We start from the raw sequence: 72089 nt of genomic DNA, 5'->3' as shown, positions 1-72089 counted from the left end.
ATAAAATTCTTTACAATTGCTTTATAATTAACACTAAATAAAGTTTACACTAAGAATAACGTTAATGTGGTTTTACAAAATTTTTAGAAATATTTTCATATATTATAAGTTAAAGTCAGATTAAAGAATATTTTATAAAAATACTGAAAATAAATAAAATTTTAACCTTTATTTCAATCAAAATAAATTAAAAACGTATCCTGATTTCTTTTGCACTCTTGCACTTTTGTGATGTTGAATAAAAAAGTGTCAGAACTCAATTAAAAATTAAGTTTAAATTAATTTACATATCGAATAATTAAATTCATTGGTTTCATAATTAAAAAATTACATTTCATAATTCAGATTTCACTCGAATACTCGCATATAGAATCGCCGTAGAGTTGGCGGCAGTGAGTGAACTTAAAACCGAAAAATTGATTCGAGGGCAGATCCGGTGCCATTTATGCCTGTTTTTTTAATTAAATTTAAACTTTTTCGAAACGAAAAAGGGTATGTATGATTTTTCTGTCAGATATGGTAGCTTAACTGCAAAATATTACAACACGGCATAAGCATTTAGTTTTTATTCATTTAAATCGCAATTACAACACAGCATAAAAGTAAAATCCATTTGCGGCAATCAAAAAAAGTCGCCAGCAATTTCTAAAAAATAAATTTATTTATAAAATAAAATGCTGGCAATAAATCTCTCATGAGCGAATTGTTCAAGTTGCAAAACCTAAAAGGACAACCATAAAAGGATAAAAGAGAAATGACAAAAGTGCTGGATTTCTGATTTGTGGTCAGGCAGTTTAACCGAAATGCATGGATGTGAATTTATATATTTCATGTTGCAATTTGTGTTCTACACTTGCATATGTCAAAATATTAAAATCGCATAAAGGCATACACAGATACACACACAGATACACGCATGCACATACATACATATGCAGAGTGCAGTAGCATTTAATGTTAAGCATTTATATCTGAAACAGCATCCACTTGCACACTGTCCAACCCGTACCAACTCGGCAGCACCTATTTCCGCATCCGCAACCAATACGCGCATCACATCACTACGCCATACACATACACATTCACATACGTGTATACATATCCATAGACATATACGTTTGCACATACATTTACATAGTTAAGCGCCCACAGAGTAGATTTCATCTGTCATTCAGACACTCGCTCATTTCAATTCCATTTATATTGGATGTGACGTACGCACTCGTATTTTATTTTCATTTCTATGCGTTGGTGTTAGTGTGTGCATGAGTGAGTGTGTGTGTGTGTGTGTGCTTTAAATTGCGGACTGACCTCAAAGCTACGCTTGACATTTTTGACATTTGTAGTTCAATGAAGATCAAGTGCAACATTTTATTCCGTTGACTATGCTTGCCTCCGTGAATGCTTCAGTTTGCTTTTAATAAATTAGTCAAATGAATATATTTTTATATAAATCTTAACACTTGCCGACAATGAGTTGAAGAGTTGAATTCAATTTACTCATGCATTAAAGTTGCTCCTTTAGGACAATTAAAAATAGCACTTTGAGCAATTATTACCGATTTACTAACCCTGACTCTATGCCAAATTTTGTACTTTGAATATGGGACAAACTGTATTAAGCAGTGGGTCCAAGGTAACACTAGTTTGCGATTTTTGACATTATATTAGAGTAGCGTATGAACGCTAAGATGAGCTAGCTAGACTTGGCGCCTCTTCAACGGAACCTCCCATCGCAATTCCTGCTTCTGCTAGCCATTGTGAAAAGTGACTTTCTACCATTCTTTGCGAGAAATAAATAGAAAGTGGGCTTATATTTTCTCAATAGCCAGGTCAAGAGCTAAATGGCTCTAACACTTCAAATATAGAACCACTGCCTTGGTACAAAGAAGTAAGTCAAAAGGATTTAGGTAAATGTCTATTCTAATGACTGTAATAACTGTTGCCCTGTCAAATCTTCTGTAGTGCATGTCTACAATAGCGTTACAAAAGCAGACACTGGATCTTATGTCTAGGATAGTTCAGAACTAGACTTAAGCTATTTGGTGACCCATTTTTAAGCATACTTAGCCAACACTAGTATTGGCCAGATAGAACATTTACTAACGCATTCCGTTGTTTCTAATATACTTATTCTTCCACTCACTTTAAATAGGAATGTGGAATCGAAACAGCTCTCTAAACTAATTGAGGAGGATTTGTGCTTTCTCCCACTTGAACCACTAAACCATTTATGCGGAAAACTTTAATATAAATTTTAATAAGCTGGTTTAGATTTGGTAGCTCCGTTTAGGTGACATATGTCAAACAGAACTATCACGTAAGGCATTATGTGTTAAGATTAAGGGCATAGTGTGATAAAATTATGCAATCCAACAACGAAAATGGCATACTGCTATTGTGGTTATATAGTAACATAGATATTTTTAAACCTCTTCGCCCCACAAAAAAAAGGAACAAAAATTGTGAAATTTTTTTTTGTTTTCTGCTTTGTTTATGTTCAGCCTTTTCCAAGTTAGTGCATCTGGGCACTTTTACTCTATGATAGCTAGGGAGTTACTGCAGAGTCTCACCCATCCTACTGACTTATTTGAGTATTCCTCATAGTCTTCAATGATTGAAGACTATGAGGAAGTAGGACAGCCTGTCGGTTTTCGCATATAGCCTTAGAGCTGTGCCATTTATGTATTTTTTGATCGGATCTATTCTAAGGTCTCTTTGCACGTTATTCGTGCGGATGTACCATGGCACTTTGAAGAGCCTTCGGAGAGCCTGACTTTGAGCAACTTGTATGATATATAATATGTTTGTAACCAAATTATAGCATCTTATGCAGTGTAAATCTACAAGTAACTTCATTACATCTACAAATAATCCCTTTGTGGTCTCGCATTTAGTTTTCATCTGTTATAAGATCGTACATTTTTGAAAATGATGTTAGTATGACACATATCGGTAAATACTTTTATTAGAAGACATGATTATCCATTACTATGCTATGTATTAATAAGGTTCCATTAAAACTGTATCCGATTCAGTCCCACACTGTGGCTTTCGAAATCCGAAACTCTCATTGAGATGCTCCATAGAGACATCAGTGTTGTGGTAGGTTTACTTACAAGTCATTGCAGATAGTTATGCTTAAAGATACAATCTCCCTTTCAATTATACCTGTCGTATTTGTGGAGAGGGCTAAGAGGTGTTCCACATCTGTTTTGTCCTTGCCCAGCATAAACGTAGCGCAAGTTTTCCACTCTAAGGGCATATTTTTTTTAAGAATTTTCGTCAACTGCCAGTCCTCCCTTAACTGCAAGTTTTCAAATTGCATATCTCTGAGTTTTTTATTATACGATAACACAAGGGGGTAGTAGGCCTAAATCGATCCTTTTCGATTGCCGGTACAACCTAACCGAACCTATTATATATTTGCAATTTCATCAATGCAGATAGAATATATTTTTATAAGCTCATCTTTACTTTATATTGCAGAGAAGTGCTTTTAATTTAATTATTTCTTTACAAATAGGAGGATTCATGTTAATGGGATATAAAGCAAAGGAACTCATTTTTAATATGTGAAAACTATATCAAGTTTATATATTAGTAATAAACATAATTCACACACAAAGCCATTTTACTTATAAAATAGTTTTTTTTTTTTTGAGATTTTTTCTTTCAATATTGAGATACAAAAAAAACCCGAATGAAAGCGCATGTAGAAAGATTTCTGAAATAATATTTTTATATGTAAAATTCTCATTCATAAATTAAAGTAAATTTTTACTTTGTTTATTGAAAGGTAAAATTTTCAAAGCAACTGCAGCTGCAGCTGCAACCTACAACCTACAAGCTGCAACCTACAATCGGCGACTGCTTTCAGTTGCATGTGGCAAAAAACTAGTCTGTCTATAAAATATGTATTAAAATAATATTAATAAAATATATATTCGAGGTGCAGAGCTGCTGCACGAGAAAAGAAGGAAATCTGAAAAGCACAGTTTTTACTGTGCTGGGTTTTGTGGTAAATGATATTTTTTGAAATGAAAGAAAAATACCGCAAAGTGCATTTTGTAGTAAGTTAAGGTAATATCAAGACTTACTGCATTTCAGTACAATCTGCGCCACATACCACCCGTATACCCGTGTACCCTTGTACGCGTATAGAAGACGTGGCGGAGACGTGGTGGGTCAGGCAATGGCTTACAGATGTTGAAACGACAAGTGAGCAGCAACAATTGTAATGCGATGCGCATAAAAAGTGCATCAAATGCTTTTGTTGTGTGCGCTGCCACAGCCACAGCCACTATTCCCGCCATTACTGCTATTGCTGCCATTGCTGCCATTGCTGCCATCGCTGCCATCGCTGCCATTGCTGCCATTGCTGTGCCATTGCCATTGCAAACGTTGCTTGCGTTTGCGGCAGCGGTTGAAGTGATTGCGGTGGCAGCAATGGCAGTGGTGGTGCCATTGGTGGCGGTAATGGCGGCTATGGCTGCAATGGCGGCCGTGAAGCAGATGCAAAGAAATCGTGCAAGGATCAGCGAAATGCCATTCCTGCAACTGAGCTCATTCGCTCAGCCAAGCAAAAATTAAATAAAATATGCACAGTTTGTCGTGGTCGAAGTAAGATCTCGAGCTGCTAAAATTGCTGTCGTTGGTAGTGCGAGTGTATCTAACATTTGTGGCATTGTTGTATGTACCAGTGCACATTTGCTTGTTACTCGTTACTCGTTACCCGTACATTTCTAGTTTTATATTTAACTTTTTTCGTATTGCAATTTTTATGTTTTTTATGCATTTTTAAAAATATAATCTTTGCTAGTTTTTATGTGCTTTTCTTGTTATTTTGTTTCATTTTACTGTGGCTTTTATTTTTTTTTTTTCTATTATATTTTTCTTGTTACTTGCAACATATTTGCAAAAGTTTATTTCACTTTATTTTTCATATCCCCTCCTTTTTCAATTTTCACTTTTTACACAAATTTATTTATTTTTGCAGTTTCATTTTATATTGTTAACTTTATTCTCTTCACTATTTTATTTGTTGTTGTATTGCATTTGTTGAAAATATTTTAAACCATATTTTCCGCCTTTTCCATTGTCAGTATTTCCAATGGCTTGGCTGGCTTATATAAGATATCCTTCAGCTAAGAATGTGAAATTTTATTGCATTTGTTTCTTTTCCTTCATTTTTCAAATAATAATAAATATTTGCTTTTTATTTTTAATGAAAATAAAGCCAAACACGTCTCAGTTTAGTGCACTTCGTTTCAGATAAAAGAGTTCCTCTTACATTTTTACTAGAAATTCGCGCCGAACGAGTAACAATAAAAATGTTGAGGAATATTTGCATACGAAATAAAACTGACTGAAACGTGAGCAGTTTCAGGGCTTCAAGGCTTCAAGGCTTCAGTGCTGATTTAGTTCTACTCATAAATATAATTACAATATTTCGGTTTGTACAATTCAATTCCACTACAAAGGCACTTTAAATTACTCTCTTAATAAACACAACCCAACAGATGTTCAACAAAAAGTCTCAACATAACAAATTCAATTTTTATTTATTTGAAAATAAATATTTTGCTTAAGTCAATTTATTCAAAATTTAATATTTTAGTAATACTATGGTATTAAAACGAGCCATTATTTGAACTCAAGTGCATTTGGGGACAATGCCGCCATACCAACTCAACCGAACCTAGTTAAAAGTACAAATCAGTGAGATAACAACTTAAAAGTAAATTGCTATTTAAATTATCCAAAACAAATTGGAAGATCCTTTATATTTTAGTACATTAAAAATCTTATAAAACATTATGACAATATTTCTCTGCTCTTCTCCATTCGAATTTAATCCTCTTATAACAGCAGTAGACATCATTCTAGAAGTGCTAAGCATTTCTAAAGTCATATCCTCTTATTCTCTTCACAGTTATTGCCCATGCACAGAACATTTATAATCAACTATAATTGGACATCGAAGCAGGCAAAGATATCTATAAATTTAAATTACCATTCTCTAGTGCTCTTGGTACATAAAACTGGTGTACAGAGTCTCAACTGTTCATTTCAAACCAAACTTGTTTTCTACAAAGTCATTGCTAGTGCAGAGAGCCTTTATAATCCATTTTAATCCGACTTTGTTTACTTCAAAGTCATTGCCGATGCACATATCGCCTATAATCAATTTTAATCGGATATTGATATGCGACCTGACATCTCTAGTGCTTTGTACACATCGCCGGAGTACAGAGCCTCAACACTCCATTTCAAATTTATCTTGTTCTCTTCAAAGTCATTGCTAGTGCAGAGAACCTTTATAATCCATTTTAATCTGACTTTGTTTACTTCAAAGTCACTATAAAGTCATGCACATATCGTCTATAATCAATTTTAATCGAATATTCATATATGTGAGCAGACACCAATATCGTTTTATACGTATTCTGCATTTTTTAATTAGAATTCTCTATATAGTACTCTTCATAGATATCGAAGTAGACACAGAGCCTCTATTATCCACTTCAAATTGGTTTTGTTCTCTTCACAGATATTGCTTGTGTGCAGTACATTGATTAACCATTCTGTCCATTATCCAATCTGAAAATAAATCTGTAATTTATTTGTAGCTCTACTTTGATTAGTTCAAGCTCTAAGCACGATATTAAGTATTCTGTGAAGTCATCAGTTCTGCAAGATTAGGCATAAACACTTGTCTATGAGAGTACAAATTTATAGCTCTATTGGACTGATAGTCTTTCACTGATAGGCTGTATATTAGCACAGCAGGTTCTCTGGTGTCACATCCTTGGTCATCAATTATTATATTACACATATAATAAATAAATTTTTTCTTTGAAATATAACATATATTAAATATGTAAATCAAATTGGTATTACTTTTACATTATTGGTCACTAATGACTTCTTATTCAAAGTTTTACTAACAAAAACAAAAGCTCAAATAATTTATAGTGAAAAAATGTAAATCATATAGATTAGATTTTATTTTTGTTTTTATTATTATATTGTGGTCTATATACTACTCTAAAATACAAATAATTTAATTTTACTTAATCCTATGCATTCAATAAAATCTCACTAAACTCAAATTACTGGAAATAATGGCGCAACAAATTCTTCAAATTAGCCAACACATCATTAAAAACTGAAAGAGTTTTTCCACAGAGGAAACGTTTCGTATTTGAAATTCAATGTTACCCAAAAGAAACTAAGCCCGAAACTAAATAAAAGTTTTTAATCCTTTGGTTTTACTACAAACCCTATCCAGGCTTTCTCAGCATTAACCGCATGAAATTGGCATTTAACTGTACTTTGGAGTTTTAAAGTATTTTAAGCTTATTAAAGTGGAAATGGAAAATGGCTTTATTTTTTATTGATGTATTATAGAAGATTGTTTTATTTTTTTAACTGCGGTTCTTTTAGTTTGAATCATATCAAAAATAAATCTATATCATTTTATGCCCACCAAATGCTCTTCACATCGCAACTACACACAACTAGCACAACTACACTCTGTCAAGCACATCCGTTCGTCCATCCATCTGTCGTCTATCGTCTATCTATTCGTTGCCAGTTGCACCCGTGTGTACATCAATCGGAGCACACGTCAGCCTACCATCTCCTTTTTTTCTGAATATATTTGCTTTTATGGCAACTATGCTGGCTACAGTGAAATGGCTGTCCGGTCTCGTTCTCCAACGTCCCGCTACCAAGCAACTATGCTGGCATTACCGTATTGGGACACGTTGTTTGATGGTCGAGTTGTGGTAGTAAATGTTAATTTAAACACATCAATTTAGCAAGTGTAAACATTTCATAAAGCATATTATTTACTCAGTTACGGACGACGGACATAAAAAGAGGGTAATGGATTTTTGAGGTTTCACTACGTTTTAACTGATTCCATTGCCACCACCGAGCCATGGCGCTACCGCTTTTCGACTATTGCCATTGCTCTTGTAATTTCCAAGTTCTGGTGCTCTATTTGACCCAACCTCAGCCTCAGTTTCGGCAATTTATTTGCTCTTATACAATATATGACTATGTTTGCATATTTGTTTGTGTATTTTAGGCGCATTTAATCTCTTTTTGTTTGTTTTCTGTTTGGTTGTAGGCTGTAACTTTTTTAATGTCGAGGACATGTCAATACTTCCAAGCTACAAATTTAATTGGAACCATTTAATGGCTGTTATTTAAATAAAATAACAACAAGGCATGAATTGATGGATTTTGATTTCGTAATGAAATTGTCAATAAATAAATTTAAATCAATAGCTTTGAAATAGGATATTGAGTTCATTTGTTATTAAATTTAAAGAACAAAAATTTTCCAAATTTTGTATAAAAATACTCACTTGCTTTGGTTTAAAATTTTATCTAAATACTGCAAAAAATTTACCTGAAAAAAAAACAATTCAAATTATTGTTGTATTAAATATATATATTATATGTATATTTTTTTTTTAAGTCATTAAAGGCACTGATATGTAAAAAATAAATGTAATAAAAACAGATTATACGATTTGAATAATCGATTATTAGACAAATTAGACAAATTTGCAGTGTTATTTCAAAGCGTTATTATCTGAAGGATTAAACTAAAAACAGTGTTTACGTCATAGATTGAATATTTTGCATTTAGTTGGTTAGGAAGCAAATGAAATCAAATATCATTTAAGCAGTACGCTCCTTCACAACGTTCAAGTCAGCAGTCAATGCATAACTTAAAAAAAACTATAAAATAAACAAAAGTCAAGGTACCAGGTAGAAATTATATTAATGTTATTTATATTATCCTTGTGCCCAAAGATTACTGGAAGTCAAATAAAGAACTGTTGTGCTGAAGTATAGGAGCAAACATTCATATTACAATTCTGATACAAAGTCTGTAATAATAAAAGGCAAACTAATTGATATACGTTCTTGTAAACTTTAAGTAATAGTACCTTCTGCTCAAAAAGTATCCGTATTTTGTTTTTTGTTAACTACTCTTTAAGCAATAGACCAAAAATTTTTTTTTTGTTATGTTGGTACACCCTTTCCTGACATATGGTACAAATTTGTGCGCCATCTGTCAATTAGTTTGTTTACAACAGCTGTTAATGTGAGACTACCTCAAGTGCATTTATCGATTTTTATTATGGAAAATTCTTGTTGTACGCGAATTTTTTGACCAAACACGGCACCACTGTCATCACTTAGGCACCATATTCACCAGACCTGGATCCCTGCTACTTTTTCCTGTTCCCGAAGCTCAAATTGCCCCTTCGTGGTAAGCGTTTTGAGTCGATTGAATCGGTAAAAGAGAATTCGCTGAAGGAACTAAAAGCCATACCTTCACGGGCCTACGAAAAGTGCATGGAAGATTGGGTTAAGCGTTGACATATGTGTGTCGCTTCAGAAGGAGCATATTTTGAAGGAGGTAAAATGAATTTTGAATAAAATTTAAATTTGTGTTTTATTTACAAAATCCGAGTACTTTTTGAGCAGAGGGTACATATCAGGTAAAATACGAGAAATATAGGAATACTATAGGAAATATTTGTTTTAATATTTGTTTTATGTAATTTATTTAAAACCAACCTGCGAGGGGATTATATGAAATGCTTTTAGTAAAACCTGTATATTAAAAGCTCGCCATTTTCATAACTTAGGGTACTTACACAATAGAACGCTTAATTTTACTAGACCTGTAGATTTTTGTTCAACAGGTCTTATCAGAACAACTAAGAATGTTGTCCCTTATATTAAAGCCTAACGGAGGAAGTTTTTTTTTGTATCGACTTAAGTTTAGAGTTTATTTATTTAGTTTTTCATTATGTTCTGCTATCTAATACCTTTACATATACATATGATAATGAATAATTTAAATTTTAATGGCATCAAGAGGGATTAAGAGTTTTTGTGGAGTATAAAACTATTTGATAAGTTTGTCCACTTTGAAAAATATCTACAGATTTCAGATATTCTAATTCAATATAAATAATATAAATAATATTATATGTATAATATAAATGAATAAATAATACAAAAAAATATATTATACACCATTCAAAAATCCATGGTTCTAAGTAAGAGGGAGTGGAATATGAGGAAAACTGTCTTAGGCAAAAATGTTTATCTATTTATTCACAAAAACACGAAATTCATTTCTCTTTATTAACATCTGAAGTGTAGATTGTTTAACTTCAGTCCGTTTAAGTTAGAGTTCCAAATGTTAAGAGGAAAGATGGGTTGCAGACTTAAGCTCAAAGAGATGAAAAAATACTTCATACTTTTTGAACGAGGTCCTTAATTCAATTATGAAAATACAAATCTTGAGGTTGGCTGGAGTTTCATTACTCTACACTTGTGAGAGAAAGTCCAATTGAACTATCATTAAAATAGGTCAAAAATAGAAAGGCAATTTAAGATTTTTTGTGTTAAATTATTATTGATTTATTTTTGAAAACTTCACAATGATGGAAATTTTACCGAATATGCTTCAAATGGTGATCATTATATTTACTGGGCCAGTAAATATATATTTAAACAAATACTCATATATTCAATTAAAATTTTTTTGTTTATTTTACTTATGTACCTTCTGTATATCAAACAACCTAGTCAATATTTACATGAACCTTTATTTACTTATGTAGTATAAAAGTGCAAATAAATACTTTAATTAACTCATACAATTTTTTCATTACCTGCCGTTAGCTTTACATTTACTTAATAAATGAATTGCATATGAGTATCTCTATTTAATTTTATTTATCAAAGGCAAAAGAAAAATAATATATAATTTTCATTTCATCAAAATCTTTCGGCTTAAATCCTGTAACATTTCGAAATGATGCTGTAAGCTTTCATAACAACAAATTTCACTTTTTTTTTATTAATGTTAATAACGTTTTGAGGCAACTTTACCCTTTCCAAAAGATAAATAGCAACTTTTATTAACATAAAATTTGGCAAAAAAAAGTTCAAATGGTTGTGAAAAAATGTGGCAATATTATTATGATGAACTAAAATTGTTTATAGAAGAGAAATTGAGGAATTGAAAAGTAAATGAGGAACGTAAACAAATTTTTTTCTATTCTGCCTACATATGTCAGGGGGGACTTACCGAAAATTATGCACAAAATCCAATGAAAGTCAAACAATCTAAAAAACTTTTTGCTACATTCACACGCATACAGGCAGCACGTGCGTATAGCGCCTAAAAATATGCAATGGAAAAGTTCGTTTACAACTCAACTAGGCTTATGCGTGCTTAAATAATTTTACTCATTTATCAAATATGCTTTATGTGTTCCTCGGTATGTTTACATTTATCTAAATAGGAGCGAATTAGTGCCGAAGGAAGCAATTGTGGATAAAATTTAAATGCCATGGCTAATTGAAGTTTGAGCAGCCCAAACTAATTGCCACTATTTTTGAATTAATTATCATGCGTTGCGTTTTTTTTCATTTTTTGGGTTTTTCTTGCAGACAGAATTGTTGATGTTATCTAATACAGAATATTTTAATTTTTAATTACACGTAAGTGGAGTACATAGATCAACAGTGAAATGGATTGTATGAAAGGAAAATTTTTTTTTCTTATAAATGTTACTAGAAGCGAGATAGAAAAATAAAGAAGACGCTTTAAGCCTTTAAATATATGAGTAACTCAGACTTAAGTGCAACTTATTTAAGTTGTGAATATTTTTTTGCTTATGAATGGAGAGCAGCAAATGAAAACGCAGAAAAAGAAGCAGCATTTGCGGCATAAACAATTCATGAAAATGTCTGGAACACGCGGTCAAAAGTATGTAATTGTCGTTGTACAACAACATACTTCACAGAACGTTAACTGAATAACTTACAACTGCTCTTACACAGTTGTACACGCACACACTTGAAAAAACACGCACAAGTGCTATATTCATATGAGTGCTTCCATTTGGCAACTCTCGGTGCGGTTATGTGTTTGTGTGTGTAATTAAAAAAAGAACGCCCATTAAATTCACTTCAACGAAATCAAGTAAAATTAAGTAATTTCGCAAAAATAATATGTGGCAACGCTTGGTTACCAGAGAAGTAAAATTATTAAAATAATAAAAAAAAAATCATTATAAATTTTTTATCTAAATCAATTCACCATATTGGATATATATTAAAGTATATTTAAAAAACATAAAACTATTATTTCGTATGTACTATAGCCAAACCAATCATTTAGTTTAATCTATATCCCAAAACAAACTTAATATCAATAAATCTGATAGTATGTATAGGTCATTCTTTTACAAACCGGACGGATTTGCCAAAAAATGACCTCATCACCTCTGATTTGGCTGAAATAGTTTTTATGAGCTACTTTCATAAAATAAGAAGACCAGTATCTCGGAAAAAAATTTTGTAATTTTTTTTCTAGGAGATACGGACCCATAAGGTTTTGACAATTGGCATTGTAGATACGTTTTCAAATGGCCTTATCTCAAGCTACATAAATGATCAGGCAATGAAATATATTGCATTTTAAAGATAATTAATTTTCAAGAAGTTGTTTAAACAGTTAAAATTATTTATATTTTTCCAAATGTATCCCCAGAATTTTCATGTTTTATATTTCATTTAATTCAATTTAAAATTTTACAAAGAAATAAAAATATTCAGGATGGCATTATTTTTGGAAATTTTAATTTTTTTTTATTTTTTTATTTAAAAAATAAATATTTCCAGTCAGGCATTACTTTCAGAAGTAATTAAAAAAAATTAATTTATCAGGTATTATACACGGCACTCATAAGCACCACAATACCATTAAATCAATTTTCTAAGAAAAGCAATGCAAAAAAGTTTACTTTTTATTTCTGAATTATGTTATCATTTGATTTTATATATATATTGTAACTCTCATGGAGGACTTAAAAATAGGATTTATTTCATATCTCATATATGAAATATATCATATATACATATATATATCTTTTATATGAGAGCTTTCTTATGTCTTGTGTATGAAACTTATTTTATATATGTGAGTTATCACAAATTTACCTCATATATGAGACGGGACAGTTATCTTATATTTCACTTATAGATCTTGTCTTTCATCTAATATATGAGAGTTATCTCATATCTAATATATGAGAGTTATCTCATATCTAATATATGAGTTTTCTCTTATATCTTATATATATGTATGTATATGTAAGACTTATCTCATATATGAAAGATATCTCATATATGAGATATGAAAATTATCTTACTTTTCAAAAATAGAACTTATCTCATATCTCACTTATGAAAGTTATCTCATATCTTTTATATGAGAATTATATGAGAATTTTTTTATATATTATACATAAGACTAATCTCATCTTATTGAATATTGCAATAATCAAACTGATACAGAGCAAAAGTTCATTATTATCTTCATTTAGCCTGATTGGAACGGTTTTTTGAATATGATGGCAGCGGTGCTATCAATCACATTAGTAAAGTTAAACCATATGTCTTAGTTTCGAAATATGATGATTATTTAATGTATTTTCAGCTGAGAAAATAAATCAATCAAAACAAACTTATCATATTTCAATAATATCTTATTGAATTAAAATCAATTCCGTTGGTTTAAGTCAAACATACATACCAATCATCCTCGAGGAGTTCACCAAAACTGTTTTCCCATAAAAGGTGAGGTGATACGTAAAATACTTCGTTAAATTTTCGTCAAAAAAACTTTAAATTTAACAGCTTAAAAAGGCAATAAGTAATTAAATAAATTGAATTTTGATGAAGCTTCTATTTTTTTTTTTATTTTTAAAAACTTTTTATCTTTTAAGAAAAAAGTGAATTTACAAATTACGGTTCCAAACTAAAACAAACTCATCAATTTAAAATTCCCATTTTTATATGAAAAACAAATTAAGAAGGTCTTTTCATCCTTTCTTGTTGTTGTATTTAGGGAACCTATTTAATTTTTAATATACGTTCAATTTTTTATACTAGCAAAACGCCTACGCATGTGCATCGAAAAGTTTTGTTGAATGAAAATATTAAACTTCAATTTATTTAAAATATTCCCATTTTCGAAGGTAAACTAACTCTTGTATCCTCGAACCTCTAGAGATGCGGGATACGCGAGGCAGCATTCACACAATAACCCATAAGTGAGTGAGTGAGTGAGTGAGCCTGAATCGCATTGCAGACACATGCCTATCGGCAGTAAATCAATCATCTCTCAAGTGCTGCGGCTACATGAATTTTTAAAGGAGTTATTGAAAATGAAAAGATCCGAAACGAAGTGTGGATATCTCATGTGTAAAACATGTGCTTTTCCTTGCTCCAACAATTTTATTGATAAAGGGCTCGCATACAAAAATGTTTATAAAGACACCTACCATGTATCTAGATGTATGTAATATAGAGGTATAGAGGAGTGTGTGTATAGTGTATCTTTGTAACTTTAATGTGTAAGAGTGTCTGTGCGGTTGTTGAAGTCGGTGGTTTGTATTTGTATTTCGCTTTCACTTTCACTGCTTCTTAACTGACTATATTCCACTTAAATCGAATAGGGTATGACATGTCATTTATGCTTGTTTATATTTGCTCGAAATAAACACACTTGTGAACAAGTACGTGCTAAGTAACTGGCGTATAAGGAATAGCAATAGATACTTAGATACTTGGATACAACGTAATAAATTACTAAGCGATAGATATTTAAAGCACCTAATGGCACTGTTCTGCAGAAAAAAAAAGAAGTAATCTAATTTTAATTCTTCACTGCTTTAGGAGTCTTAAGTAGACTGCATATTTTACTGTTTTTTACTGTATTCGACTGTTTTTTACTGTTTTAGCGCGGAAAAGTGCTTTACATCACTGGAACTATATGCATGCGCTGCTCTTGTTAATGATCGACTTCCTTTTCCTTTCTTTAATCATCGCTGCCAACGAATTTTATTTTGGCGTTCCTTATTTTCCTATTTATTTTTTGTATTCTTATTGGCTCCTCTCTGACATACATAGATACGAGTACATCTATATGTACGGACTTGACGGAGTCGTCCTCATTCATATATATTCGCGTTCAATTTTGTACTCATTCAGCGTCAGTCAAGTACGTGCCACGAAATCAGTCAACTTCAATATGGAAAGGCAATGGCATGCAGCTACGAAAAGGATCCGTTCATGCTAATTATTTTACATTAAATTAAATAATGATACACTTTGCAGACGCTTCGTTGAAGAACGCATCCAGCTTGTGAGCTTCAACAAAGCCTGAGGAATGCAGAGTAATGAAAATAAAGTACAAAAATAATGGAAAATAAAATAGGAAAAATAAGGATACTCGTATAAGAAGAAGAAGAGGGAAAAAAATTAAAAAGAAAACACACTGAATTACGTGACGTGACATAATTTGCATAAATTTTCTGCATTTCATTTTTTGGCTCAGAAAATTATTTTGGGAAGGTTGGAAGGTTACATAAATGTGAATTGAATTGCGGTTAAGCGGAAAAGTAGTAGATTTTCGAAAATTGAATGTGTACGTCAATATTGAGCGCTTAAATTATTATGCAATTTATCTTGTGCGAACAAAACGGAAAAGTGTTAAATTGAATGAAAACTAGAAGTTCGCTCGCTTTTGAAGTACATCCACAATAGTCTTAAAGTTTGCTTTTATGTAAAACTATTGAAGTATAACTACAATTAGAGGAAGAACTTTTTATACAGTTATAAAGTGATAGTCCTCCCCTATTAGATTGCAAACTATTTTAATATTTTTAATTATATAATTGTAAGAAACAGTTGTAAGGTATGGTATTCTTAAGGTTTCACAATCTTTAGGTCATTACCTTAGAAGTCTTACCTAAGCTGCATAATTCACTGTTTTTCACTCTACTTGTTTTAGTGCAAAACTGTTTTATAATACAGAAAATAAATACATTACTGGATTATAGTAAATCCAAAGAACAGATTGCAAGGGGAATTCACAAATGCTGACAAAGGTCACGACTGAATGGACAAAAACTCACTCATTCCCACAAAGTTAAGTATCTACGAGTTATTCTGGATGTAATCCTTACTAGAAATATAAGATTTCGTAAAAAGATATATGCTAACGACTGGAGATTTGCAGCCTAAAGTAATTTTCTGGCAGTCTGGTTTTCTGACATTGATGTTCATAACAAACAAAGGTTTAAAAGTCTGAACTATTGCCACTCGTGGACCCAAAAACTTTGTGGCATTTCTTTATTAATTTATTCGAATACATACTAGGAATAGTGAATAGGATAACTTATATACTCGCTAATATCTTGATAAAAATTTTGCCATCGCAATTATCTCCAGAAAAAATGGGGAGGTAGGACTGATTAAAGCGCAAGGGAAAATAACAATTTGCACTGATAAATGAATAACGTCATAGGAACCAGAATTTATTCCGTGAACCTAGGGATTTGTTAGTACATATTACCACCTTTAAAATCCCAAAAAGTTTTAAAGGAAGCCATTCCAGTTAGCACAATTAAAAAATTTAAATAATTAAATAAATAAATAGAAAATAAAATAAAGCCAAAGAATAATAGCACTAAAAAAGCCAAAGTATAATGTCAAATTATTTACAATTAAATTGACACACTTTACTAACTCATATTCAAAAAGGATATTTTTTTCTATTTGAGAAGATTCATTTCTACCGCCACTTCAAATTACTAATTTATAAATTAGTTGTACTAAAAGTACAACAGATCGCAACCGTTGAAGAAGAACTATTTTAGCTAGCAGAACACAAAGAAAACGCAAAATTAGGAATCATAAAAATAATATCGGAGAAAAGTGACAGCTAATTGCATCAAAAAAAAAGAAAAGAATGATAGCACTATTATTTGTCATTAAACTGTCATACTTTAGTAGTATTTGAATATGTCTTTACTTTTAAAACAATTAAAAGCATAAGAAAATAACAATCATATCCAAAAAAAAGGTAAGAAACCATACCAGCTATCAGAACTTAAAAATTTAAAAAAATGGAAGAAATAAAATAATAGTGATGGTGAACAATATTAAAAAAAGAAGAATTAATATCATAATTTTTCACAATCAAACCATCATACTTTATTAATATATGAATTTGTAAATACTTCTGTTGCGAACTATAAGTACAAATTAATTCAAAACGATAAGAATCCAGCTATTAGAACTTAAAAATTAAAAAATTAAACATAATATATAAAAGTGATGGCTAACAGCACTAGAAAAACGAAAGAATAGTATTGCATTCATATTTCAGCCCACATACAGAAGGATACTCAACATAAGGGAACATTCCAGCTACTAGAACTAAAAATTAAAAAAACCTGGAAATAATAAAATAAAAGTTAGGGCTTACAGCACTAAAAAAGGATGAATCTTATTACATTTATATTTGAGCCGGCATACAAAAGGACAAGGATCCAAAAATAAAAGAAGAAGCTATTTCAGCTATCAGAACAAAAAAATCAAAAATCTAGATATAGCAAATAAAAGTGATGGCTTATAGCACTAAAAAAGGAAAGAGTTGTATTAGATTTACATTTGAGCTGCAAACAAACGTATAAGGATTGAAAAATCAAAGAAGAAACCATTCGAGCTACTAAATATTAATAAAAAACAAGGGATAAAAGTGACTGTTAACCGCATTAAAAAAGAAAAAATATTTTTACATAATGGAAACCTCAATATTTACTGTATATTTACTGTAACATGCTAAGAAAATAAATAAAACATAAAATGCTGTGTGAAGGACATTTTAATTGAGAGTTCTAAAAAAGGAACCTACCTAATATTCTTATTTACTTACAGATAAATGCACTATATAAAGCATTTATATTATCTACGACCTCGCTAATTGCTTTTGAAAGCGAATTTGGTCGTATAAAATGCATCCTCATTATTTGGTTATTTGCATAATTATGTTGCTTTGTTGAGTTTAATGCAGTTTTCGAATTGTCCAAAATTTACTGGAATTGTTGTTATGGTTGAGTTAAGAATTTTGACAAATTTGGTCAGTAATTGAATTGCGTGCAGGAGCAAACTGCAACGGTAATTTGATTTACATTACATCAAGAACCAACAAACGAATGACAAACGACAAAGACAGCAAATACATAAAATTACATGCGGCAATCAACGAATTGAAGGAGATTGTTTCCATAGAATAGAGCACGGAGTCAAGGAATCAAGTCGACAATTCAATCCAATCGACCGACCGACCAACTAACCAAACAAACAAAGCCACCCAGCGCATGGAGGGCATCGAGACGAAGATGAAAGTTAAAAGCCAAACGGCAAACAAAGGAAAAATGTACAATTACATCGACAGACCAGCGTGCAAACATTCAAGCAAACTTTAAGTTGTGGCCACTCTATGAGCACATAAATCCGCAAATGCTATTGAACTTAATTCAATAATCGGTGTTAATCGATAGGGAAAGCCATTGCTACAAACTGAGAAATTATAATGAAGTTTGCGGACATGGTTAAGTTCAGTGGGGGATAGACGCTGATATTGGCCGTGGTGGATGAGATTGTCATCGTTTTCATTGTCATATGGAGTCGATATGGTGGTGTTGTTCTTTGTGACTAGTGGGCAATACGTATATAAATGAACAACGCGTATTAGTTGTGGAATATAAAAGGGTATACTTACAGTGGAGCAGAAGAGTTGTTTTCATATCTCACATTATCTTCATGAAGATAAATCACATTATAGTTTACCTAGATTCTGAATAAAGAAAATTAATTACATAAGGTTAGGTTAGGTTCAAGTGGCAGATATGTGTCCTAGAAAACTTATTCTTGTTCAAATAATGGCTACTTGTGTTATCACAGGTTTGGCGTTTATTCATATATGAACCAAAAAGTCAACACACGACTAACGTTGAAGTAGGAGTGGCGGCTTTGTGTCCAAGAAAGCTCACTTGAACTTAAATAATCGCACAATTTTGTACTACTGGATTGACATTTCTTTATACATGAACCAAAAAGTCCACATACGACCATTGCTGAAAAGTAGCGACTTCCCCATTAGGTAAAGGTGTACGAGCTTGTCAGTTCTATGAACTTGTCTAAGTCTCTAATTTTACAATATGACAGGTCAATCCAAACGATATGAAATATGGAACCCGAAGATTTTAGATCTTCTTCTAGCTAAAGATGGGCTCTGACATATGAGTTGGAGCAGAGTTTCTTCCTTATCCTTCGGTAGTAACATAAACTATATTTTATTTTAAGAGTACGTTCCATTTATTAAATAATTTCGTCCTAGAATAGTGATAGCAAACAAATCAGTTAATAATAATAATATAATGATAATTTTTGACATAAATTAATGAATCCTTTCATACTTGAGAGAACTAAATATTACAATCATAACAAAGTGCAAACTTGAATAGCTTCGCTTCATGAATGTTATCTTCTAATTGCTGACAGAGAATTATTAAACCAAAAACCATAGAATTTCGACTCGCCGCGGGTACGCATGTTATAACATTTGCACAGCAAATCGACAGATGCTGTACATATTCATAGGACTCTATTTATGCAAATGACTCTGTCACTTCATAGTTATCTCAGTGCATAAGGAGACTTAGGACGTTTGTATTCAAATTGCATGACCACAAATTGAATTGAAATATCAATATTTGCCGGTGCCACGGCCTGCTCTGGACAACCTTATTCACTTGAGATTAATACGAGCAGAAACTAAACATACCTTAAAATCCAATTAAGGACGCAACCGAACACATGTGCTCCTATACCCACTGCCAGGCCTAATGCAACCAAGCATAAAAATGGCGACATCATAGATGAATAGATAAATCTGTGCTTATGAATATTTCTAGGCTTGTGCAAGTGCATCTACGAATGTGCATCCACTTAGGCGTGCAAGTTAATATATAATTTCCTGAAAACAATAAAATTCTATATATATTTATATATACCATATATATATATATATATATATATACATTCGCTTACAATGTAAATCCACAAGAAATTCACCTTTGTATTTCATTATTCAGTCATTAAGTGTTCGAGCGGAAATTGTTGATGATTTTCTAAATTTGATATTCTGACTATGTGTTTGTGTGTGTGTGTGTATCTATGTATGCAAATAGTATATGCACTTCATTCGTTTACTCGTTCGATTTGAAGCACTTACAATGCATTAAATGCCGTATTAAATAATTTTGGAACGAACGTATGCGGGGTATGTATTTGCACTTGTGTGAATGGTACTTAGACGTCTATAAAATAATTATATTTACAAGGCACTTAGGCGAGGCTTAAATTTTACTATCTAATTGCTGTATATTTGAATAAATTTAAATCCTTTATAAGCACTCGTTTCAATGTAATTATTACATTCAAAATATTGTTCCATAATTGTTCACATGAATTTTTAAAATCAGAGGAAATTAAGTTTAATCCATGCTACTTTTGTGTTCACAATCTATAACAGATATTATTAATAGTATATTATATTTTTTGTGGCTACATATGAAGTATGTTATAACTAATATATTATTTTAAATAATTAGTATCATACGGGTAGAAATTGATGAAAGCAGATACTAAGGACTACTTGCCATACATAAATATTTTAAATTTCGAATTAAATAAGTAACTAGATAAATTTTATTCGACTTTTGAAAACAAAAGTATAGTTTCGTAATACTTAACTAGTACTTATTAAAATAAAATTATTATTAAAAAGAAATGCGAATATTTCCTAAGACCACTGATGATGATTAGTTGGCAGTACTCGAAACAGTGTTTTATAGTCAGCCAAATTTCAATAAATGAACTAAAATTTTTGTTCTGGTCTTTTCTTTGCAATTCGAACTCTTCTAACATATAAATAGTTTTTTTTTGTCATAAGACACATCACTCTCATCAAGAAAAAATGAACATTATAAAATTATGATATTAAAGGAGTTTGTTAAACCAATATACACACAGCAGTGATATAGCTTAATCAATACTAAATCATGAGCTCATAAATATGCGCTCAAAAATGTTCAAACATTGATTAAAATTGTTACAGTAATTAATTCTAGAATTAATCCAAAAGGATAGACGAGGAGACTAAAATTAATGCGTCCAAAACCAAACGTTTGAGAAACTGATTGCCAAGATACTACACAGTTTCATGATGCTATCGTATCAATAGAATGACATTGATCGGGACTACAAATGAGCTCGGATCAATAGCAGTTCAAATTTTTTGATATAAAATGCTGTAAACATTCACACATAATTTATGCATATTAAATTTAAAGTATCGATTTCAGCATAAAATAGATGTTTAGGAGTTATTTATTATCTATTGCAAGACTCTCATTCTCTGGAAGTGGCGTTTTACACTATTATTAGATTTGCGTATCATTCTCTGCTTAACCCGACAAAAGAAGCCTGTATGCCATACTATACATCAGTCCATACAGTGAGATTTTGTAGATAACATAGTCAGTTACTTGCGGGTGTTTACTGTCTTAAATGTAACAATTTCACTTGTTGACCTATCCAGCAGGTAAATACTGACTTACTTACTTATTGAAGACAAATTGATAGAAAAACTTGTCTTCCAAATGTTAAAATATTTAATATACCTTATGGAAATCCCATAAGTCCAATAACATTATCTCTGCCTGCCTAGCGAAGAAGCGATTTTCAAAACAATGAAGTTGCTTAGTCTACAGTCTTAAGCAAAGACATAGAAAATGACTGATGAATTTTATCGTCCCTTGATCGTTGCAATTTTTATATAATCCACTTGTCAGTATGCTTCAAATCTATAGTTTGGAATACTGGTCCCTTTATTTTCATCTAGTCTTGCCTATAAGATTGTAGTCTTAAAGGTAGTCTTATATGTGTATATATATGTAGTCTAAATTATATATTTTATGAACCGATGGGAAGCTTTTAATTTTGTTCATTTGAGAATTTACTGTAATCGAGCATTGTTGGACTAAGTCCAACTAAAAGATATTGGACTAATAGATATGCAATAAACCGGGCTATCTTCAGATTTTTTTTTAATTACTAAAATTGTGTTAAATGATATTGTATCAATTTTTTTCTTGCATGAATTAGTTCTCTCTAATTAATAGCAGAACAGTTAGTCAGACCAAAGAAAATTTAATATATTAAGATATCTGTGGATATATATTTTTAGTACTTAAATTAAGTGACATTTACTCAATAGTTTTCTTTGCAAGAATAACTTATCTTATAATCTATCTAATCCAATGTACTGATTCCTTTGACTTATAATTATAAAATATTTTGAAATCAATCAAATATTGGGGTATTAGTGACAAGAACGCCTGAGGTAAAATTTTATATTAGAGTTCCATGTTTTTAAATATGAATCCGAAATATACAAATACCTCAATATATTTCAATTAATTTATTTTTTGTCAGTGTTGAGTACTTAATTTATCAAATTTGTGTTATATATGACTATCACGTAGATTGTACTCGCTGGGTATCCTGTAAATGGGTTAGTGTAGAGTAGGTTTTGCATTCTTCTGCATCTGAACCATTAGAGAAGAATGAAAAGTTTTCACTGCTGCACTAATGAAATATCACTCGGATTCCAGTCGCATACATTGTCAAACTAATTACAAAAATTGTCCTTTTTTCCGGTTGCAGTTGCAGCAATTGCTGCAGTTTTTATTTTGCATTTTGCATTTTGCATTCGTTTAGTCTGTTTCGTATTTTCTTCCTTTGATTTAGCTTACTTGGAAAGTTTTTACTTTTAATGCAAACAAATATTCCTACAAACGAATGGAACTGAAACACTAAGTGCGGTGCTATATGCTCCAACTTACACATGCTGAGGGATAACTACATAAATGGAGAGCTCGAACTTTCAGTTTTTGAATTACGCAAATTGTTTTTTAAAAAACTTTGTCTGCAGGATACTCTGCAGCGGTAAAAGCTGAAAGTAATTGCACGTATAAAATGTGTTTTATTTTGCTTATTAAAAATTTTCTAAATTTAAATGTTGGAAATATTCAACAAAAATTATTTATATGGCAAAGTGAAGAAGGACTCACTGCGTGTGTATGTAGAGTGTGTGGTAAAATATGTCCTCGTCTTTGCATATACATGTAAAATTTAATTAAATATACACAGTTTGCATCGATGTCAATGTGAAAGTGTTTCTATCTGTGTATGTGTGTGTGTGTGTGTGCGTTGGAAGCATCAAAATGCAACTAATTTATGGTGCTCCATTTAAACTTTAGCGCAATTGCCAAAATTTCATAAAATTTTCATTTTAGATACATGGAATGTACAATCAAGTTTATTACAATACTTTTCCCCTCAGCATAAAAAGGATATTTTACAGTCTGCCTCAAAAAATGGCTACTTGTGTCGCCTTTGTTTCTGTCACCGCTTAAAATAGCGTCCATAGTCGCCATAACAAATACTCCCAGTACCATCACAATCACCATCACCATCACTAGCACCATCACTGGCACCATCACCAGTAACAGTACCAGTAACAGTACCAGTAATAGTACCAGTACCCGCACTGGCATCTGCATCAGAATCAGCATTATCATCAGTATGGCTCTTTGTGGTGCCGGTACTGGAGCGGCTGTTGACAACGGCGTCGTCACCATCGCCGTTGAAGGCAACTCAAATAGAGACAAAACAGCAGCGTTGGGGCAAAGAAAAGAAAACAAAATCAAATTAAGGCTAGAATAGAAAAAAAGGATATCAACAAAAAGAAGAAAAAAATACGAAAAGTAAAAAGACACAACACAAGGACGTATACGCAGCAACATAGAAAGCCAAAAGGACATTCAAACTCTATGTACGAGTATATGGAATAAAGCTGAATAGTTGTGACGTTTGTCTTCTCTGCTTGACAGTATGGAAAGCGCGCACAACATCCTCAGTTGCAAATAGAAGTTCAGTTCATTCTTGCATAGAAGCGATACAATTTAATATAAATTTAAATATTTTAATTTTAGTTGCAAAAAAGTGGCAACTTTATTCCCTTTTCCTTACGCACACACATAAACACTCGTATTCAGACAACTTTTTACACTCTTTCACTCTGTTTTGTTGTAGAAAAAAAAGATACAGTCTACATAGTACGTGTAGTACATATAGTATATATAGACAAAACGATGAAAAATTGCATGAAAGGACGAAAAGCGTGGAACGCGAGCGGTACGCGTTGTTGCAATTCCTTTAAATATAAACAAAAAGTGGACAACTCTAAACTCCTTTGAGCTGACAACGTTGCTTTGTTGCATAAAATTAAAAAGTTTAATTTCCTGTTGGAAGCTTTGATAAAAAATAAGAAGACAAAATAATAGAAAATTTTAAAGGAGAATACAAATAATACAAAAAAAAAAATAACGTTGAAGTGAGAAGCGAAAAACGAAAGCGGACAACTTGGCGGTAAATTTGCTTATAACAGTTGAAACACAAAGAGCCGGACGCATCCGTTGACATAGAATGTATAAGCAAGCTTTGAAAAGTTTCTGAAGATAAAATATCAAGGATAAAAACTAAAAACCTAATTTCTTCTTCTATCACATTTGATATTCAATACAGTGAGATTTAATAAAATAATTGGTAAAATTTATATTTAAAGGATTCTATTATAATATGGTATATACAATCGTGAAAGTGAAGTGAAAATGCTGAAGATTAAAATTCTAAACACTTAAATATAATTTTTAAAATCAAATGAATTCAAAAAACCTTAAAGGATTCTATTATTTAAGTTCATTATCCAGCGTAATAAATTATATGTTTGAAGCAATGGGAGAAACCGCTTCCATTTTTCAGGCAAAGGTCCATGTCTTACAGCTATGTGCGAGAGAATGTGCGGTAACAAAATGTGCATTCTCTCTGACAGCCAAGCAGCTCTTAAATCTTTAGCAAACTCTTCATCGAGGAACTATGTTCCTCTTATGTAGGTACCGGGACTTGAAAGGCATGAGGGCAATAAAATAGCAGACTTCCTAGCAAAGAAGGCTGCTTGTACTTCCTTCATTGTTCCAGAGCCCTTCTGCGGGGTAACAAATAGCTTTAAAAATAACTTATTATGTGAACGGGAGAAACAAAATCTACTTGAACATTGGAGAGCCCAAACAGGCATACGACAGTCTAAAAGATTCACTGATCCTGAGCACATCAAAGTTAATGCTATACTAGTATGATATCCGTTGACTGCAGTTATTTCTTATGGATAGATAAAGGTATGTCATAATTTAACTACAGTTTCGAATATATGCTGAAAATATGTTTCTTTTAGCTTCATTTGAACAGATTAAGACCTTATATTGTTACTTAAGGTCAGTGTTTTATCAGATCAAATTCAAAGAGGGCATATTTACAGAATATGAACACAATTTGAAGTTATAAAGATAGATCGGGGAGTTTAACTATATAGTATGTTAAATCATTCATAGTGTATATGAATGATTTTTCTTATATTTTTCTTGATCGGCGGGATTTGAAAATATTGGGGCTGTCATTTTATCTTTTAATCCAACTAAACCTTTCATTATATATTAAAATTATGTCATTTATGCTAAAATAAGGAATAATAAATCTGTATTAATTCTTAATAATTATTAAGGTGCTATTAATGTAATTTATACAAAATTGTGATAAATTTACAATCGAAATATTTTTTGTTAGATGTATGAAATTAATAAGTTGAATTATTATAAATTATAAACTACCATATTAATTTAATTTATATAAAAAAAATTTAGATTAAAATAACGTTATAAATTATTTACGTCATTGATTTAGGATTCAGATGGTGACTAGCATTTGTCACTAGTTAAGGAAACTAGCGATAGGTAACACCAAGGCATTACAAAGGCGAATTTGACCATCATTTGGGGGATATGGAATCGAATGGTGCGAAAGCACTTATTGAACTCATAAAACCTCTTGTTAAAGTGGCCGCGATTCTTAGTTGGGTATTTGACGTGACCAAATTAAATTGTTTACGTTTCTAGTTATGAATTATACTTCTCCATCTAGATATTTTAATTTTATGATATTTATGCTCTTTAAAGGACCATACTGTAAAAAATTTCCAAATGTTACGCCAGAAGAACATAGACGTTAAAATCCATTTTGTGTAATCTTAAAAACCAAATATAAATTAAATACACTTCTGAAGCTTCTTACCACTACGTAATATTACATATCCAGAAAATTTCACTTGTAACATGATAAATACTTATTAATGGAATTTGCTATAAATATTTATTGTGTTACAATAAGTGTACATTACATGGTTTTTAAGGTAGTTCAACTGAAATTATATATACCTTACATCCATATCTGCGGTTTCACTATAAACAAATCCGAAATCAAATGGCTGTAGTAGTTAGTATTGAGGGGAGTTCTGCATTATTCTAGCAAATTAATATGGAAAGTTGCTACAGTGATGCTTCTTGGTGGCTTTAAAACGACCAACCGTTTAAATAAAGAAACGAGAAATCTGGATAAAAAACAAGCCTCTTAATTAATTGATAAAGATTCGATACTCCCCACTTACCAATTGTAGTGAAAATTCCCTTAAATGAACTATAACAGGATAAGGGATTCTCTTCGGGCAATAGACCAAAGTAAGTAAAATGAAAACTGAGGACAAACAAGACTGCATGACTAAAACAAGTATCACAATATTCGTTTTTAAGTGATTTCTGTGTATTTACTCTTTGAACTTTGGGATTTGTTTGCATATTTTGTATATTTATTACACACACTTCGTTATTTAATTTTATTGAAATCAGTTAGGGCTTGGGTAAACCGGAAACCCTAAGATAGCGCTAAGATATATAATCGCAAATATGCTAATTTTCATATAATATATTTTTATTTTTAACTTCAGCTTACACAGTCATATATTGCTTTACTGAGTTTTTAATTAATGTTTCACATATACGTAAAGTATAGGATTTCATATGAATTTTCTATTTGAAGTACTTAGAAATATTCTAGTAATTATTCACAGATATAGAGTCTAAGTATTTTCTACACTGCTTCACTTTTCCCCCTGCACTAATACACAAGAGTAGACCAGTTCCGCTTCATGCACGATTCCTAACCAAAGCATGTATTAATACCTCAAATAAAAATCGTCTGAAGGAGGCAAAAGGAAGAAAAAGGAACTAAATAAGTGCATTAACTCGCACACAGAAATAATTTAGTGTATTTTCTGAAGGATCTGCTGTGTTTATAAATTATTTATACATTTGCATCCTTACTTGCTATTTGCTATATATTGCAGGGTATAGTTTCATTCTTTGTGAGTAGTTCTGGTATTTATATTTTTAATGTATGTGTGAAGTGAATTTTTTAGACCCTCAAGTTTTTTTTCTAGTTTTTTTGTTGCCAAAAATGTAAAGCAAGGACGAATTAATTGCAGTGCTCGGAGGCTTTTTCACTTAACTTTCAGTTAAACGTTGAAATATGAACACAGAAATCTCTTCTGGAACGTTTTTTGTAAGTTAAAATTATACGTTTTTGTAAATTCACTCGCATATATGAATGCATATACCATATAAAAGCTTTTGGTATTTAATTTTTTTTTATAATTTCTTTTTTCTATATTTGGCCTATTCTGCTATCGTAATAGTCCTTTTTTTGGAATCCTTCTTTCTTTTTTATTTTTATTTTTATTTGCATTTGATTAATGTGCTGTAGTTGCATGCACTTCATTTTTGCACAAAGAGAAAGTTTGTACAATTTTGATGTGTGTTTTTAGGCGCGTTTTTATGTGTAATGAATTTGCATCGATGCGATTGGCCCAGAAAAGTACATACGAGTATGTATCTTTTTAAAAAAAAAATATATATATAATTTTGGCAAGAAAACAATATTTTATTTTAAAATTTATTATTTAAATTAATATTACATATATGTAAAAAAATGTATACAGTACATATGTATGAAATATTTATATACGCATTTGATTAATGTAATGTAATCAAAAAAAAAATAGTCTTAGCTCTACCGAAACTTCAAATCACTTATAGTTCAAGGGTCTTTAATATCAAATATAATATTGAGAAAGTTTTTTCTATATGTTCCTGACTTGATATTGTTGATAAAAATAGGTAAAAAAACGATTCTTGATATTGTAATGAATGCTGTTTCCGAAGAAAATTTTCTCGTCTTACTCAACATTAGTAAGTTGTTAGTTTCAATGTCATTATCGACTTAGTAAATTCTATTTTCTTACGAATGTTCTAAAATTCATTTGGAGAATTTCATAAAAAACCAGTTGCTATTTATGTGCAGGTCTTAATGCTGACTAAGATTCTGCAGAAAATAAGCTATAGAGTGCATAAATAAGGTTCGATCAAGGGTAGTTAGCATCCAATAAATGAGAAGCAGTTCCTTGATTTTTCTTAAACTTACGGTAATATAGAGCAAACTATTAAAAGTATAGTTTCAATAATTGTTTGCATGATGCTAGCACCATTAACAAGTCTGATTGGCGAATCATCTTCTATGACTAGAAAACAAGTAATCAATATATAAAAATTTTATCCCGTACTATACAGTGGTACTATAATATACTTTAGTATAAAATTTTGAAATTCAAATAGATATGTACAGTTATGTATGTATATATCAAAAATTCACTTATTAGATTATAAGGTATACATGAATGTCGTTACATTCTTTACTCAATCTATGCTGGAATAAAAACAATTGTAATAGCAAAAACTTAGTTCCTTTTACTTAACAGAATATTTGACTATTAATAATGTTAAGAATCCATCAACCTTTAGTATTACGCTATGAAAAAAATAAAGCAAAATCACTGCTAAAATTAATGGTGAAACTTTTAAAATTTCATCTTCACGCATCGTCAGTTTTTCATTAAAGTGATGGCATATTTAAAACAATAATAATCTGTCCGAAATAGGCGCTATATTGCTGGAATCGGTAATGAGCACGAATATATAATTTCTAAGCAGATAATCCAGTCTATTTAGTAAGTTTAAGTACGCGAGAAAGAAGTGAAACTACCCAAAGCTTATGATGGAAGAATACGAGAAAAGTTTAAAACAAAAAATCCTATGGCTGACGACGTCGACAAGGAACATTGGAACACTAAAATCATGTCATGTCATTGTCAGCTTCATAAAAAAGTTATCAGCCATAACGAAGGCGTAACAAGCGTCAACGTCACCACCACTGCTAATGGTGCGAACTTAATGAGAAATATTTTGGCATCTCAACGAAATTTCACGCTTTCCCTGAACAAAAAGAAATTTTCTAGAAAACGCAGAAATATCTGAAGGAAAAAAAATCAATTTGAAACGCAAGAATTCCAGCTTCTTTCATAGTTTCATGAAATTCCGTATGTTTCTCTTAACGTATTAACTTGAATTCTTTAGCGCAGACCTCCACTGGGTCGCTTAGAATGGCAATAAAAAAGCAAATCAAATCAGTGTCCTTAATCCCTGAATTGATGTCGGCTTTTCCTTTCAATTTAGTTTTTTTCCTTCATTTTTATTTTATTATTTATTTTTTTATTTTTTTTTGTTTTGATATATTTTTTTTGTTATTTTGTACTTTTCTCGTCATTGATGTCTGTCGAGCTGCGAAGGAAAATTTTCATTGTGGACATATTAAGCGCGAAAAACTCAATGGAATAAAAAAAAAACAAAAAATAGAAAAAATTATATAATAAATATACATTAAATATGAAAAAATTGGAGTAAAAAAAAATTTAAATACCACAAACATAAGGAATAATTTTATTCCGAGAAATTTTCTTTTGTGACTTGAAATGGTATATTTATTTCCCATTTTATTTTAAATTCATGTAAATATCAATCGATAATAAATATTAATATTTATTCCACTTCTAAGTATAAAATTTATTTTTTATAAAAAGAGACACAAATCTTAAAATAAATTCATTATTCCATTAACATTTTATTTAAGACATTTCAAAAATGAAAGTGGTTATTAACCAAATAAAGAGGTTTAACATTTATTTTGTTATAAGTGTTCTAAAGAAAATATTTTTATAATATCTCATTGAAAAATATATAGAGTTTCTATGAAAATTGTTCTAAATTTATTCCTGTTAAAGAAAAATGATTTTAAAATTATTACTCTTGAAGGAATACTAACAAGACCACGATGAGTTACGTCAAGTATGCACAATATGAATTCGTAGACGAATTCACAATGTAAACGAAAAAGGGGATATCCAAAAACATCATGGAGACGAACACTATATGCCGAGATTTGTGCAACAGGGAAATCGTAAAACGAATCGTGGAACGATTAGTAAACAATCACACAAGATGAAAATGCCTGACTAAGTCCCTATGCTGCTCAAGGAGATGAAGGAACTAACAACAACAATACTACATAAATATCACGTCATTATGTAAATATTAATTTAATATCATAAAAGAAATGACATGATAATGAGATATTGCAAAATTTTTTTTTTATTAAATTAGAGGTTATATGAGGTCAAAATATATCTTAAGATTTTTTCTTGATATTTATCATTTAACTAGTTTAAATTGTAATTACCGATATGAAGGGTGTAAAAGCGTTGTTCATACGAAAAGAACTTGACTTCAATAAATATTCAATACAACCCAAATGGTTGTTTCAAACCGCTTAGTTATTCTACAATGTCCTTAAATTTAGTTTTAAATAGGTTTCTGTGCCTACATGGGTTCAAAAATAATAATGATTTAAAATTCTATTTATATATTTATACTTGTTCGTTCTTAAACTGAATTTAACATATTATAATATTAGTAATGCTAATAAATATTATTTTATTTACCATAATTAAAAAATTAGTGGGAATTGAATCAATAAGATCTAAGTTAAAGGCTTACTTAAAAGCGGAAGACAAGTACATAGCCAAGGAGTGAGCTTAGGGCGTGAAGCTACAAGAAAAGAATTAGGTGAATATTTTTATATAGGCGAAGAAGCAGGCTTAAGGGATAAAGACAATCGATACCATTTTTATACATATGTATATTAATTATTAATGTCTAAATTAAATTTTTGGTTACCGATCTGGGTTTTTGAGGTTTTTGATTTGGTGGTAGGCAGCAAAAAATTTAATTTGAAGGCAGTTGCTTGCATTGTCTCTATTACAATTTTGCACATAATCTCAATTATTGATAAAAAAATAATTGACAACAAATTGCTATTTTTGAATAAATTAAATTTTGATATTTATTTAAAAAATGCACTACGTTCTATGAGTTATCGTTGCTCTATATTCTGCTTAAGTATTCCTAAAAAGAATTCACTATATTAGTAAAAGTAATGTAATAATATTAACTTATAATGTTTTTTATAATATTTTACAATAAATTTATTTTCATTAAAATCTATAAAAAAAGCAACCATAAAAAATAGGAAAAACTGCATTAGTGTGCCATAAAATAGTTTTTTTTTTGAAATTTCCTGTTCATTTCATCAGAAATACATTTAAATTAGTTAAAAAAAAATTATGATTTCAATAAGAAAAGTCATCAAAAATTAACTTTACGATTTCGACAACTTCATTTGGAGAAGCATTTAAACTTTTTGAAAACCGTTAAGAAAAATTGTCTGCAAATTTATTTCGGGTCAGAAAGTTTAATTTTTTCTTGTCATTTGCTTTACTTCTTGAAACTTTTTCGGAATTTATCGCAAGCACGTTTGAGATACTTTACGAGTTTGAACGAAATTTACGCAATAAAGAATTATAAATTTTGTGTAAATTTCAAAGAATTTCAGTAGAAAACGTAGAATACATAATTACACTAAAAAATGAGTTTGAAATCCTTTCGATATCCTGTTTGCCAACTGCAAAGGATTAAATTTAACTATTTCAAAAGCACAACAACAACTACAACAACAACAACAACAAAACCTATAACATCGGCAGCAACAACTGCAAATGCATCCAAATTCTGCGAGCGAAGAACTTTAACTACAAAAGCAACAACAACCAAGATAAGAAAATAAAAAACAACAGAAATAAAACAACAACAACAACAACAAGTAAAATACGTAGCATGTTTCCTTTTCCCATTATGAAACTTATTAGTTTTTGCTCGTTAGTATAACCCAAAGGACGAAAGGAGTGAAGCAGTCGAGGAGTACGTAGTTAGCTCATGGGAGTTAACTACGTGTAGGTGTCAAGCTTTGTACCACTAGGTTCGTGTGTGTGTGTGTGTGTGTTTGTTTCTGGGTAAGTGTATCTATGTATGTAACTGGACATAATGATTTGTGCCGGTTGGGTTTTGTTTAAATTTGCAATAACTTCATAAACCAACAAAAATTAACACCAGCAATTCAAGACTAGAAGAAGAACTGCTAGTGTACGCTATAATCGGCTTTAAACACTCGCTTAAAGACACATCGTTACTCACACATTGTATGTACGCTAAGCAATCGTAGGGGTTAGTATTTGTGTCCGGTGCTTTTTAAATAAAATAATATTTCAATTTCTGGGTACCTTAGTTGGTTTGTTGGTCATGAACCTAATCTTCATGTAAAGTGCAAAATACAACAACTGAAAAACATTAGTGGCAGAACGAAAACAACAACAACAGCTACAGTAATATTATGCACTAATCAGCACAAAAGCTACAGTTGCAGTTGCAGTTTATAGCTACAACTACAACTACAACTTACGTGGCATCAAAAAGCAGAAACATGAGCAACGATTGCTGCTTAATAAAAAACTTGTTGTTTTAATTGTTGTAAGCAACTTTCTTTCGGGTTGCTGCTGCCACTGCCACTGCTGCTGTTTAAAGACTTTGTTGTTGCAACAATTTTTGCTGTTACTGTTGTACTGTTGTTTTGTTGTTTTGTTGTTTTATTGTTGCAGTTATTGTTAGTTTTATATTTGGTGCGCTGTTATGTTTGTTGTTTTCATGTTTGTTGCTGTTTGCAACTGTGGCTACGTTTGCTGATGTGCATCAAAGTGAGAATGATTGATTCAACTTTTAAATTGTTCATGCATTTTGTTCTTGTTGTTGTGCAGTGTTTTATGTGAGTGGAACTGTATGTGTGTGTGTGTGTGTGTGTGTGGTTGTGACTATACAGTACCAGTTCATTTGTATCAGCTCCAAAGCGTACGTGTTATATTTTTGTTTTATTATTTTTAAAATGAGTTTGTATATGTAAACACAGATGCGCTTGAATTTCCTTTATTTACACTTACTCAACTAACAAATAATGTTTTATTGCCGTCGTCCATTCATTTAGTCCGGTGCCCTCTGCTGACTGCACTGTTAACTGCACTGCCGCCTGCATTTTGCACGTATGCTTAATTTAAAGCTGCAGAACAGTTCAACAGCACAGCACAGCACAGCACAGCAGAGTTCGGTTCGGTTCAGTTCAAGCAAGATGTGCGAGTGTTTGTTTAAGTACTTGTGTGGATTTTACTTGCACACATAAGCATTGCGATTCGTCTAACTTGTACCTTAGCTACTAATTCTGGATATAATTACTAAACTAAATTTATGTAGCTGTTGCGATAATAAATGTTTTTCATTTTGTTTTTAATTTTTTTTTTATTCTTCTTTTGCTTTGTTTTTATTGCTTCTTAACGCCAACACACCAACGCACCAACACATCAACAAAGCGTACAAGATTTATTTTCTCCAAACACAACTTAACCGAACCCAGTCAGTGTATTTGTTAAGTTCGCCATGTGCTGTATTTGACTTTTTCATACTTAATCGTGTGCTTCCGGGTAGGTGTGCGGAGTGTTTCGTTGGGGGGTACATTATAGTTTTATGATATGTTTAAATTGTAGGTTGTCTCTCAAAGTTCTTAAATATTAAAGTCAGAGATTACGTACACACCCATTGAATTCAGCTACTTAAATTAAAGAAAAAATTCGCTAGCTAAAGTTCTTGAAAACAGCTTTAAAAGATTCCGTTTCTATATAAGTTAGTTCGATGCTAATTTACACAATATCAATGGTTCTGTGGTACATCTCAAAAAATTCAAAATTTCAAATAATTTTTTTTAAAATGATTTAAGCGGCTTTCGTATTATTATATATATTATCATTGTATTCTAATTATATTATATATGATAATACATATAAAAATATATAATAATACATAATAATATACAATAACATATAATAATATATAATAATATATAACAATATATAACAATATATAACAATATATAACAATATATAACAATATATAACAATATATAACAATATATAACAATATATAACAATACATAACAATATGTAACATATATTGTTACATACAATATATAACAATACATAACAATATGTAACATATATTGTTACATACAATATATAACAATATATAACAGTATATAAAAATATATAAAAATACATAAAAATATATAATAATATATAATAATATATAAAAATATGTAAAAATATATAAAAATATATAAAAATATATAAAAATATATAAAAATATATAAAAATACATAAAAATATATAATAATATATAAAAATATATAATAATATATAATAATATATAAAAATATATAATAATATATAAAAATATATAATAATATATAAAATTATTCTATTATCAGCAACGTCAACTAAAATCAGTCTTCCAACAGAACAAGGGATTTATATTAAAATTTTATCCAGAAATAAAACCAACCAAAAAAAAATTTAACTGATTAATAATTTACAAATGTATTAACTTTAAACATTGTGTTAATAGGAAAAGCCATTTAAACTAGATGAGAATTTTAATGTGTCAATTAAATGTTATATTAAAAGATTATAATAAATTATTATTATTAAATTATTATTATTAAGAATTTGAACATTTCGTTTATTTAAATAATTTTTCAAACTAATCTATTGAACTGATCTTAAAAATGAGCACATCATTATCCGTTTAAATTAAAGTTAAAGTAAGATTTAAAACCATAGAGTAAACGAAGTGTAAAATAATTTAATATATCTAATCTAAAATAAAATGTTATTGTAGTTTAATTATATGAAATCCTATTACCGACGACTGTAGCGTAGTCATCTTCAGTAATAAAGGAACATAATGCTATAGTTATAAAATATTAATATATACTATAGTTTGTTATAGTTTAATTGTGCGCTCAACAATAATTGGAGTACATAATACTTAATACTGTGAGGGATGTGAGGAAAGTTTTAAATGTGTATGTAAGAGAAATGACTAAGTAATCGATACATGATTTTTTGTTATTGCAAATGCCGAATAAAAATATGGGAACATCATTGAAACAGGCGAGAAAGATGATTATGGATGAATCTCTTCTCAAAATCAGTTGAATATAAATATGGACATGATTGAGAGTAGTTGATCTCACTACAAAAGTTCACTATTAAAAGTTCGCGCTTAACTTCGAAAGCACTTAGCACTTACTTAGTACTTAAACCGATCTATTACGCTATAATTTATTTTATTGCTTTGAACTAGATATATATGGTCTTATTAAAAAGTCTTTATTTAACAGGTCCTGTTTACTTTCAAAAGTAGTTTGTAATAATTTGTCGAGATTGATTTTGTATTTTTTTTCCTATTATTAGGCCTGTAATGTAATTGAACATCGTTGGATTTATTTCAAAAGTCTGTTTTCAATTTTAAAACGTTCTTTTCTTTTTTTATACTTAGTCCTGGTTTACGATCTCTTATCTTATGTGAAATGCTTAATATATCTACTGAGATTTAATAATTTATTACTAGGGTGATTTGTATTTAACTAAAATGTATACTATGTTAAATGATATTCCTATGCTAGACAAGTACTTGTAAGTTTTATGTTTGCATTATTTGATAAAAGAAGATTTTATATATCATCATTTTTACACGCACACCTGTAAGAGCTTTAGTTCTTTCTACAAAAGATGATCCAAAATTTAAGTCTTCTTCTTTAGGTAACTTTGACATTTCAGTTGATGTATTTCTTTGGCATTTTGGGATAATAAAGAAAAACAAAAATAAATGCAATTTTAGCATTTCCCATTCATCCGGTGTAAATGTAAACGAATGCGTATCCACATTTACAATGGAGGAAGAATCCTGCAGTTAAAAGAAACATTCACTTTCTTTGTGGCGTAAATGATAAAAACATATCATACATTTTCCTATTTGTATTGTTATGTATTTTATGCTGCTTTTATCCTTTCGAATTGTGTTCCTTTATTCCTCCAGCGATGCCTGTTTTGTTTGAGGATAACGTGAGGAGAGAAAAAAAACGCCATGTTGAATGCGGATTTAAATGTTATTGTTTTGCTACTTATGTCTGCATTGTTGCTCCTGTCGGGCTCTGCTCCTGTCGAGCTCTGCTGCTGGTTCTGCGATGGCGTTGAAGTTGTTACTTTTATTGTTGTCTCATAAAGTGTTTTCCATTGAAGGAAGAAAGTGTTGTGCTTTAGTAACAATTTTCCCACTTAATATTTATGAAGTTACATAATCTGCAAAAACGTGTGGGTTTCATTATCCTTCATGACTGCTTATAAGTGTTTATGTCAAATCCCGAATTTGTCTTTAACAATTAGTGCAGAATAATGACTGTAAATGAGTGTGGCTGTCGCAGTCAATGGGTTGTTATCTTTGTTTTTTTTGGTCACATGTAAAAAATGTATGTATCAGCCGTGTGAATCCTTTTACATTCGTAATGTGAATTAATAAATTCACTGTATTAAATTAATTTACATTTTAATTAAATTATTATAAAATTGCAATATTTCTCATTTCTCTCCATTCTTACATTTCATTAAAATTTTACAATTAAGTTCTTCCTACCAGTAATCATCTTAATTAGTTTCACACCAAATTGTTGAATGGAAAATAAACTTCAAAGATAAAACCACTTGACGCCAACAACTTAAGTTCAATTAAAAATTACTGATATTATTTTTTATTATTTCAACTGTAGACTCAATAATGCCGGCCCACCAACGCTAATAATGCCAAGCACTTTTTCACAACGGAGTTCTTTAAAAAAATCCTTCGGCAAAGGTCAACAAATAATAAAATAATAATCCAATCATATTGTAACATCCGTTGGTGCTGGAGCTACTTAAGCATGAAGCACCAGAATCCCATCTCATTTCCGTTATGGTTTAAACGGCTTAAATCCAGCAACAGCTTGAGTAGGTGGTGGAGAAGTGTGGGTGGAGAGCACACAGCGGTTATTGAATGATAGTTGAAATCATGTTGAACGGAGACTTCGCCATTGTAGCCAGGACAATGAGCTAAAGTGATTACAATACTTCCATAATTTTTTGTATTTTTTTTCTCCTATAATATTTTAAATTTTTTTCCTTCCTTGAATGAAATAAGTGCACTAAAGAATGTAATGCAATGAAGGATTTATCACCACGTTTTCTATGCTGTTGCGCTATGCACTTCTTAAGAAGTTTTTTTTGCATTCTTTTTCTTTCTATCAAATTCGTTATTCTTAAACTTAAGCACTTTCAGGATTTTATTTCTCTTTTATTTTTTCTATTTCATTTTATTTTCTTTTGTTTAATTTGCTTTAACTTTCTTTTTTTACACTTTTCATCATTAATCGATTAGTGTTCCTTATTGTACTTACTTATTTCGTAATACTTTTTCCTTTCATTGAATACTCGTATCTTTTGTTTTTCTTCTCATTTTCGGTAACTCTTCCCTACGCTTCCCTCATTGTACTTCTCTTCTCAGATATTGCAAATCATCGCCTTCATCAACTCCTCAGTACTGGTACTTCTCCGCTGGTGAAGTGGCTCCTTTGTTGAAATTCGTTGTATCGTTAAGTTATCTTGTAGTTTTTGCTGCTTAACTACTTCAGATACGCCATTGAACTTTGACTGAAACGTGCACGGCAGATAAGGGAAGCAACAGCCATTCCAACTGCTAAAAGCAAAACAATGTTATCAGCTTCCTGTTGCCTGAGCTTCGGTGAAATGAGCACAAAAGCGTTTTTCACAAAATGAGTTACGAGTTTTGTTTTAACTTTAGTTGTACTGCACCGTTTCTTCAGTTCTTCAGTGCTTCAGTATGTTTTCCTTCGCACCGAATGACTTCCAAATGAAATAAATTGTTTTCTTATTAGAAAATTTCACGAAATTTGTAGTAAGGATATTCCCTTCTTCTTCTCTATCTTCGTCTTCGTCTTGGTCCTGGTCTTGGTCTTCATCCAATTCGTTCAATAAGTACAGAATTGCTTATTACTGATAAGGAGCAATAATGCAAAATTATTGCTTTCATGTTTTATGCATTTTGATGATTACAAACGATTTCAATTCCAAGCACAGCGGTTTTAAATAAATTCATTAAGAAAACTTCATTTATTTCTTAGATAAAAATTTTAAAATAAATTTTTAATTTTAAGGATGCTTTATGTAATCAATTAATTTTAAATGAAACTCAGAGAAAGGGAATAATAATTAATTGCAGACGTCATGTCATGGCTTACTATCTATAAGAAGAGCCATACTCTGGACCAAAGTTTTTAAGACTTTTTAGTTACAGATTATCCTATGCTGACACTAAATCTAATCTCATAGTTAGTTACTGCATTTGATATTAAATCGCTTATTATGTATATAATATATGATATATACTATCATATATAGAACTTATGATCTTGGAAGTTTAGATCACAAACTAATACACCTCAACTTTAATCCTACCTAAAGCCAAATGAATAGCGCTTTTTTCTTGTCCCTTTCAGCTACAGCTAAGACTATACTTGATTAAAAGATATCCCATTCTGTCAGGACTATTTATTATACTTTCCTTTACTCTATCTTATATTAAACTTATTCTTAAATTGTTTCGTAAATCGATCATAACATAAAAGAGATCTGATGATACTTTACTGATGCTATAAGCAGTTTTCTGATCCAATTTAAGAGTTGTAAGAATTAGTTGAGAGATTTATAACTATTGATATATAAATCGACGCTTTGACTGTTAGGTATGGCTTTGCTCTTGTTTCTTTAAGGCACAGATAAGACTGTACTTAGTGGAAAGAGTTATATCTAGTCGACAATTTATATTTGTTTTTTTTCTAATGCGACATTCGTCTCGCTGGCATATTCTTTCCAACTTTATTGAACTTAATATGTCTATTAGTTTGTTATTAGTACACCAAGACATGTGTTTAAGTCTTTAATATGTTTTGATGATTCCTTTCAATCGTAAGTACTAGCAAGGACCACTTTGACGGTCAAAATCAATTCGGGAACATGTTTACATAAATGTTTCGGTCAATAAAATATTGTAAGATATCAAAAAGCAGGCTATTATGCTCTCTTCCCAATTCTATAGATGTCTCTTTAGGGCTACTGAAATATATTTCATTAAAGATTGTGAAGAAAGGCATCTTTCTCTACTTTCTGCAGCTAGCTAGGTTAAGTAAGATTAAATTGAAGTAACGCATTCAGCACAAATAATGTCTTGTTATGATACAAATGTAAAATAATAAGTGATCATCACTCAAAATATGTACAATATTGTGGTCGATCTTATGTCCGTTCAAAAAACTAGCTTCAGGCAACTTATTAACTTTGAAACTCACTTGAGCTCAAGTAATTACCCATTGTGCATCATGGTAATATAACAGATGGAAATCACAATATTATCCTGGTGCATCCAGGTCAATATTGTCTACAATAAAACAGGTCCAAAAAACTTAAAAAGTGCGGCCGAAGTCGTATTGTTGGGCTAATTGCAGTTCCTTCAGCTCACTGGTGCTAAGTAAGTTCAATAACGTAAATATGGTATTCGATTTGAAGTGTTTTTTTTTCTAATATCATTAAAAATGGTAATAAAGAAATGATATTGAAGTAAGGATTGTAAAATCTTATAAAAATTTTTATTCAATGTGATACTAAGAAATTTTAGAATGTGTGAGTGCACTAACGGTCAGCGTTAAATTATGTCAGTTTAGTGGCAGCACTGTATCAAAGAAAGTCCACTTGATCTGAAATAATGGTGCGTTGTTGTACCACAAGATCAGAGTTTGGAGTTACATATGTAGATTAAAAGTCAGCATATGACTAACACCAAGAGATAAGGGTAAAGATTAATCAACTTAACAATTGTATAAAATTGGTCAGTCTACTTTGATACTCGTAGATTTTTGCCAGTGTTACCAACTCTAACGTGATTATTTATTTATTATTTTTTTTCGATGTAACTGAGACGAAAGGTGCTTGGCCAAAAAACTAAAAAATAATCTAACAAAATAATATTATATTTTTTATATACTCGTATTATGATTATCTATTCAACACAGAAATTTCCCCAAACAATAAATATAAAAAAGATCATATTTCTTCGATTATTGCCAACTTTTTTTTAAATTTTTTTATTTCTATTAACTTTGGTTGGCAACATATAAAATACTTCTTTTTGACAGACAACAGTGCCTAGCGCCATTCGATAAAATCAAATCAATTTAAAACCCTCGAAATTACAATTTCAAGACTTTGCTTCTCGATGTCAATATTTCACCTGCTAAAACGAAGCGAGTCCACATATGCCCAAAAATTGAAAACAGAGAAAAACTGAACCATACGGCAATGCTCAAATGAAAATGTAATTCAATTCAATATCAATCCGGAGTTCGAATAGGTTTCTGCGGCAAGTGGTGCTCTTCGGCATGTACAAGTGCCATCGCATCAACAGACAAGTGTTGTTGTATTTCACTAAACGTTTGAATCTGTTTGTGTGTGTGTAGGGTATTTATGTTGTGCTACTCGAGTCTTGCACTGATAGCTGTGGGAAGAGCAGAAACGATTGAAGAAAAATTGCAACAGGAATAAAAGTTAAATATTTTTTCTTATATATTTAAGTTTTCTTTTTTTATTTGTTTGTAATTCTCCTGTGGTGCTTAATTCATTTTATACAATCAATAAGGATGCAAATTCCCAACACACAAAAAGGAAGTGTGTGCAACTGTGACCAGGACAGGTGCATTGGGAAAGTGAAATATTCTATAAGCATTAAAATTAATTGAAGAACTTGTACAATTTTATACACATGAGATTTTTAGAGTACTTTTGGAAACCCTTTGAAGTGCTTTATAGTGATTTTTTTTTACATTTATTTATTATTTTAAATACAAATAGAAATATATAAGCTAAAGCATCTTGTTGATATAAAGCCACATAGATTTATTAGTATTCAATCGAATACATTTAATTTTTTGTGGTCATAATATTTTAGTTTCATAGGAAATCAAACAAATACTATGCGATAGATACCTGACAACATTTGTTAAATAAATAATAAACAAAAGTTTTAAATAAATTACTCGCAGTGAATATTTATGCATTTTTCATATTTTTAGTTAATGGGTTTTATTTATCTTTAAAAATACACAAAGTAAAAAGAAATATTTAAAATAAATTCCTAAAATATTCTTTTTGAAGATATCTCCTGCTGGGATTATATAGGATTTAAGTATTCTAGAAATGTCATAGTAAAAAAACCCAGAAATTAAAACAAAAAAAATAAATTGGAAACAAAAACTGTTGTGAGTATAGGCTTTGCTTATTATTTTTGGTAAAGTTCGCGTAACGGAAACAATTTGTCAATAGTTTGAAAGATCTAAGGTTCTTTACGCGTCTTTACAACGAATATCGAATTAGATGAAAAATGGTGTAAAAGCTTGAACAATAACTAACAAGGATGGAGAGCCATTAGGAGTATTCGAGAGAATACATTTTCCAATGACCTATGACTCTTTTTGCGTTAGTAACGAGTATCGAATTAGATGGAACGATGAGGTGTATGAGTTAAACTACGATATTGATATAGTTCAGCGTTTAAAAATTCATTAGCTTCGCTGGATTAATCATGTTGTGCGAATGTAAGAAAATGTTTGACCTAGAAAGTTGTTTGATTGGATATCTTCCGGTAGAAAACGCGGTAGAGGAAATCCGCATATTTGGTAGAAGCAGCGATATGAAAACACTCGGTGTATCAACTAGTGATAGCAATCCAATGATCGAACCAGTTCGATGAGGCTACTGGAAGCTGCCAAGAACAACCCACGTCTGTACTAGCCAAGTATGTTAAGGAAGTAAATACTTGAAACCACTTGCATTATATATCTTTTATAAGAACATAGCAAAAATTTCATTCCGGTCTGTTAAGATGTCATTTAAATAAGGAATTAGTATGGACCTTAGATTCTTATAAGCGAGAGGTTTGTGTATAAAAATTGTTCACGACACAATTTTCAACTTTTTAAGATATGTCACAAGAACTTCTACTCATTTTCAAATATTAATTTATTGTTTTTGTTTTGAAGATATCCCAGTAATAGGGGTTAGGAATACAGCTAGTTTGGTTATATTATTCGAGACTTGAAAGATAAATTCACATTAAGTTGTTCCAGGTTTTTGACAATAGTCACTCATGGCTTTTTGCTCAGTTTTAATGCGAACAGTATAGTTATATACTTATTATAGCACAATACTTATTAAGTTTGTATTTAAACATGTGATATAAATATTATTCGATGAACATGTCATGCAAACATACGTCTGTACGTCTGTACTCGTAAGTGATGAGATCACCCGTAGTCAGACAGAATATAAACGCAATGTTGCCAATAGTTTTATTCTTATAGCAGTTTGAACAATAATTTATAGATATATACTAATATAAACATAGATATAATATACAGTTCATATAATAACGGTTGGTTACAGTTCATTTGGGGCGCTCTGATTGTTCATAAATTTTGTATTAAATCCATTTTTTGGTGATATTTAAGAGCCTACGATTGAAGGCTTTAGTCCATAATTATATTTATGAATTTAAAATATTCTTTTCATTTATTTAAATTTATTTTTACCCTCTACTTTTTTAATATTAAATTGTTTTGCTTTTGTTTCATTTTTTTATAAGAGTAAGTTTATAAAAAACTGTTAATTGAATAAGTTTCGATGAATTTTTTTTAAAACTTTCATTCTCTTAATTTGAAATTGAAAACATAAATTAAAAAAAGTTAAAGAATTTAAGAAGAAATTGTAAAAATTATGCTTGAAAGATTGTCAATAAAAGTAATTTGCCTTCAAGCATTTGAGCCTACTGCCACACCACGGCTGCCTTCCCATTGCTGTCCCTTTTGTGTGATATCAAATACAAGGAAAAAATGGAAAAAGGACATAAAAATTAATAATGAAAAAACCTACAGAACAGCAGAGAAATATGACGAAAGTCTTTGCACATCAACTGCATGCCCAGTCCTCATTCAAAGTAAATACGAGCTCTACTGGTTATGTAAGTAGAACTGCAAAGTTTGGCTTAAAGAATTTTCATTTCCTTTGCAAGCCAAAACCAAGAAGACGCAGGAACTAATACACCGCAACTTTGGTGCGCTTGTGCCACCTACGGCGCTTGACAGGAAGCTAAATCATACAATGAAGCATTTCTTGGCGGGACTGTTTTTTTTTCTTGCATAATATTTTTATATGTTCATGATGAAAATACACTTATAAAAGGAATGTATATATATTTATATATATATATATAAATTAAAAGTAAAAAAAATTCTGTTGAAATGATGTCGAAGAGCATGGTTTATTAAAACATATGTAATTAAAAAAATAACAGGCACGTAATTGAAATAACTCGCAAAGTGTATCCTTAAAATCCTTGATTATGCACACATGAAAAAAGCGTTTTAATGACATAAAAAGAAATTTTACAAAATGACAAAATCAGTAAACTTAATTTATTTTAGTGTTTCTTTATATATGGAAATGTTCACACATTTCGAATATCACGATTTGACAAATTTTATACCTGGAAGAGATTTCGATACTCGAAACGTAATTGGGAAGCAAATTTCATTAAACACTGCATGGACATATTTCAGATACTGCTTTTTAAGGATAATGCTGTTACTTAAGGAGATAAAAATAAAAATAAAATATTATTAATTCGTTTCATATTTTACACACTGGATTTTAATGAGCTCAGCGATTTGTGTTCATGCTTACCTGTAAATAAAAATAAATGGCAAAAATCAGTGTTGGAAATCAAAGTTAAAGCCAGCGAAAGTCGGGTAAGTAAATAAATTTTCAACAACGACGATTGCCTGCCTGCCTGCTGCCTGCTGCCTACTACCGGGTGCTGGCTGCTGGCTGCCGGCTGCTGGCCTCCTCCCATATAATTTAATGTCGGAAAGCAATTTCCAAAAATCGCACATTTTCATTTTCATTTTCACTTTTTTTTCTTCTTCATATATTATTTTTATTTGTACTAATGAAAACCTACTTAAACTGGCAGTCTCTACATTAATACAGTGCGGCTACATCTGCTGCAAATAGTAGGAAATGGATAGGAATTTTGCTTGAATTCGAACGCCTTTAAATATGGTTAAAGCATGTTTCTGTTGTGGCGCGGGGGAATAAATATAGGGAATGAAAAACTCCCAATGGCAACCAAAACGGAAAGTGAACCAACGCAACATTATGATCATTTGCGACCCGCATTCCCATCTCAGCGTTGAGTCATACATATGTGAATATGACGACATACATTCGCAGCCATTAACACATTCACACATACACACATGCGGCAATTCAGGAACGCTCGCTATGTAGCAATAGCTGTCTTGCTCCTGCTGCTTTGCTAGCAGTGGTAGCAGTGTGCAATGTTTCAGTGTTTCAATGTTTCAGCTGCTTTAGTGCTGAAGACGCTCATATGCTGGAATAATTTTTAAGATTATTTCTTCCTTCCTTCTGTAGGGAATGTGTGCATACTTCTTACTTTTTGCGCTTTTTGGATTTATTATTATTATTATTATTTTTGTGTATTCTAGTTTACTTTGGTACTTTGGTAACAAAATGGAATTGTTACACTTAAAAAAATTTATTACACCGCAATATTAAAGCACACAAGTAAATCGTACATGAGATTCCATTTTCGGTTTAATGTCTTCATCATATTAAGTATAATTCGAGTGCTCAAGTTTTAGGGAACAGTGCAGAAATGCTTTCGAAAATCGGATTTAATAGGTATAGAATGTGGGGAGAAGAAGATGAGATTGAGTTTGTAATTGCTTTTAATAATTTAAAAATGAAATATTTTATATGAAATATTATTTTATGGATTTAATGTAACAATATCACTGCGAGTTATCATGACGCAAGTTGAATAAAATCGGAATAAAATTCATAGTACAATTAATCTTCAAAACTTGAGTGCACGACCTCAAGTGCAATTTTACAAGGGTGGTTTTAGTTGGTTAAAATTTTTTCCACCGATATTTTCCACCAAAGACCTAAGTTTCAGTTAAAGTTTAAAATGGTAGTTTTCGATGATTTTTCCACACATAACCTGAATGCAATACGGTCTATTAGAAAGGTGGTTTTAGTGGTTTAAGGTTTTAAATACTTGCTTTAGAAAATATGCTTTAATGGTGGGTTTTTACCGTTTTTACCTATGACTTAAGTACAATGTCTAGCTTTAAAAAGACGGTTTTAGTGGATTAAAATATAAAATGATAGCTTTCGGTGTTTTTCACCAGTGACCTGAGCTTAAATTATAGTTGAAGCTAAAGTTTGATAACAGTTTTTGGTGTTCCTCACAGTTAACCGTAATGCAATACGTCTTATTAGAAAAGTGGTTTTAGTGAGTTGACGTTTTAACTGTTGGCTTTCGATATTTTCCACCTAAAACCTAAGTGGAACGCGTCATTTTAGGAAAGTGGCTTTAGCGGGTTAAAATTATAAATGGTTTCGTTGCATTATGAAGTACAAAAACTCTATATTTGGTGATTGCATGTAAATTTGAGACTATATTGATATAAACATTACATTTTTTACTTTCATGTATTTAACATCCTCTATTAATTTCTCTAATTTATTCGCATTTATTTTGACCTTAAGCAATTGTTAAAACTATGCAGAATTTGAATTTCAAACTCTTTGTCTTATGTACATAATGAAAACTCATAAAATTCTAAAATTGTAAACTCACAACTCCTCTAAATTTCCTTTTTAATTTAGGCTTAGAAAAACGAATCAAAATAATAGTAATAATAGGAAATTCACAATTATGATATGACTCTCTCTATAACATTCCTTTTGGTTATAACTCCACAGAGCGTAAAACAGCACGATCACTCATACGTCTTTCCGTTTAAAATAGCCGTTTCCGACTTTTGGATTCCCAGCTAGAACTTTTGTTCATATTCACTATTTTTGCAGCATTTTCTAGCACTATTGCAAATCTTTCCTAGTTTTGATGGTATAAGCTAGTACTTTTGTTTAAATTTATCGCTTATTTTAGTAGCCTTAAGCAACTATAACATTAAAATCGATTTGGCAAATTTGTATGAAAATAAGTTTAGTGATGAATTCAATTCCAGCAAGCCGCAATATAATTTCGATTTCTTCAAAGTAGTCATCGTACAAATAATTGTAATGTAATGTACCTACACAAAATAGGTGCATCCGACACACATATTTACAGATTTTGATGTGATGAGGAAGAGGCTATGGAACATCTGATCATCAACTGTCTTAGGCCGCAAAATATTAGGTGCATACCAACTGGAGAACGAAGACCTTAAAAAACTCCCTCCGAAGGAGTTGGTTCGATTCCTCGAGAAATTAAATATCTAAATAAAAAGGGGTGCACAATAGATCAAGCTGGTACAGAAAAGCTTTAGCCTGTCTCATAAGTCATTTATAACATTACAAATAGTTAGTCATACGTTATTATAGCAAATAACATTAAACGTTGAGAAATTTTTTTGTAATCTTTTGAAATGAATTTCCATAGTTATCAAACACCTTTATCTAAATTTCCTCAAGTCTGTTCTTTGCTTTCTCAGCTGGAATTTTAATTTACTGTGAAGCTTTCACAGACTTGCTTCTATTTTTCGTTTTCATTATTAAATTTTGTTGCACTTTAAATGCGCACCATAAGCAGTCGAAGGAAGCAAAGGAAAGTATTAAGCAATTTTTTTAACTATAAAACTAAGCACTTGTAAATCCCTCTAAGAATGTGCTGTCAAGTGAGTCACCAACACAAACACTCATATGTGCACTTATCCCAATAAAAACATATGCAGACACAACCACAGCTACACAAATCCTAATCCAAACACACACCCAAAACCGTTAACGCAGACATGACGTACGCTTAAGTGACAAAAAGAGAACCCCTTCAGCTGTGAAATGGAAGCATTCTCTACTCCAACTCCTACTAAGCCTCTCCAATACTACAGAAAGTAGTACTCTGTCGCATTAAGCGTATAGCAACACTTTCTTCACTTGCATCTTTAAAGGATATGCAATCATCATGCAGATTTCCATATGCAGGCAGCAGGGAAAATGGAAAATAGAATTGAGTCAGAAGCGGAAAATAAAAGATGAGTGAAATAAAATTATTGAAAGCATAAGAAGTAAAGCAAATACTTAAGTTTGCTTGTAGCTCGGCTTGGCTTGGCTTGGCTTGGTTTGGCTTAGCTCAATATCCTTTTTTGGTAACCGTAAACTATTTGCCAAAGCATTTCGTTCGAAGCGCAAATATTTACACAAATTTCGTAAATGAAAAGTGTATTTTAAATTCTCCATTGGCTTCGTGAGGGAGAGGAGTGAGGAGTGTAACATTTTTGCAAAAACTAAATTTATTGAAATTACACAGAAATGAAGCGAATCCTTTAATCTTTCATTTTGTTGGTGTAAATTCGTAGGTTTCGACCGCAACAATCGGAGCACAAAAGCCTTTTTTTAGAGCCTTTAATTGTGATAAAGTGTTGGGAAAAAAATCCTGGAACACAAAAACATTTTTGTAAAAAAGAGACTTAAATAACAAAAACAACATGAGCACAAAAAATTAAACCAACTAAAATGAAAAAAGTACCGCCTTTTTTTGGACAATAAAATTTTCAGCAATTGCAACTTTTGAACGTTTCGGTTGTAGCCACACTGAATGAGCTGCAATTGGCACGTATTGTTGGCTGTTGAATGATGTGAATTGAATAAAAAGTACCTCGGAGGTTGCGGCAGGCCCGACGCAAGGGGTAAACTAACAGAAATTAAAAAACAAATACAAAATCTCAACCAAACTGACACAAAAACAAACAAAAAAAATCAAAAAAAAAATATAGAAAAGAAAAAAAATCGAAATCAAAGAATTTTCTCATGCATTACATTAAGAGCCAACAACAACAACAACAATAATAACAACAAAGTCAACGAAAGCAAACGCACACATATGCATAGAACGCGAGCGACCGGCATCCAAGGACCTTTCAAAGTGAAAAAAAATATGGTAACGATTTTAAATAGAGTACATAGCATCCATCGACTGAAAAGGTTCTTTACGCTGCCAACCAATCGTTCGCACACATGCACTGCCACATGTACTGTGTAGAGTACTGTGTTCGGTACTGTGTTTACTTTAGCTGAAGCATGCAAAGCGGGGAAAGCATCAAGTATGCGGGTTTAAACACCGCATTTTATCCGTGAATTTTATTTGAGGCTGCTACATACGTCGAGGCTGCGGGTTGCATTGGCAGAATCCCTAATAACAAATTTTTTTATTTGCGCCCTTACGTTCAGTTCCAGTTCTACTTTACCGATTTTAACATGCGTTGTTAATGCCGCTGCCGATGCTGATGTCGCTGACGTTATTGTTTTTGTTGGTGTTCATATTGTTGTTGTTGTTGTTGTTGCTGAAGTTATAACTTTTAACATTTGTTACTGATTTTTGTACTTGATTCTTTGAATTCTTTAGCGTTACTCCTCTTATTTTCTTTTACTTTTCATTCATCCGTGATGTTTTGTTTTATTTTGTTTGCTTGATTTTTTGACATACATGCATCGCTTTTTATTGATTCCATTATTGAACTGTACAAAGTTTCTATTCATATTTACGCCTGAGGCATGCTTTTTTCGAATCCCGTTTTCCAGTCATTTTTTTCATCGACTCAAGTATTCTATTCAGGCTTTTCTCTTTGTTTTTATTTTGATTTTTTTTCGTTTTTATTTGGTTTTTATTTGGATTTTATTTACTTTCGGTTTGGCTGTTGCGTTTTCAATTTTTCGCTTATTTTGACTTAAGTTTGCATTTGTTTTGCGTTTGCAGTTTGTTCGTATGCGAAATTTTGCTTACAGTTAATACCGCCAGGACTTTCGGATTACTTTCAATACAAAATTGTACTTATAAAAATAGATAAAAAATATCAATATTTTTATTAGTTTAGGCACAAATTAAGATAACATTCTTACCGGTTTGTTAGTAAGCAAAATTAAATTGAAAAGCTTTAAGAATAATTTAGTACAATGTATTTTAGATGAAAATTTATTATATATGAAATACAGTGATATTCATATTGTATTCAACGATACAACTTCGATATCTAAAAAAAAGTAGGCATTAAAAATACAGACATAAATGTGAAAATATCATTAAATCCATAAAACTCACTGTATCGTGTGCTATTTGATCAAAATGTGTAATATAGTCTAGGTGATAAACCTAGAATTTCTAAAAAAAAACAACAGAAAAATATAAAATTTTTTTCAAAAAGGCAACGAAACTCCGGAAGTAACTGTGAAAGCGCACATACATTCATAAGAAGTAACTGCATGGTGTACTCCTTGGGCTTAAAGTAACACATGATCGTAATTTTTCGAAAATTATGTATTTATACCATTATGATATTGACTGATTTATTTGGCGAAATTGAAGGTCTGAATGTAGAAGCAATAGGGTTTCTACAGAATTAACATCCAAGCTTTATTGCACGCAACACAATCTGTCGTTTAATTTCTCAATTTCGTGAGAAGAATTCTAAGCTACATTTTTGAAACGGTATATATCAGCTGGAAACTATATATAATGTATTGTGTTATGATTAAATTTATTTAAACTTAACATGACTTAGAAAATTATTTTAAATAGTATGGAGGTAAATAGTAATGCAATTAATCTGCAAAATATTAATTTTTTAATCAATTAAATTCAATTATATATAATATAACATGATGACTCAAAACTTCTTCTCAAAAAGTACCCGGATTTTGTAAATAAAATACAAAAATTTCAATTTTATTCCAAATTTATTTTATCTCCTTCAAAATATGCTCAAACTTGTACCAACATAACAAAAAAAATTTTTTGAAAAAAGTCTATTCACATACTTAAGAAGTAGTTAACAAACAACAAAATCCGGATACTTTTTGAGCTGAAGTCAGATTATAGTCAAAATATCGGTTAAAACAAAATCTTTTAAAAACATTTGAATAAAGTATTAGTGTTGCTGTAAAGCTAGACTTACTTTGTATAGTGACAAAAAAGCTTTATTAAATTTTAGAAGGGTTTTCGAATAACAAAGAAAGAAATAAAGGACAAACACAAAAATTTATTTTTTTAATTTTATTGAAATTTGGCTGACCATACAACGCTGTTTCGAGTATTGCCAAGTACTCTTCATCATTGGTCTTTTGGGAATAATCGAATTTTATTTTAATTAGTTTATAGTACGTATATAATTTGGTTTTGGACTGCAAGTGCCAGGCTTAGAACTCGTGCCTGTCAAATTAGAAGCGATGACTAATCGTGTTTATCCACAAGAAGCCAAAGCTGCACAAACTTTCAATGCTCAAGTTCCAGGTTTTATTGTCACTTATTTTTATCTAATTAGTGACACCAACCAAAGCACTTGCCGTGCTTTAAATTAGAACGAGCTTATAAACTACAGCTTTATTTGGAAACACAAGTTCAACGAATTGAAAGTTAATCTTTGAGCTTGTCTATTTTTGTTTCATTTTTATCAATTAAATTCAATTAATATATCATGATGACTCAAAACTTCTGCTCAACAAGTACCCGGATTTTGTAAATAAAACACACAAATTTCAATTTTATTCCAAATTTATTTTATCTCCTTTAAAATATGCTCAAATTTGTACCAACATAACAAAACAAAATTTTTGAAACAGGTCTATCACTTAAGGAGTAGTTAACAAAAAACAAAATCCGGATACTTTTTGAGCAGAAGGCAGATTATAGTGAAAATATGGGTTAAAATAAAATATTTAAAAAATAAATAAAAATTTTTTAAAAAGTTTATTATTTAACTATTGATCAATTAGTCCGCAGAAAATAAAATTATTATTAAAAATATTTGGTCATTAAAACAATAAATTAATAATATAACACAATTAGATAACACTAGTTTGCAAATAATTATAACATTGTTTTCTTAAAGACGAGACCTACATTTATATGTAAAATGTTTTGTTGTTAGCGAAACTGTCAAAATTTCAGCTGTGAATAACATAAGTTGAAAACTGTCTTGCCGCAGTTATCCAAAATATTAAACCTCGAGTTTAATTTGGTTAATTTTCAATTATCAGATGCATGAAATGGTGAGATTTAGAGTATACTCTTTTGAATTAAAGTGAATTTTATGTATTTTAAGGTCGTAGTCTGGAACTTGGTTTTTTATAGGTGGATATATTAAATGGTAGATAATATATAATTATCTACCATTGTTTTATATTTTCAATACTTCTTAATTTTTCTAAAAACCTCTATTAAAAAAATAATATATTGATAAAAAATTAAAAACAAAATATCTAATATATGTATATATTTCTTTTAATTGTACACAACTGAATGAAACTCTACGATTATAGCTAAGTACTGCATTATATTCCTTATATTATAGCAAACATTATTTGCCCTAGTAAATTTTGCTCATTTTAATTGGAATAAATTGAACTCTTACCAATATTGCGGAAAACCATTTAATAGAGATTTTATTTTACTTTGGTTTTTGTGCGATTTTGTACATCGCAAATTTCGCCACAGAATTGCTATAATAAAATTGAGATACAATTTAATACGAATTTGCAAGCGATTTGAAGACAAAAACGGAATTATTTTATTTAGGCACTTCGAGCAACAACATTTTATTGCAGCTGCAAAACGTTCGTATGCGAACACAAAAACAGTTAACTACAATAAAATAGAAACAGATTGCGCATTTGATTTTTTACAGTGTTTTTTCCTTTTTGTTTTTGATTTTTTTGCGTGCGAATTCTTTTCTATGCTGTGCTGTGCTTACAAAACACAGGCGGCAACAAAATCACAACAACAATGCTGCTTTTTTCCACATATTTGAGTATTGCACTGCAATCCTGCCAATGCTGCCAATGCATTTAAAAAACTCCAAATTTACACACTGACACACACCAACACACCAACACATCAACACACCAAGTCTTACTAACATTGACGCCTAAACGAAACACATACGCTACCAATCAGACGAGTGTGTATTACAACGAAATGAAAACAATTTTTCTTGCTTTCAAATGAAAAGTTTACATTTCATTGCTCAATTTGGCATTTGGCATTGGAATAGAAAATAAGGTTCTTCAATTTTTCGTTCATATATGCGAATGTATGTGATGGTGTTTGTGTGTTCACTGTATAGTGTAGTGTAAGCGTATTAAATGCAGTGGCTTTTCTGGTCGCTATTTTACTGCAATTGTTTTTGTTATTGTTGTTGGTGGATTTTTGTTGATAGTCAGTTTTGTGTGAGGGCATCACACACCACTCATCACAAAGTCGTTGCTGTTTGTGTAGCAGCGACAACAACACCAACAACAACAACAACAAGAACGCAAACTTCAACGCCAACAACAATAACACTAAAAATAGAACATCACCACAATGACAACTGAAATAACAAAAACAAAAACAAAAGCAAAAACAACAGAAACAGCAATGGCAAAAGAAACGACATCAGTGACAGCCAGCAAGCAAGCAAGCAAGCATACAAAACAACAAATACAAATACAAATACAACAACAAGAACAGCAACAATAAGCATAATAAAAATAACAAAAATAAAAACAAAAAACCTTGCTATTGTTACAATGGGTATTGTTCGTACATTGGTTGTTTCTATTGTTACTGCTGTTGTTGTTGTTGTTGTGCTTGCTGTGGTTGTTGTAGTTGTTGGTTTGCTTGCTTGCTTGCTTGCTTATTGCAACACTGCAGCAGCAATTGCAGGGTTTTTGTCATGTCAAATGAAATGCGATACAATTTGGTGACAGAATCCATTGTCTGAGCGAAGAAATAAAAATGAAATTTTACAGATCAGTTAAAATCATAAAATGTGGATGCATTGCCGTTGCGATTGTTCGAATTTAAAATTTTAAAAATTTTTAAATTGCTTAATTCAGATGAAACGATTCTTTTACTGGCTTTTTAACAATACAATTACCACTGTGAATGGCTTCATTTTGAGGACTAGATAAAGCGGTGGATGCATGCGCGACATATCCATGTATATTTATGGAGCTACTAAACTCTTTGTTTACGATATTAGAACATTTGCGGAATACTCGTATGCATGGCCATTGGAATACAGATACAGATACCATATGGTAATGTAATGGAATCATGTAATTAAAGCAGTAATTACTTCATTTTCCATATAAATTGTTTTGCCATGCAATTTAATATGAAAGCGTTTTGAGACATGACCTTATTGTCTGTTTGGTTTGTACTTAGTGAGTTGAAGCTATTAATAAGCACATTACTTTTATAGTATAAGATAGATGTCAATAATAGTAATATAATATTTTGATGGCTTTTTTTTATAGTTCGTATTTATTGTAAGTGGTGATGCAATTTAATGTGAATCAATATGAAAGAACTCTATTTTATAGTTTAGTAAAAAAAAATATTTCATATAATTTTTTAACTGTTGATAACACTTAAATTATAATGTCGCTAAATAATATATCATGTATTCGATTTAAGTCTTAATACCATGTTTCCACACATAATAATCCCTTTAGTTTTTCTTTAAATAAGTTTTTTTTAGTTGTAGTTCACACATAATTCTGGTTATCAATATTACAACTTGTGAAAGTGAAAGAGTAGTTTAACTTCGATGACAACACAGTTTTTTATTTAAAGTGATGCTATAACTAGTAAAATTTGAAATAACGAGTAGCTTTAGTTCACACTAAGCAATGGTAATTAATATAACAACTAGTTAACAGTGAATGAACGAGTAGCTTTATTCTACATATAGTTATGGTTCTCAATATCACAACTAGCTAAAAGTGAACTAACAAATAATTTCATTTTAATGGCAATGCTCATTTTCAAATAAAGTGATTCTACAACTAGTTGAAATTGAATTAGCGAGTAGTTTGATTGTGGCTACAAAAATTTTTATATAAAATGCATCTACAACCAGTTAAACGTAGACTAACTAATAGTTCATTGATTGCAACACAGTTTTTTATTCGAATTGAATCTACAATTAGTTAAATTTTAAATGACGATTACTTGTCGTTTACAGTTAATTCCTGCTATTAATATTAGAACTAGTTAGAACCAACTATCCAGTAGTTTTACTTTGATGGCAACACTTTTTTATATAAAGCTATTCTAACTCTAATTAAGTTTAAACTGACGGCTAGTATTATTGGTAACATTACAACTAGTTAAAAGTGAACTATGGAGTAATTAAACTTGAATGGAAACACTATTTTCCATTTGAAATGATTCTCAAACTAGTTAAAATTGAATTAACGAGTATTAATATTAATATTAACGAGAATTAATATTATACATAATTATAGTTGTTAACATCACAATTACCTAAAAGTGATCTAACGTATAATTTAATTTTGATGCCATAAAAAATTTGTATATGCAGTTATTTTTAAGATCCTCCATTCAGTTAACTATTAAGTGTAATATATCAAGTAGTTAGTTTCATACAAGTCGTCCTAGAGTGCCTACTAATGAAGCTTGCATTTGTTCGCTTATTGCACCGATGAGAACTTATGAATATCAAGTTATGAATATATATGAATATCAATGGTATTGTTAATATTATTGAAATCTATATTTTAGAGCCATTGAATTATATTGACATATCAAGGTGATGAATATAAAATTGAATTTATTGATATCTATTGTTTTTAATTTATAGGCTTTTTATGAAGGCTAATAATATATATACTATTATAAGCTTACCATTTCACGCAAATTGACCCTTAATAAAGCAAAAATAATTTAATAATGTATATTGATAAATAATTTCTTAGTAGGAAATAATATTGTGAGTTTTAAAATAAATTTTCTGACCTTTGCTGCAGTTGTGTGAAGTCACTCATACGCAACCGTGACCAAAAGTGCTTTAATAAATTGAAAACATTTTACGTCATACGTTAATCGACATTCTTATGAATAAATGATTAAATATATTATATTTTTGATAAGCGTTCAGTATGACGAAAAATTCAATTACATTAGAACGTAAATTAATTTCCCAAATAATAAACTATGGGTCATATACGGAGAGTACAAAACTATTAAATACACATTTTTGAATATATTCTATTAGATTTTAAGAAGTTTTATTTAAATTTTTAATACTCTTTATATCGTATTGATGATAGCTTTAAAGACTTACTAAATATTTATATACCTCAAACATCTTTTGAAAATCAGAATAGAATAATAACCGAATTGATGTAACCGATAAATTTAAAATATTGTATAAACAAAGGTTTTTGGAAACGAAGCATTTTTGGAAACGAAATTAAGAATATAAGACATTACATTCAAAATCATCGGGTAGTACCGGGTAGCATCAATAGTCCCATTAAATGGGCCTAAATGGGTTAGCAGCACTATTTTTCCGAAAGCAAATTTGGTTTTTTGCTTTAATGAAGACAACATATTTTTAGTCGATTACAGTTTTTAGACACAGAGTTATTTGACTGCTAATGAGCGTCCATTCAGGAAAGAAAATTCTACTGATGGATATCTTTATCAATAAGGCATTTTTCGAGGAAATTCTAAAATTAAGTTTAATTCTTTTATTTAAGAAAATCTAACTTTTTTCTGATATGTTCTTTACTATCTTTCATTAAAGAAATCGGACTTGGAAAAACACTCTAATTCGACTAAGGGGTGCAATAGATTTTTCACGTCGCAGTGCACTACCTCTTTTCACAATAACAATAATAATAGTAACTTTTTTCTGGGTGAGGAAAAACATATCTGGGAACATATTTTTAGTCAAGAAAAATTTCCATTTTTAATTATTATTATTTATTATGTTGATTTATTTTAGGTATATTAATAAAAACTAGTTATATGGTTAAATAGTTCTTGAGTTAATTCTAATTAATAGTAAGATTTAGAGTTTTGGAATGAAATAACTTTTGTACAACTGACAAATAAGTACATATGTATAATGGACATAAATGACTCCACTCTGATGAGTCTGGATGAAGTATGGATGAAGTACTTAATATGACTGAAGTGTGACCATTTGTACTGGCACAGAACCTTTAGTAATGTCAGAACAATGATTTTGATACTAATATATATAGGCATGGAGTGGTGACGGTTTTATATCCAAAAATAAACATTAATTATATATAGTATCATGGTATGGAATGGTAAAATTTTTTTTAGTGTTTTTGAGATATAAGTATGTGGATAATGTCACTGGTGTATAGAACCACCATATCCAACTGCATACGTTATTAGTGATCAGTTGAGGGCTAGGATACTTATCCTTATGTAAGTATCTTGGACGGTGACGTTTCTCTGTCTTATGAACTGTAGGATAAAGAGATGGACACCAATATATTGTTTTCATTCCGACTATAAGAATCATATTGGAAAGGCAATTCTCTTAGATGCACAATTTTTAAAATAATTTTTTTTTTTTTGCTTAAGTTTTCGTTTTTTGTGAAAAACTCTTTATAGAAACCAAGAAATATGTGACTCACTACTTAATTGATTTAGGATACTATTTGTAATTTCTAATACGTAATTTGTTTTTCTGTTGATTTGAGACAGTCTAACTACTTTTCGGTCGAATACTTTCTCCAGAGAAAGAAAAATGTACCACCTCTACAGTAGAGCACTCTTATTAAATAGATATTTCTCTTTGATGTGAAATTTCTTGAACTAAGTTTGTTTATAAGTTTGTACTTGTACTGTTTAGTATAGGACCACTGAAAACACCCTTTTTATGCCGAGAAAAATGTGTTTGATGACTGTACATTCAAATACAGTGAAGTATTTTGTAACAAAATTGTTAGAATTTACAATTATATTGAAGACACAATATTTCTCTAAATTCGTTATTTAGGAATGTTTAAAAGTATAAAATTTTTACATGAAGTAATGAATTCTTTTGAAATAGTCGTAATATTTTGATCAAAAATGTGTTTCTCACAAATATTTTTCTACTTCATAGAGTACTACATTAGAAGAAATTATTGATTTGAGGAAATATCTTTTACTCTAAGAATTTAAGTAATTCAATTTTCTTTATTTTAATGAAGTAAAGAATATTTAAATGAAAACCGAAGTATATTCACATCAAAGCAATACTATGACTTAGAATGAGTTTTAAAAGTAAAGTTGTAAGTTATTACAATTTTATAGTATTTAATTTTGTTCATATTAAAATTTCAATTCGCAAAAAATTCATTGACTTCACTCCATCCTTAGAGAACAAAATTAAAATCTTTTTAGGAGATTCATTTCACTTTGTGGTCCGTAAATGCATTTAACTTTTACTAAAACAACAACTAGCATAGCAAACAGACATAGATGTGCATACAAAGATACGGATTCATACAAATTGCAACACGCCCACAATTGCAGATACATTTATTCCTGCAAATATAAGCAATATTTGTATAAATATTGTCGTAACTGGAAATTGAAAGCTCTTCCACACCAAAAGTAGCGACTAAAAATGGCAAAATGTTCCGAATTCATTACTAAAACAAACATTCCACAAGCCAAACTGTGAATGGGACCAGAGAGAACGGGTGCAGCGAGGTGCAATGGAGGTGGAGGCAGCAATGGAAGTGTTATCAACCAATTTAAGCATTTTAACCGAACCAAGCCAACTGCAATTTCAACAACAAAAAACCAAAAAAGTGAAAAGATACTCGTTGAAGTAAAATCGAACGAGTTACAGAAAAAGTGTGGGTCTGATGAGCATCGAAAATCAGCAGAGCCGGTGCATTTGTGTTGCAAGTGTTGATTGTTGCTGTTGCTGTTGCTGTTACAATTGTTGTTGTTGGTAGTGTTAGAGTTAGTGTAAGTGCAGTCATAAAACTGAATGCAACTGAATTTTTAAATTTGCTTTTTGTGCAGAACACCACACCATTGTAGCGATGAGATACGAGCTTGCCAATGTAAATGCTAAACAGCAGTTTATTTTTAGCATCAAGATGAGTTGGAGACGCAGCAGAAGTAAATGTGTACGCAAGTGGCTCGATTGTGTATCTTGTAGTACAGCTGTGCAGCTGTGGCAGCATCTGTATGTGCACCAACACGTAACCGTTTTAGTATGAGTATCCTTGCTTTAAGAATGTGCATGCAAAGGTGTTGTGTTACGTTGCGTTGCCTTAGCAGGAGCGATGCTTCAGAGTTCATGCACCGTTGTTTCGCCGGTACGCGTTGCTTACACTAGAATTTCAACACAATCCTTGAAATCTTCGCTTGTATTTGAATTGAAATTACAGTCGCACGCCCCGCAACAGGGCAAAGCAGCCGAGCACTTCACAGAACTTTTACAGTCGAGCGTCTTCTATTTTTGAAGTGCTTGCATTATTGCGCCGAACCGCTTCCTTTACGAACTTAAGAGTTTCAGTATTTTCGTTTAATCAAATGTACAAAGAGATAATGAAGTTTCAATTTAAAAGTTTAAAACTAATTTCAATTAAAAATAAAATTCGTGTTTATATTATTTATTTTGTGTATAAAACTAAATAATTATCTGTGGAGACGGGTTTATAATTCACTCCAATTAAAGGGAATGCATGGGAATTCTAATTAATGAAAGACAAAATAAATTATAACATAAATAGATTTATTTTTGATACAATATTTAATAGAAATCTTTACTTAATTATATATATTAATCGGTATTTTCTGTATAATGTAAAACTCTGTGCTAGATATTTACTAAACACTAATAGAGATTTCGTATCTATAAGCTCAACTCCTGGAATATGAGTATATTTTTGTTTTGATATGAATATATTTATAAGTTTTCAAATAAATACAAAATACTAATTCATTATTTATCAAACTTCGTTCTAATATAAACACACCAAGTAAATTTGTTAATAAAAACTTTCATAGCAAAAGTAACAAAACTCCAGAAAAATGTGCGAACATAAAAGTCAAGTATGGCTTTGCGTCAGTTGGTTAAGGTGCGCTGACTCTGAGCTTCAAATTTGGCAGGACACGAGTTCGATTCCTGATACTTGTAGTCTCAAAAAATTATTTATGAATAATTAAGTATAAGAATTATTTCCACGACCACTGATGATGGATATGGTCAACCAAAAATTCAACTAATTAAAATAATATGAAATGAATTTTTGTTGTTGTAGTTCACTACTGTTAGAAAATAACCTCTTAATGAAATATACTAAGTTTCTATTAGATATAATAGTCACTTCCAAATTCCTTATTAGGATTAGAAATTTGAAGTATTAGAAAATATAAAATTAGTTTAATCTTTATGAACTGTTCCTACAGTTGTGTATCGAAGATAATCGAAACAATGAATATGTTTTTAAATTTAAATAAATAGAAACACCGCATTATGTTTCAAAATATGATTAAAATTAACCAATCGATGAACGAATTCTTTAGAAATCAGTTAAAGAAAATTAAATATGTAATATAAATACAAGTAAATAAAGGAAACTACATTTCTTTAAGCCTCGTCTCCATATCGAAAAACCAACTTTTTGATTTCATTCATATTTATTTAATTCTGGAAGGATCCCAATAAAAGCCCATATATGCAAATATATACAAAATTAACTGTCAGAAAACACAGCTTGTTTGCTTATTGCTTGTTTTACTAATAATCATTTCTAAAGCACTTTAACTTAAACTCTAATAAATAAATAGACTTGTCAAGTTGAGTCCCTTCAATTTGAGTTGGGAGTTGTGGCTTCTCAAACGGACGCCGTTCCCACCTAACGCCACCTATTTATTTATATATTAATAAAAACGCTTATTAAAACATTTATTTTAATTCAAACACTTCTATTAACTAATCATACTTAAGTAGCTACTCACAAATGTTGTACTTAACAAATGCTGTACCTCTTTTGCAGAGCATTTTAAACGTAATTTCTTTAAATTCCAGAATTTTGATTTAGTGCTTTTAAAACAAAATTAGTTGAATTTTTTCAAATAATATGCTATAATCAACATTTATTCATGCTATTTCCTTAGCACTGCTTATCACGATTCAAGGACCAAAATCCTCGTACTCATCTTAATTAAATCACAATTGCTGTTATAAGTTGTTGAGAAGTATTTAATAAGGCTCCAAATATTTAACCATTCAGGTTTTTACAGTTTGGTTCTTGGTTTGTTGGAAGCTCTTAACGGAGCTTCTCAAATTTATTAATTTTCAAATTAAATAATTTTTTCTTGAACTGTTGGGTTTAGAAATTATTTTATTTTAATATTATTTTTATGCTTTAATTTTATCAATGTTTACACTTCCATTAATATAAGCTACTTTAATAGATATTTCTTAAGCAATTTGATATAAATCGCAGTACTGATATAAGTTCGTCTGTACGTCAGTCTCGGTATGGATAAGGGCTTTAAATTGATGTGGTATGGTAAGTTAGGCTCTTTGTTTTTAAATCTAATTAATGAAAGCTCGAATAGCAGTTCTTATTGAAATTGAACCATTGAAACTAATAATGCAATAAAATTTAGTAAATATATAAACACAAGGACACTCAATATATTAGTGTTGACTTGCTAGGCCTGTCCATATACATATACATTATGCGAATATATTATCCATAGCTAATACTCTAAAACGTGGTGCTGAATTTCTATTTTGATATATATTCACATGCTCGTATAAATAATAATTAGAAAAAAATGGGATATAATATCTTGTATTCAATTTCAGTAATTTGGAGAAAAAATATTTTATAGAGACATCAAGAATAGAAAGTACTATTATTAAAACGAAATCAAATATATCTTTCCACTTTTATTCAAACATGTTCCAACTGACATATAGGAATCGTACTCTGATATGCTTTGAGATGAGCATTTATAATCAATCAAGTTATCAATAAAGTTTTAAGTTAATTATTAAATATTTTTAAATAATTTGCTCAAAAACAAATAATTTAATACCCAAGTAATAACATTATGTATAAATATTTTTATGTGGATAAAATACTATTATTTTTTATAGTACGATATGGTGTACTTATAATACAGTAATAACTCATTTATTAATTTTTCTTCAAATTTATAATCAAGAAAAAATCAGTTCGGACTAGTAAAATATTATTTAAAAATTTATTAACAATATTTTCGTATTCAGATTTATATTAAAGACTTATAGATTAAGAATAATGAGCACAATAAAAATCGTATTGTATTTTATGCGGAGTATATACCCATTAATCCAATATAAGTAATTATTTTAACAGAAGACGTAAAGCTTTATATTTCATGTAGACAAAAGTAAGGATAAGTAGGGAGAGGGACATATAAAATTGATGAATTTATTCTATTACCTTCAATATTTTTCATTTAGGTTGAATTATTTTGGCAATTGATACTTAAAAAATAATGACTACATTAAATTATTCGTTCAAAATAATAATAATGCATTAAATTACAGCAAATTAATGATGCTATTATTAATAAAAACGTGGGCTCTCATGTCGTATGAGTAATTTTATTATTGCTTTGAATGTCAACGCCCTCATGACGACTAAATTAAATAAATTTAATGTATTAAAATGTTAATAATTATAGTATAAATGGCATTTAAAAAGTTGTATGAATGGACGTAACTATTTGTAGTTAAGAGTTTTATAAATTTTATTAGGTTTCATTAATTGCAAAAGTTATTAGTTAGTAATTTGCGTTATTCTCAAAATGCAATGAAGTGAGTTGAAAATAACGTTGGAACAATATTGCAGGGAAAAGCAAATTTTATAAAGTTAGACTGTAAAGAGTAAAAAATAGGTACAATGAATTAAGCCAAAGAGCAATTTTATAAAATATATATATAAAATAATATTATTAGCAAAAAAAATTTACTTAAATGGTAAATGGTAGTCAGAATAGTATAAACTTTGAGGGCAGATGCGTGGAATCATGCAATTCAATCTTTTTAATTGGTCACTTAATACCACAAGAATATTTTTCAGAATTCCATTCTCTCTATAGTTATATACTTTAAATGTCAACAATTATAAAGTACTGAAGGTGGTTAATGACAGAAACTTTTGTATCTAAAAAACATAAGTAAATACGAGTATTAAGTAAATAATATTTTTGTTTAACAAGGAATTTAATAATGTTAAATATTCTGTAAATGGTTTATAAAACTATTATATTCTCAATTACAGAAACTTCTAATACTGCAGATATTCTACAGATAACTACAAGTACTGTATGTTTGATGTGTAAAAATGTGAATAATATAAATAAATAACAAATAAATAAATTATAAATAAATAATAAATAAACAACATCTAATACAATATGCTCTAAAAAAACATGTAATTCTATTGTTTGTCTTAGTCCTTAAAGAATTCACTGCTTCTTTTCAAAATATTGTACTTGACTTAAGATTCTAAATTTAATGAAATACATTATCTTACTTTACGAAACTTCATAAAATATATTAACATTATTCTTATTATTATTATTTCCTTTAAATATGATTGAAAAATCTAATAATATTAACTTAATGTAATTAGTTTTAATATCATAACAATTAGGTTACCTAAAGAAGTTAGATTAGAATTTCATTCTCATAAAATAATATCTACTCAACACTAAATAAATTTAGATATAATTATTTAACTAAAATGTGTAGATACTTGAGATACTGCCTGAGGTTTTATTTTACAATAGTAATTATGTTTATTTTTCGGAGATTCAGGTTTGTTCAGCAGAAATTTGTTTTGCTAGTAAATAATTGAGTAATATCATAATCATATAATTAATAAATAATATAAATGTTTTGAAAATATTATTAATATGTTTATAAATGAAAGACTATTTTACGAAATTAATTTACAGAAACATAAATATTATTTGTAGGCAGTTACTAATTTATTTATATTTATGCTGCAATATATATTAGCAGTATATATTAGCAATTGATATTATCAGATAAAAACGTAAGAATGCATGTTTTGAGTTTCAAATTAAGTAAAGTGTTTAAATTTTTAATGTATATATAAAAATATGCTTAATGTGAAATATGAAAATTTTAGCAATAGTAAATTATGCTTTAATTTTGTATTATAGTTAAATTTAAATTTACTTATAGTTGTATTGTTTAGTGTTAGCAAAAAAAAGCTAAAATGGTATTGAAAGAATTATAGTACTTAAATCAGAAAATGAAATGTTTTTTTTTGATTATTATCTAATTATATACTTTTATCACAAAGGCAAATTTTGACAAAAATGGTAAAATATAAAAGTCGTCTGTAGATAATCTTAATTATTATTACCAAATCATTGTGGCATAAAAGATTATATTTCTTTTTTAGATAAATGGTTTCAAATTTTTTACATACAATTTCTTTTTCCGTCTTACTATATCTATAGCAACTGGACTTTATATATGTAGCCAGATTTTATAAACAATTCATAATAAATAGATAAGATAATACGGAAATACATACTCCATCAATACTACTCGCATAATAGTTAATAAACAACAACAATAAACAATATTTTTATTTATACGTAAAATAAGATAAAGCATTTGTTTTGAAGGTAAAATAAAGATTGTCGTTCTAATATTTAAAATAATATTATTTAATTTTAATTATATATATCATTATTATTAACATGTTATTTTAAATGATGATTTAAGATAACTGAAATTCCAAATTTTCATTTGTTAAAAGTATTACTAGATATCTCAGATAGTTCTAATATGAATGGAAAAAACAAAAAATTATATATATTTTTATATATAAATTTAAAAAACTTTCAATTGGTATAGAACGATTATCTAAACTGCTTCGTCCCATAATTGTTTAGTATCGATACTTATTTATATTTTAAATACATAATATATAAATACAATTGACTGAGAAATCTATAACTATTATCAACGGCAATTATCGAACGGCGGAAGATGTTTGAATTCAGTATTAAGAAACTCAAATTAAGTAATTAAACTACCCATGTGAGATGGAATGTGTTACTCCTAAGATTTAATGTTCCGAAGGACAGATTACTTTTGGAACGAATGGGTTTAAAATAACTTAGAGTATAAATTTTAAATTACAAGAAGGATTTCATATCATATTCAAATTCAAGTAAATGGCTTTACATTAATATATTTTATAATAGCACTTTAATCCTAAGAAAGGATTTAAATTAACTGCTATATTAAAATTAAGTTCATACTTTGACTTAAAATCACACCAGAATGCAATTTTAAAAATGACTTCATAGATCTTCAACTTCATCCAATGCCCCTAGCCATTAAAAATGATTTCATTAAAATGGTTCTATTTTTCCTTCTTTAATTTGCACTGGATATTACATAGATTTCCTTAAAAATTCTAAGAGTTTTATAAAATACAGAACAGAGATCAAAATAAACATGATTCTTAAATTTAATGGTGCCAGTGGTTTTTGTAAAATGTTTAAGAGGAATTTGAATATTTCTTTATGTTTTATTTTATTTATATTTACTCATATTATATGATATTAATAATAATAAAAACAGTACTCTAACATTTTCCAGAGTTTAATATTACTAAAAAAAGTCAGTATTATTTAGATAATTATTAAATTATTACTATCACTTTTTTAAACTAAATTTCCGACGGCATTTATATCTTTAATAAAATTACATTAGACTAAAAGATGCACAAATATTAGTAGTTTAAACTTTATCCTCATAATTTATTATTTTTTTTATTTTTTTTAAAAAATAAAGAGGTTTTCAGGAAGAGTAAATCATATATAATTTTAAAACCATGTTGTCTTGATATAATAGTTGTAGACATTTCTTCAAAATAATCTCATCTTGACCTTATAATTTTAATTATAACATAATTTCACCTATAATTTAATTCAACCGATTAAATACAATATAATTACTAATTTGGTTGCGACTTGATTCCTGACTTGATTTCTGCTTCAAGTCAGTGCTAATCTATGGCAGCGAAACATGGTACTTAAACAATTAGCGATTCGTAAACTACAAACATTTGTAAATAGATGTTTACGAAATAGGTAAAGTCGGTATTTAGCGGCCCCGTACGATAACTAATGCTCTCTTGTCAAAATATTTAAACAAATCCATATTGAAATTGGACATATCTTTCGAAAAAAAGGAAACGAAATAGTATATGTAGCCAAACAATAAAATCACCAAGATACAGAGGACGACTCAAGATGACATGGCGTAGAAGTGTTAATAAGGAAACGAATAAAACATTAAATGAGTAAAGATATATAACTAGAAACCGAGATTTGTGAAAATCCTATGCAAAAAGACTAAGTTCTTAATATACCTCTAATTGATATAATGCTAGGATATGTCAGTAATAATAATGACTACTGATTAATTCAAAATTTTTGTTAAACTTTACAGTTTAAAGTAGATGAAATTAAATTAGAATTATGAAAGCCAGTATCTCCAAAAAATATTTTAAGTTCAGATATCGTTTTTAGAACTATATGCTTGACAGTATTATTTCAATTTATAGTATTCCAGAGGTGGTTTCAGTTCTTAAGTGCAAAAAGGCGTAGTGATTTCGAACAGATGTGAAAGAATCTTTTCAAAAAGAGTTATAAACTCGATATCTTTTCACTTACTATATCATTTACACTACTGTAATTGAAGATTAATTACATTTGTCAATATATTTGAAGTAAAGAATATGTGGAAGACCCTAAGAATCGTTTATAATTCTTATTAGTGCAATAGGCATACACGTCTGGATTTGGGAAAATCATTCTGGTTTTTAAACTTGAATTTTTAAATTAAATTGTTTTAAATTTTTTTTTAAAATTTTAATATTATTTTTAATGTTGTATACAAACTGTTTCATGACTGTAGGCATATGTATTCGAAAATTAGATTTCAAGTATTAGACTTTACATAATTAAATATAACTATGTAAATATATATGTTATGTTTTTATTCAAAATTGGCTGCACTAAAGGTTCAGTATACAATTAAGAAAAAATTCTTTAAAAATAATATTATATCAAATCAGTAGTTACTTTAAAAATGGGTTAGAATCGTATTTGATCACTCCTTATTCAACGGTTTTATATATTTTTAGCTGTTTTTGTATTTTTATCTATTTTGTTAGATTCATTGTAATCTCATATCTGTTATTTCTTTTAATCACTGTTTACTTTGATTTAAAAACAATTCTACTGAGATTAACGCGATATACTCAAAAACTAATAGACTAGATTATCGATAACAAGAAATACGAGAATAAAACAAAGATGCAATTCTAGAGACTATTTTTTCTATATCAATTTAGAAGGACAAAACAAATAAAGAGACAGATTTATCTGAGCTGGATTCGTCATGCTGTAATAATCTCGGAGGTTTGTAACATATATTACATTTTGAAACTATATTGACAATTATATATTCGTTACTCATAGGTTCAGTTAGGCTGGTATTGACCCTTACGTTATTTACGTTATTTATTTCCTTAACAGTACACGTTATTTTACTGAAGATGATCTAACGCCTCTAAAGCTGAAGCAAATATTATTAAGATTCCTAAATTACTTGAAGATTTTGGCCTACTTTTAATATGTCGACATAAAGAAGTAGTTGAAATTTGATAAAATACTGTGATTTAGCCTAATTTATTTTCAACCAGTCTCTTAGATTTGAATACGGATAAGGTTATACTTATTACTATACAATTTCATAAAAAGTTTCGAATATTTTCAATACAAAAATTTTAATGTTATTTAGTTTAATTTCATTTTAATAATTCTAGTGTTCATAGAGGTACTGGTATATATTTATTAAAGTTTTGGGTCCCATCGAAGGCACTGACTGTGTTCAGATCATATTGCTCTTTTATTTTATATCTTTATAAATAAATTTTGTTAAATTTTTTACTTTAATTTAGTTATTTTTATTTTATTTAATTTCTTATATGTTATATATTATATTGCTTTTTCATTCTTTTTTTTTAAAATTGTGTTTTTTATATAATTTTATTTCATTTATATATACATGATTTAATCTTTAAAGTCAATTATGTTGAGAGAAACCATTTTCTTAACAGAAGTTAGAACATAGAAGCCAATTTCGGCTATTGGTCAGTTGACAATGACTCTGAGCTTTTTGGGAGTGTACAAGTTCAATCCTTGATACTTGCAGTCTCTGAAAACAATTTACGAATAATTAATTATAAAAACTATTTCTTAAAAAACCACTGCTAATAGGTATTTGGTAATTTTCCAAATAGTAACTGAAGAAAGTTCAGATATCGTTGTTTTTATTTACTGCCTACTGTATGAACTATTTTTCTAATATATTTTATTTTATTTCATTTTAATAAACTTTATTTTAAAATATTTTATTTTATTTTATATATATTTTTTTTATTTTAATTTATTATATTTTATTGTTTTTAAATTAGGCTACTTTGTTTATTCTTTTTTGTTTTGTTTTATTTTTATTTGTATAATTTTATTATTTTTATTTTGATTTAATGTTTTGTTTAACTTATTTTATATTTATGTTTAAATTTTGCCGGGCTTTAGGTAATGTTTTTAAAAATCATATTTTCATATAATAACTTATACAATATCATTACAAACATAAGATTAAATAAAAAATAACACAGTTATTATGTATATATTTTTATTTAACAGTAATTTCCAGGAATTATGTATATTTCTGGATATAAATAAAAATATACACTTATCAACTGTGATATTTTTTATTTAATCTTATGTTTGTTTTTATATAACATAAGTTATTATAAAGAAAAATATTTTTTAAAAAGACGACCTACAACCTAGTAAAATTTATTTTATTTTCTTAATTTCATTCTGATTAATTTTATTTTGTTTATTTTAGTTTAATATGGTATATATTTTTATAAGTTATTTTACTTTATTTTAACATATTTGATTTTATTCAAATTTTAAATTAAAATTATTTTATCTTACTTTAGTTTACTTTATCATTTTAATTAAGGTTATTTTATTTATTTTTATTAAATTTTATTTAGTTTGAATATACTATCTTTTATTTAATTTTAATTAATATTATTAAATTTTTAATTCAATTTTCTTTTATTTTATTTTATTATATTTTATTTTATTTTGATTTATTTAACTTTATATTATTACAGTTCAGTTTTGTTTTTATTTTACTAATTTTTATTTTATTTTGTTTCATTTTGTATTAATTTGATATAATTTATTTATTTTTATTCTATTTTATTTGATTTTAATATATTATATAACTAGTATAGTATAGTTCATTTCTTTTTGATCTTTTTATAGCATTTAATTTAATTTATTTTTCTTATTATTTAATTTCAATATATCTTACTTTGATTCAAATCTCATTTTATATAATTTTAATATATATATTTTCTTTTATTTTTCTTATATTGATTACATTTTATATTATTTAGTTTTATTTTATATCAGTTTTTATTTAATATATTATATATATATATTAAATATATATATTTATTTAATTTCATTTTCTTTAGTTCTATATTATTATGTTTTTTTCTCATTAATCTCATTTTGTATTGTTTAGTTTTATTTTATTTCTATTTAATATAAATTATTTTAATATATTTTCTACTAGGTTTTTTACGTTAGTTTAATTTACTTTATTTATTTTTTTTTTTATTTTTATTTAATAGTTTCTGTTTATAGCATTTTGATTTAATTTACTTAATTTCCGTATATTTTATTTGTTTTTGTTAAATTCTATAACTATTACTACAAATTTAAAACCCAATTAGTTGGTGTTTTGTACGAACTAAGTTAGTGGTGTCTAAAATTGGTCTACAATTGGTTCAGTATTGTTTTAATATTTACAATATTTTTTTTGAATTTTAAGACTTGTTATGTTTCTAATATATTTCAACATGAAAATACTAAAATTTTAATATTTTCATACATATATAAATATTTTTAAAATAAAACACTTGACGCGTTTCCGAGAAAGTTGGTCTGAAGTCAAATATTATCACTTGAAATCACATCAACAAAAGTATCACATTAAAGAGAGTTTGACTCAATAAGAAGAAAATCAATATTTGCAATGAAATAAAGAAATGTGAACACAGAAAAAAAAACAAAAATGTAGAGAAAAAATTGTATAAGTGTCGAAAGTGAAAGATAAACAGTAAAAGCCAACTGAAAAGGAATCAGCATGCATAACGACCTAAAGGACGAAAAAAAAACAAGGATGTTAGAAATAAAGTGCTACAGCAACGCACTCAATATGGCAGCAGGCATTTCATGTGTTCGCACATAAAGCAGCAACAACTCCGAATATTGTCGTAAAAGTATAAAAACATTTGGACTTGTAGATACTTAGTTGCACTTGTGAAACTTCAAGCCAACAACAATGACATAACTCGAAGGAAGAACAGCTGATGCAGCCAACTGCTCCAACGCCAACCCCAACCCCATCCGCACCGACTCCCACAACATACATAAGTAGTTTAAAAAGGTAATCGCACTTTGTTGTGTATGAAGGAATAATATTTTGCAAAATATTTTTGTTATTTTTTTATATTTTTTTCTTATTCGTTTTTGTTTTTGTTTTTGTTTTTCTTTTGCCTTTTTGAGATTTGTTTTTGTTTCTTTTGTTTTTGACTTTTCAAAGGACATTCACTTACCTGGCTTAGTGCTGGATAAGATTTGCTGTTGCTGCTGTTGTGAGTGTTGGGACTGTTGCTGATTTGGCGGCAGTTGTTGCTGTTGCTGCGTCTGTGGATGTTGCCCGTTTAACTGCAAATGCGGCGGCGGCTGCTGCTGTTGTTGCTGCTGTGCAGCTGCCGGGTGAATGGCAAGCAATTTAGTTTCGGGAGGCTTATGGGGGCCCACTGTTATCTGTGGGGCCCCCATAGCTATAGTGGGCGCTGGCATCATAAGTGTTGACATGGCCAGCATAATTTGCGAATGAATTTTGAAATATTTTTCTATGTCTCTGTCTGGGCTTGTTGCTGTTTTTATTTTACTCTTTTGCTCTTTTGCAATTTTGCACTTGGATTGTTGCAGTTAAACTGTTGATGTTTTTGTTTTTTGTATATAGGAAAGATTGATTTATATTTTTATTTTATTTTTGTCTAATATTTAAACTTAAATTTTGTTTATAATGAATTTATGAACTTGATAATTAATGGATACTTTGATGTTTATTTAATATAGTTGTTCTATTGGAAATAACTCCAGCAGCTTGATTATATGAGAGCTATTAAAATACACTAATATTGAGTATAACTTTAATATTAGCTGATATATATATCAAAAGAATTTTCAAATAAACCAAAACCGTGTTAAAATAATAAAAGATATAATTAATTTTATTAAAAACTAAAGTAGAAGTCATAGAGAATTTTTGAAGTCTTAGAAAATATAATTAAAAAAATGCAGATTTTTTTTTTGGAAAGAGCTGCGAAGAAAATTTATTAATATTTTAGTATAATTAAATTTATTTGTAAGAAAACTATTGAAATTAATATTAATATTCTGAAAGTTCATAATATTGGCTATTCCGGTATTGAAGTTGAAATGGAACTTGTCTTTAAAATATTTTGTACTTAATGTTTAAGTTCATAAACTTGGCATTTCCGGTATTAGAGTTGGAATAGAACTTCTGCATAAAAAATGTTGTATTTAATATTTAAGTTGAGTGGTAGTGCAGTTCATAATATTGGAGTTTCCGGTATTAAAGTCTCCTCGTTATACTTAAGATTTTTATTTTATCTTATAAAGTATTTTATTCGACACCAAAATACTTGTAAATATTAATAATAAAGATTATAAAAGAAAATATAAATATGAAATAAATTTAAACTTTTCTAGTCAGCTATTTAAAATAAAATATACATTATATGGAAACTATCTATTTATATGAATATGAAAGAAAAATAAATGAATAAAATCTCCTATTCAACATAGTAATAATTTTTCTTAAAAGATTTTCAATAAAATTATTCTCCAGAAATCCAAAAATTATTTAAAATTATATTATTCAATCATCAGAATTCCGGTAGTCATCATCAGAATTGTATAGTGTTTAAGATATTGTCACATCTTCTCTTCTTTATTAAATGCATCAAAGGATAATGAAAAATAGTCTTATTAATGCAATAAAAAAATATATGTCATAAAACACTGAAATATCGCATCGATTCGATTTGAAACAATGTTTTTAAAATTTTCATTTTGGTTGGTTGATTAAAAAATTTTTTAAACTAAAAGAACTCGACTCTCGAAAAGTATAGAGCAGTGAAAGTACGAACACACGAACGAACCACAAGAGACCCCAACTGAAACACAAAGCGTACGTACTAAACCGTTAGGCGACGCTTTTCTTACTGAAATCAGCAACGCATTGGCTAAAAATTAGAAATGCTTCCATAAGCTACAGGATTTCATACGTTGAAGAGCCACCAGCAGCAGCAGCATCGGTTATACGAGCTTCTGAACGCAATCCTACCAAAGTGTTAATCGGTTTTGGTTGGTAGGGAGCACTGTGGACTTGTGCGTTTATGTGCTCGCCTAACAAGTGAGGCAGATATGCGAATTTTCGAAATTGTCTTAAAATATTTTTCACTCGTCTACACTCCGTAAAGCAGCTTGTCATGGATTGGGCTCCTACTAATTTTGCCGACATCAAAATGTGAACATACACACATGTTCACGTTTCCTTGCCTTCGCAAGGATTCGTGCTCCTTAAGCATCTCTGAAATTTTACGTTCT

At 29.6% G+C, this 72089-nt stretch overlaps 1 protein-coding gene across 1 annotated transcript; it reads right to left on the bottom strand.

Annotated features, from left to right (window-relative positions):
- Nucleotides 1-23442: 23442 nt before the first annotated feature.
- On the bottom strand, nucleotides 23443-70400 carry LOC119676082 (putative uncharacterized protein DDB_G0272516). Its single transcript, XM_038087309.1, has 2 exons — nucleotides 70001-70400; nucleotides 23443-23693 (listed from the first exon to the last, which is right to left on the bottom strand). The coding sequence occupies exons 1-2, from the start codon at nucleotides 70272-70274 to the stop codon at nucleotides 23443-23445; spliced, it is 525 nt and encodes a 174-aa protein (XP_037943237.1). The 5' UTR covers nucleotides 70275-70400.
- Nucleotides 70401-72089: the final 1689 nt, after the last annotated feature.

Source organism: Teleopsis dalmanni, chromosome 2 (assembly GCF_002237135.1).
Source record: "Teleopsis dalmanni isolate 2A chromosome 2, ASM223713v2, whole genome shotgun sequence".
Classification (NCBI taxonomy): domain Eukaryota; kingdom Metazoa; phylum Arthropoda; class Insecta; order Diptera; family Diopsidae; genus Teleopsis; species Teleopsis dalmanni.
This window is presented reverse-complemented; position numbering and strand designations above follow the sequence as displayed.

What these genes read in the sequence shown, in the direction of transcription:
- LOC119676082 (XM_038087309.1), bottom strand. Translation starts at nt 70,274, where the DNA reads ATGCTGGCCATGTCAACACTTATGATGCCAGCGCCCACTATAGCTATG. An exon ending in CTTATCCAGCACTAAGCCAG is followed by an intron (nt 23,694 to 70,000) that starts GTAAGTGAATGT and finishes TCTCTATTTGAG; the next exon opens with TTGCCTTCAACGGCGATGGT.